The sequence below is a fragment of the Aegilops tauschii genome, chromosome 7 (genome assembly GCF_002575655.3).
Source record: "Aegilops tauschii subsp. strangulata cultivar AL8/78 chromosome 7, Aet v6.0, whole genome shotgun sequence".
Classification (NCBI taxonomy): Eukaryota; Viridiplantae; Streptophyta; class Magnoliopsida; order Poales; family Poaceae; genus Aegilops; species Aegilops tauschii.
The window spans coordinates 83,949,165-84,021,253 of NC_053041.3; the positions used below are offsets into that span (position 1 = coordinate 83,949,165).

The window sequence follows — 72,089 nt, forward strand, 5'->3', positions numbered from 1 at the left end:
ACTAGCACAAACCGTCAGCCCCGAGGGTGGACTACTCCCTCCTCATCGTGGTGGCCGCCGGGATGATGAAGATGGCCACCGGAGATGATTCCCCCCTCCGGCAGGGTGCCGGAACGGGTCTAGATTGGTTTTTGGTGGCTACAGAGCCCTGCGGCGGCGGAACTTCTGATCTAGGTTAACCCCGATGGGTTTCAGAATATTAGGGAATTTATAGTGCAAAGAAGGGGTACGGGAGGCCACCGAGGTGGGCACAACCCACCTAGGCGCGCTAGGTGGGCCTGGCGCGCCGTGGTGGGTTGTGCCCCCCTCGGGGCACCCCCCAGGTGCAACTCTGGCCCATTGGGTTCCTTGTGGTCCAAAAAAATCTCCAAAAAGTTTCGTGGTGTTTTGACTCCGTTTGATATTGATTTTCTGCAATGTAAAAAACAAGCAAAAAACAGCAACTCGCACTGGTTCAATAGGTAGTCCCAAAAAATGATATAAAGTTGCTATAAAATGATTGTAAAACATCCAAGAATGATAATATATTGGCATGAATACTTCATAAATTATAGATACATTGGAGACATATCAGCATCCCCAAGCTTAATTCCTACTCGTCCTCGAGTAGGTAAATAATAAAAGAAATAATTTATGAAGTGTGAATGCTAGCAAAGTGCATAAGTTTGATCAATGATAATTTCAATCACTTTTCCTAGCATCATAATAGCAATTCTTTCTTATAAAACTTCTCATGTTATAGTGGCAACCAATTCACATGTTAAGGTTCAAACAATGAATTCTCTTGAAACCCAACAACCTATGTTCTCAGTCACCAAGCAATTGCAATTCAACTTATTCAACAGAGTTTAAATAAGAGCTCCACATACTCAACCATCATATAGTCTTCTATGATTGCTAACACTCACCTTGTACACATGAGCAAAACGTTTCAACCGGGCACATAGAAAGATAGGAGCTTATTGTTTTGCCTCCCAACGTATTCACCTCAAGGGTGATGTCAACAATAATAACTCATGCTACCCATATTCAACTGGACATATGTGCCTAGATCTTTCCTCACCACATGATGCTTGCCAAAAGAGAAAAATAAAAAGGAATAGAGAGAATAACTTTGACTCTTTGAAGGATCTTGCTCAATCCTTAGGTAGGTATGGTGGACTCTTGAAGATAATATTTGGGTTTAAGGGTTTTTTGGATGCACAAGTAGTATCTCTACTTGGTGCGGAATTTTTGGCTAGCAAAGATGGGAGGCAAGCACCACCTGTTGAAGGATCTACGACAATATAACTTCTATGTGAATATGAACAAACATAAACCATTACGTTGTCTTCCTTGTCCAACGTCAACAATTTTGGCATATAATATTTTGATGGGGGCTCACAATTGTTGGGGAACGTAGTAATTTCAAAAAAATTCCTACACACACAGGATCATGGTGAGGCATAGCAACGAGAGGGGAGAGTGTTGTCCACGTACCCTCGTAGACCGAAAACGGAAGCGTTAGCACAATGCGGTTGATGTAGTCGTACGTCTTCACAATCCGACCGATCCAAGTATCGAACGTACGGCACCTCCGAGTTGAGCACACGTTCAACTCGATGATGTCCCGCGAACTCCGATCCAGCAGAGCTTCACGGGAGAGTTCCGTCAGCACGACGGGCGTGATGACGGTGATGATGTTGCTACCGACGCAGGGCTTCGCCTAAGCACCTCTACGATATGATCGAGGTGGAATATGGTGGAGGGGGGCACCGCACACGGCTAAGAGATCAAGAGATCAATTGTTGTGTCTCTGGGATGCCCCCCTCCCCCGTATATAAAGGAGTGGAGGAGGGGGAGGGTCGGCCCTCTCTATGGCGCGCCCTAGGGGAGTCCTACTCCCACCGGGAGTAGGATTCCCCCTTTCCTAGTAGAACTAGGAGCCCTTCCAAGTAGTAGGAGTAGGAGAGAAGGAAAGGGAAAAGAGAAGAGAAGGAACTAGTCCAATTCGGACTAAGCCTTGGGGGGCGCGCAGCCTGCCCTCTCTCTTTCCCCTAAAGCCCAATAAGGCCCATATACTTCCCGGCGAATTCCCGTAACTCTCCGGTACTCCGAAAAATACCCGAACCACTCAGAACCTTTCCGATGTCCGAATATAGTCGTCCAATATATCGATCTTTACGTCTCGACCATTTCGAGACTCCTTGTCATGTCCCTGATCTCATTTGGGACTCCGAACTACCTTCGGTACATCAAAACACATAAACTCGTAATACAAATCGTCACCGAACTTTAAGCGTGCGGACCCTACGGGTTCGAGAACTATGTAGACATGACTGAGACACGTCTCCGGTCAATAACCAATAGCGGAACCTGGATGCTCATATTGACTCCCACATATTCTACGAAGATCTTTATCGGTCAAACCGCATAACAACATACATTGTTCCCTTTGTCATCGGTATGTTACTTGCCCGAGATTCGATCGTCGGTATCTCAATACCTAGTTCAATCTCGTTACCGGCAAGTCTCTTTACTCGTTCTGTAATACATCATCCCGCAACTAACTCATTAGTTACATTGCTTGCAAGGCTTATAGTGATGTGCATTACCGAGTGGGCCCAGAGATACCTCTCCGACAATCGGAGTGACAAATCCCAATCTCGAAATACGCCAACTCAACAAGTACCTTTGGAGACACCTGTAGAGCACCTTTATAATAACCCAGTTACGTTGTGACGTTTGGTAGCACAGAAAGTGTTCCTCCGGTAAATGGGAGTTGCATAATCTCATAGTCATAGGAACATGTATAAGTCATGAAGAAAGCAATAGCAACATACTAAACGATCAAGTGCTAAGCTAACGGAATGGGTCAAGTCAATCACATCATTCTCCTAATGATGTGATCCCGTTAATCAAATGACAACTCATGTCTATGGCTAGGAAACATAACCATCTTTGATCAACGAGCTAGTCAAGTAGAGGCATACTAGTGACACTCTGTTTGTCTATGTATTCACACATGTATCATGTTTCCGGTTAATACAATTCTATCATGAATAATAAAAATTTATCAAGATATAAGGAAATAAATAATAACTTTATTATTGCCTCTAGGGCATATTTCCTTCAGTTTCCCACTTGCACTAGAGTCAATAATCTAGTTCACATCGCCATGTGATTTAACATCAATGGTTCACATATTTATGTGGTTAACACCCATAGTTCACATCGACATGTGACCAACACTCAAAGGGTTTACTAGAGTCAGTAATCTAGTTCACATCGCTATGTGATTAACACCCAAAGAGTACTAAGGTGTGATCATGTTTTGCTTGTGAGATAATTTCAGTCAACGGGTCTGTCACATTCAGATCCGTAAGTATTTTGCAAATTTCTATGTTTACAATGCTCTGCACGGAGCTACTCTAGCTAATAGCTCCCGCTTTCAATATGTATCTAGATCGAGACTTAGAGGTCATCCAAATCGGTGTCAAAACTTGCATCGACGTAACCGTTTACGAACCTTTTGTCACCTCCATATCGAGAAACATATCCTTATTCCACTAAGGATAATTTTGACCACTGTTCAGCGATCTACTCTTAGATCACTATTGTACTCCCTTGCCAAACTTAGTGTAGGGTATACAAGATCTGGTACACATCATGGCATACTTTATAGAACCTATGGCTGAGGCATAGGGAATGACTTTCATTCTCTTTCTATCTTCTGCCGTGGTCGGGCTTTGAGTCTTACTCAATTTCACACCTTGTAACACAGGCAAGAACTCTTTCTTTGACTGTTCCATTTTGAACTACTTCAAAATCTTGTCAAGGTATGTACTCATTGAAAAAACTTATCAAGCGTCTTGATCTATCTCTATAGATCTTGATGCTCAATATGTAAGCAGCTTCAGCGAGGTCTTTCTTTGAAAAAAATCCTTTCAAACATTCCTTTATGCTTTGCAGAATAATTCTATATTATTTCTGATCAACAATATGTCATTCACATATACTTATCAGAAATGTTGTAGTGCTCCCACTCACTTTCTTGTAAATACAGGCTTCACCGCAAGTCTATATAAAACTATATGCTTTGATCAACTTATCAAAGCGTATATTCCAACTCCGAGATGCTTGCACCTATCCATACATGGATCGCTGGAGCTTGCATATTTTGTTAGCACCTGTAGGATTTGACAAAACCTTCTGGTTGCATCATATACAACTCTTCTTTAATAAAACCATTAAGGAATGCAGTTTTGTTTATCCATTTGCCTGATTTCATAAAATGCGGCAATTGCTAACAAGATTCGGACAGACTTAAGCATAGATACGAGTGAGAAACTCTCATCATAGTCAACACCTTGAACTTGTCAAAAACCTTTTGCGACAATTCGAGCTTTGTAGATAGTAACACTACTATCAGCGTCCGTCTTCCTCTTGAAGATCCATTTAATCTCAATGGATCGTCGATCATTGGGCAAGTCAATCAAAGTCCATACTTTGTTCTCATACATGGATCCCATCTCAGATTTCATGGCCTCAAGCCATTTTGCGGAATATGGGCTCATCATCGCTTCCTCATAGTTCATAGGTTCGTCATGGTCAAGTAACATGATCTCCAGAACAGGATTACCGTACCACTCTGGTGCGGATCTTACTCTGGTTGACCTACGAGGTTCGGTAGTAACTTGATCTGAAGTTTCATGATCATCATCATTAGCTTCCTCACTAATTGGTGTAGGTGTCACAGGAACCAGTTTCTGTGATGAACTACTTTCCAATAAGGGAGCAGGTACAGTTACCTCATCAAGTTCTACTTTCCTCCCACTCACTTCTTTCGAGAGAAACTCCTTCTCTAGAAAGGATCCATTCTCAGCAACGAATATCTTGCCTTCGGATCTGTGATAGAAGGTGTACCCAACATTTTCTTTTGGGTATCCTATGAAGACGCACTTCTCCAATTTGGGTTTGAGCTTATCAGATTGAAACTTTTTCACATAAGCATTGCAACCTCAAACTTTAAGAAACGACAGCTTAGGTTTCTTGCCAGACCATAGTTCATACGGTGTCGTCTCAACAGATTTAGATGGTGCCCTATTTAACGTGAATGTAGCTGTCTCTAATGCATAACCCCAAAACGATAGTGGTAGATCGGTAAGAGACATCATAGATCTCACCATATCTAATAAAGTACGGTTACGACGCTCGGACACACCATTACACTGTGGTGTTCCAGGTGGCGTGAGTAGTGAAACTATTTCACATTGTTTTAACTGAAGGCCAAACTCGTAACTAAAATATTTTACCTCTGCGATCATATCGTAGAAACTTTTATTTTTGTTACGATGATTCTCCACTTCACTCTGAAATTCTTTGAACTTTTCAAATGTTTCAGACTTGTGTTTCATCAAGTAGATATACCCATATCTGCTCAAATCATCTGTGAAGGTCAGAAAATAATGATACCCGCCGTGAGCCTCAATATTCATCGGACCACATACATCAGTATGTATGATTTCCAACAAATCTATTGCTCGCTCCATTGTTCCGAAGAACGGAGTCTTAGTCATCTTGCCCAGGAGGCATGGTTCGCAAGCATCAAGTGATTCATAATCAAGTGATTCCAAAAGTCCATTAGCATGGAGTTTCTTCATGCGCTTTATACCAATATGACCTAAACGGCAGTGCCACAAATAAGTTGCACTATCATTATTAACTTTGCATCTTTTGGCTTCAATATTATGAAAATGTGTATCACCACGATCGAGATCCAACAAACTATTTTCATTGGGTGTATGACCATAGAAGGTTTTATTCATGCAAACAGAACAACAATTATTCTCTAGCTTTCATGAATAACCGTATTGCAATAAACATGATCCAATCATATTCATGCTCAACGCAAACACTAAATAACATTTATTTTAGGTTCAACACTAATCCCGAAAGTATAGGGAGTGTGCGATGATGATCATATCAATCTTGGAACCACTTACAATACACATCGTCACTTCACCCTTAACTAGTCTCTGTTCATTCTGCAACTCCCGTTTCGAGTTACTACTCTTAGCAACTGAACCAGTATCAAATACCGAGGGGTTGCTATAAACACTAGTAAAGTACACATCAATAACATGTATATCAAATATAGCTTTGTTCATTTTGCCATCCTTCTTATCCACCAAATACTTGGGGCAGTTCTGCTTCCAGTGACCAGTCCCTTTGCAGTAGAAGCACTCAGTTTCAGACTTAGGTCCAGACTTGGGCTTTTTCACTTGAGCAGCAACTTACTTGCCGTTCTTCTTGAAGTTCCCTTTTCTTCCCTTTGTCCCTTTACCTGAAACTAGTGGTCTTGTTAACCATCAACACTTGATGCTCTTTCTTGATTTCTACCTTCGTCGATTTCAACATCGCGAAGAGCTCGGGAATTACTTTCGTCATCCCTTGCATATTATAGTTCATCACGAAGTTCTAATAACTTGGTGATAGTGACTAGAGAATTCTGTCAATTACTATCTTATCTGGAAGATTAACACCCACTTGATTCAAGTAATTGTAGTACCCAGACAATCTGAGCACATGCTCACTGGTTGAGCTATTCTTCTCCATCTTGTAGGCAAAGTACTGTGAGAGGTCTCATACCTCTCGACACGGGCATGAGTATGAAATACCAATTTCAACTCTTGGAACATCTTATATGCTCTGTGGCATTCAAAACATTTTTAAAGTCCCGGTTCTAAGCCGTAAAGCATGGTGCACTTAACTATCAAGTAGTCATCATACTGAGCTTTTGTCAAAACGTTCATAACGTCTGCATCTGATCCTGTAATAGGTCTGTCACCTAGCGGTGCATCAAGGATATAATTCTTCTGTGCAGCAATGAGGATAAACCTCAGATCACGGATCCAATCCGCATCATTGCTACTAACATCTTTCAACTTAGTTTTCTCTAGGAACATATAAAAATTAAACGAGGAGCAACATCGCAAGCTATTGATCTACAACATAGATATGCTAATACTACCAGGACTAAGTTCATGATAAATTAAGGTTCAATTAATCATATTACTTAAGAACTCCCACTTAGATAGACATCCCTCGAGTCTTCTAAATGATCACGCGATCCAAATCAACTAAACCATGTCTGATCATCACGTGAGATGCAGTAGTTTTCAATGGTGAACATCACTATGTTGATCATATCTACTATATGATTCACGCTCGACCTTTCGGTCTCAGTGTTCCGAGGCCATATCTGCATATGCTAGGCTCGTCATGTTTAACCCGAGTATTCTGCGTGTGCAAAACTATCTTACACCCGTTGTAGATGAACATTGAGCTTATCACACCCGATCATCACGTGGTGTCTCGGCACGACGAACTTTGGCAATGGTGCATACTCAGGGAGAACACTTGTACCTTGAAATTTTAGTAAGGGATCATCTTATAAAGCTACCATCGAACTAAGCAAAATAAGATGTATAAAAGATAAACATCACATACAATCAAAATATGTGACATGATATGGCCATCATCATCTTGTGCCTTTGATCTCCATCTCCAAAGCATCGTCATGATTTCCATCGTCATCGGCATGACACCATGATCTCCATCATCTTGATCTATATCAATGTGTCGTCACATGGTCGTCTCGCCAACTATTGCTCTTGCAACTATTGCTATCGCATAGCGATAAAGTAAAGCAATTATTTGGCGCTTGCATCTTATGCAATAAAGAGACAACCATAAGGCTTCTGCCAGTTGCCGATAACTTCAACAAAACGTGATCATCTTATACAACAACTAATATCTCATCACATCTTGACCATATCACATCACAACATGCCCTGCAAAAACAAGTTAGACGTCCTCTACTTTGTTGTTGCAAGTTTTACGTGGCTGCTACGGGCTGAGCAAGAACCGTTCTTACCTACGCATCAAAACCACAACGATAGTTTGTCAAATTAGTGTTGTTTTAACCTTCTCAAGGACCGGGCATAGCCACACTCGATTCAACTAAAGTTGGAGAAACTGACACCCGCTAGTCACCTGTGTGCAAAGCACGGCGGTAAAACCAGTCTCGCGTAAGCATACGCGTAATGTCGGTCCGGGCCGCTTCATCCAACAATACCGCCGAACCAAAGTGTGACATGCTGGTAAGCAGTATGACTTATATCGCTCACAACTCACTTGTGTTCTACTCGTGCATATAACATCTACGCATAAAACCTGGCTCCGATGCCACTGTTGGGGAACGTAGTAATTTCAAAAAAATTCCTACACACACAGGATCATGGTGATGCATAGCAACGAGAGGGGAGAGTGTTGTCCACGTACCCTCGTAGACCGAAAGCGGAAGCGTTAGCACAACGCGGTTGATGTAGTCGTACGTCTTCACGATCCGGCCGATCCAAGTACCGCACGTACGGCACTTCCGAGTTCAGCACACGTTCAACTCGATGACGTCCCGCGAACTCCGATCCAGCAGAGCTTCACGGGAGAGTTCCGTCAGCACGACGGCGTGATGACGGTGATGATGTTGCTACCGACACAGGGCTTCGCCTAAGCACCTCTACGATTTGATCGAGGTGAAATATGGTGGAGGGGGGCACCGCACACGGCTAAGAGATCAAGAGAACAATTGTTGTGTCTCTGGGGTGCCCCCCTCCCCCGTATATAAAGGAGTGGAGGAGGGGGAGGGTCGGCCCTCACTATGGCGCGCCCTAGGGGAGTCCTACTCCCACCGGGAGTAGGATTCCCCCTTTCCTAGTAGAACTAGGAGCCCTTCCAAGTACTAGGAGTAGGAGAGAACGAAAGGGAAAAGGGAAAAGAAGGAACTAGTCCAATTGGGACTAAGCCTTGGGGGGCGCGCAGCCTCCCCTCTCGCTTTCCCCTAAAGCCCAATAAGGCCCATATACTTCCCGGCGAATTCCCGTAACTCTCTGGTACTCCGAAAAATACCTGAATCAGTCGGAACCTTTCCGATGTCCGAATATAGTCGTCCAATATATCGATCTTTACGTCTCGACCATTTCGAGACTCCTCGTCATGTCCCCGATCTCATCCGGGACTCCGAACTACCTTCGGTACATCAAAACTCATCAACTCATAATACAAATTGTCACCGAACTTTAAGCGTGCGGACCCTACGGGTTCGAGAACTATGTAGACATGACCGAGACACGACTCCGGTCAATAACCAATAGCAGAACCTGGATGCTCATATTGGCTCCCACATATTCTACGAAGATCTTTATCGGTCAAACCGCATAACAACATACATTGTTCCCTTTGTCATCGGTATGTTACTTGCCCGAGATTCGATCGTCGGTATCTCAATACCTAGTTCAATCTCATTACCGGTAAGTCTCTTTACTCGTTCTGTAATACATCATCCCGCAACTAACTCATTAGTTACATTGCTTGCAAGGCTTATAGTGATGTGCATTACCGAGTGGGCCTAGAGATACCTCTCCGACAATCGGAGTGACAAATCCCAATCTCGAAATACGCCAAATCAACAAGTACCTTTGGAGACACCTGTAGAGCACCTTTATAATCACCCAGTTACGTTGTGACGTTTGGTAGCACACAAAGTGTTCCTCCGGTAAACGGGAGTTGCATAATCTCATAGTCATAGGAACATGTATAAGTCATGAAGAAAGCAGTAGCAACATACTAAACGATCAAGTGCTAAGCTAACGGAATGGGTCAAGTCAATCACATCATTATCCTAATGATGTGATCCCGTTAATCAAATGACAACTCATGTCTATGGCTAGGAAACATAACCATCTTTGATCAACGAGCTAGTCAAGTAGAGGCATACTAGTGACACTCTGTTTGTCTATGTATTCACACATGTATCATGTTTCCGGTTAATACAATTCTAGCATGAATAATAAACATTTATCATGATATAAGGAAATAAATAATAACTTTATTATTGCCTCTAGGGCATATTTTCTTCAACAATCACAAAAGATTTCCATGATAGTGTGTTTGCATGTGAAAGTTCTCTTCCTTATACTAATTATTCGTGAATTGCTTGTATGACCAATATTATGATTGTCAAGCCTCAAAAGATTTCACTTTATAAACCCAATGTGAAGCTACCACTAGGCATGATATGATTAAAACTTCATGACATTCAATTTATTCAACAATTTACTCATAGGATATAAGTGAAGCACAAGAGTACATGACATAGAAAAGAGCTTCATTGACGGGATGTGAATGCCGCTTACTTAGCCTCTCTGGCAACAATTTGAGGACTCTATTTTATTTAAGAACTTTCAGATCCAAGCATTTTATTAAAACAGCAATAAAAATGAAAATAAAATGACATTCTAAGAAGAGCACACATCATGTGAAGAATCAAAAACTTGGCTCAACCGATACTAACCGATAATTGTTGAAGAAGAAAGGTGGGATGCAAACCAGGGCATCCCCAAGCTTAGATGCTTGAGGCTTCTTGAATATTATCTTGAGATGCCTTGGGCATCCCCAAGCTTGAGCTTTTGTGTCTCCTTAATTCCTCTCATATCACAGTTTTCCTAAATCTCGAAAGCTTCATTCACACAAAACTCAAAAAGAACTCGTGAGATAAGTTAGTATAAACCAATACAAAAACCTTATCATTATTTACTGTAGCAAATCACTAAAATTATTATTCAACATTGTATCTAAATGCCTCTGCATATTTAATACTCCTATCCTCAAATAGAATCATTAAACAAGCAAACATATGCAAACAATGCAAACATAACAGCAATCTGCCAAAACAGTACAGTCTGTAAAGAATGCAAGGGTATCAATACTTATTCAACTCCAAACATTATGAAATTCTATCACACTGTAAAAAAATTATCAGAGATTTTTATTCAAAAAGTTTCAACATTTTATCACATTCTGACTTTCCTCGGGAATTTTTGCAACATCGATAAACTTTCTGTTTTCAAACAGCAACATCTATACTTGCAAAATAAGCATGGCAAAGGCTAACATTGCCAGTTTTATTGAAATAAATGTGCAAAAAAATATTCTAAATAACAGAAAGAAAATCCTAACAAAATAAATTGACGCTCCAAGCAAAACTCATATCGTGTGACGAATGAAAACATAGCTCCAAGTGAGGTTACTGATAATGTGGGGGACGAAAGAGGGGATGCCTTCCCGGGCATCCCCAAGCTTAGTTGCTTGGATCTTCCTTGAATATTACCTTGGGGTGCCTTGGGCATCCCCAAGCTTAGGGTCTTGTCACTCCTTATTCTCCTCATATTGACATCTCACCCAAAACTTGAAAACTTCAATCACACAAAACTTAACAGAACTTCGTGAGATAGGTTAGTATGATAAAGAGCAAACCGTTTCACTTTGGTACTGTCAAAGACAAGATTCATAATTGTTTCCACACAAATCCTACTGTAGCATATCATTTCCACAATTTATATTGAGCAATATAAGCCATAGAAACTAGAAAACAAGCAAACTATGCATTGAAAACAGAATCGGTCAAAAACAGAACAGTCTGTAGTAATCTGGACTCAAACCATACTTTTGCTACATCAAAAATTATGAAAAATTAGGAAAACCTGAGCAATTTGTCTATTAATCCTCTGCAAAAAGAATCAGCATTTTATCACGCTTCTGTTAAAAATGAGAACTGTTTTCCTGAGCGCAGAAGTTTCTGTTTTTCAGCAAGATCAAATCAACTATCACCATAGATCATCCCAAAGGCTTTACTTGGCACTTTATTGAAACAAAAGCAATAAAACATGATTACTACAGTAGCCTAATCATGTGAACACACAAAAACAGTAGGTAAAAGTGTTGGGTTGTCTCCCAACAAGCGCTTTTCTTTTATGCCTTTTAAGCTAGGCATGATTATTTCAATGATGCTCACATAAAATATAAGAATTGAAACACAAAGAGAACATCATGCATCATAAGTTCTTCTCTCATAATAATTTTCAGTAGCATCATGAATAGATTCATCAATATAACCATTACATAAAGCATTATTTTCATGATCCACAAGCATAGAAAATTTATTACTCTCTATGGCATACATGTCATCATAACAATCATCATAGAAAGCAACTTTATTGCCATAGTCAGTTGAAACCTCTTCCAAAATAGTGGATGTATCACTAAATAAAGTCATGACCTCTCCAAATCCACTTTCATAAATATTGTAATAAGATTCAACACCCACCAAAATAGTGGGATCACTACTACCTAGAGTTGACACTCTTCTAAACCCACTTTTATCAATGTAATCATCATAAATAGGAGGCATGCTATCATCAAAATAAGTTTGATCATTCAAAGTAGGGGGACTAAAAAGATCATCTTCATTAAACATAGCCTCCCCAAGCTTGGGACAAACATTAATTACAGCAAATAAATACTCAAACATGTCATTCTCATCAAACATAGCATCCCCAAGCTTGTGGCTTGGCATATCATAAGCATAATCATTCTCATCATTAATAGTATGAATGGCACCAACGGTATAACAATTGCTATCATCATAATTTGCCAAGTTGGTGCCAAAAAGATTTCTAATATTATAAGAAGTATCATTATATTCCCAATCGTAATCATCACAACAAGCAATAGGCATAGCAAAATCATCATCAAGTGCATCATCTTCCACAATTATTTTTGATTCATTTTCATGAGGCACAACAATAATAGGAGCAACATTATTTGGGAGAGATACCTTTTTACCTCTCTTCTTTCTTCTTTTCTTCTTCTTCACCACATCACGTGTGGGTTTAATTGATCTTTTCAATCTTCTTATTGATGAGATTGGTTGGATAGGAAGCTCCTCCTCGTTACCTGATTCATCATAATAAACATTAGGAGGGTTTTGGGAAAAAATTCCCTTTCATTAGTACCCTCTTCATATTATATTTGTTCTCTTGACTTTAGATAGTTGGCAATATAAGGATTCTCAATGCAATTTACCGCACAAAACATATAAATTTCCTCTAGATCAAAATCAAGAATCCTCTCAAGATTAAATTTTCGAATACCCTTAGTTATACGTTTCATTTCTTCATACCCCAAAAGAAGACTAAGTTCTTTATGATGCTCAAGGGTAATCAAGTTATCACAATGTTTGGACACGAATTGATCATGAAAGAATTTGCATTGGAGATTTAAATGACCACATTCATTCCAAAGTTCACAAGGATGGCGAAAAAAAAAATCTTTCAGCACAATCATCTAGCCTCTCTTGCAACTTTCTCGTTTCTAAATATTTATGCCTCTTACAAAATCTATCTTCCCTTTTTGGTGTGCAAATGCATTCCCAATTTACTCCGCAAAAATTGACATGCTTATAAGAAACATTTTTCTCATGACTAGTGCAATCATCATTAGCATTTTGGATATTCAAAGAATTCATACTAACAACATTGAAATCATGCTCATCATTCAAATATTTTGTGTCAAACATTTTATTGACTTCTTCTTCTAACAATTGAGCACAATCTTCCGAACCATCATTTTCAAAAAAGATATTATAAAGATGATCAATAATATGATGCAACCTAAATTCCATTTTTTATTTAGTTTTCTTTTAAAGACCAAACTAGTGATAAACAAGAAACTAAAAGGTTCAATTGCAATATCTAAAGATATACCTTCAAGCACTCACCTCCCCGGCAACGGCGCCAAAAAAGAGCTTGATGTCTACTACGCAACTTTATTCTTGTAGACACGTGTTGGGCCTCCAAGCGCAGAGTTTTGTAGGACAGTAGCAATTTTCCCTCAAGTGGATGACCTAAGGTTTATCAATCCGTGAGAGGTGTAGGATGAAGATGGTCTCTCCCAAATGACCTGCAAGCAAATACAAGCAATCTCTTGTGTCCCCATGTCGGTGTACAAAAGTAGGGGCACACCTTTGTACCCCTTTACTTGTGCACGGGCACTCGGAGCCACGCGCCCCGGCCACACTAAGCAGGGCAGAAGAGGGAAGCCGGAGAAAAGCCGAAGCCCAAGACAAACAAGACAACGCCAAGGCCAAGTACACAAAGAAGCAGAGAGACGAAGCAGGTTCCCCCGGCAAGACCCTTGCCGGGGGCCGCCTCAGCAGCCCTGGCAAGGGCCTTGCCGGGATAGCTCGCCCCCGCACCGGCGGAGTGCGCCACCCTTGAGCCCACGGCTTCCAACGTAGTCAACCACGTTGGAATAAAGGCTCGGGAGGCACCTCCTTGGGGGCATGCAAATCTTTGTCAAGACCATAGAAATATGAGATCAGATGAGAACCAGAAGACGGCGACCCTTGGCAGGATCCTTGCCGAGGAGATCCACAAGACCCCCGGCAAGCGCCTTCCCGGGGACGACTGCAACGGCATGGCAAGACCCTTGCCGGGCCCCGGCAAGGCCCTTGCCGAGGACGCCAGCAGGGCCACTGCCAGGCCCGCACCAGCCAAGTCTCCACCGCCACTCACATGCAGTTGCCAGCCCAACCAACTGGGCAGGTACCTGCGTGGCGACATGCAGCTTCCAAGCCAACTCAGCGAACGCCTGCATGGCGGCATGCAGATCTTCGTGAAGACCCTATCACCGCGCCACCTCATCTGCCTGCCTACCTACATGGCGCCGCATGCGTCGCTGGCCAGGGCGCGTGTCAAAGCGAGGAGGGGCGGCGATGGACGGGACGGGCCTCGTTCCCATCCCCAATAAAGCAAGGGGACACCTAAGCGATGCATTAAATGCATCTTGTCCTGTAATACGGGCGATAAGCTCGCAGCACTGTAGACCTTTCCACCTCCTGTATGCCACTGTGGCAGCCCCTTTCGACTATAAAAGGAGGCCCTTGGCATACTGGAAAGGGATTCGGCTCTTTTGAACTACGCAGCCACCATAGCTAGTTCGAGAGCTCAAGAGCTCTCTCAATACATCCACCAAAGCAGGACTAGGGTATTATGCATTCTCGCGGCCCGAACCTAGGTAAACGATCCTTGTGTTGACTGTTATTCCCGCTCTTCTCACAACCCTGCACCCCGGCAACCGTAGTAGGGATTCTCGTGATCCCATAGGTGTCGTTTCCCACCGACATCTTTGGCGCGCCAGGTATGGGGCACAATTGTGAGAATCTGGTCTAGTAGTTAGCCAAGCAGTTCTTCCTCGCCATGGCTCCGGAAGAAGATGACCAGGAGAAAACGACGCCGCCTGCGAGCGTGAAGGACGCCAGCGCGGCAATAGAAAAGCTAAGTCATCCAGAGCCTCGAGCAATTTCCTTTCATACATAAGATTATTATCCTCGGAGATCCTGCCTATGTATGAAAAACCTGCACGCAAGGGGGCCCTCCCGCTATTGGCAACACCTTTGTTCTGTTTCGAGTCTGCTCAACAGATCAAGCGGCCGCGTCGAAAGTGGCAGGGTAGCCTTCCGCACTTGGCAACGCTCTCGACTCTGACTCGTGTCAAGCTCGACAGTTCGAGCAGCCGCGTTAAGGGCGGTAAGGTGGTTTGCCCGGCGGCAAGCACACCCAGCAGGCCAATGGGGATCCGTCCTCAAGACGCCGCCCTGGGTTTACACGCTGGCAAGCCTACCCAATTAACGTAGGGTGGAAATACAAAGGAAGATCAAACAGGAAAATAACATGCGTTGTATCAAGAGTGCTGCAGAGTTATATTACATCAAGTTATTGTTGCGGTTCTAAATAAAGATAGAAATTGTCTTGGTCATGAACCTGCAGCAGCGATAAGAAGCGGGGTGCCTAATCCCGGCGCTAGCCCTCCACCCTTTGAATTCCGCATATTAGGCTGATGATGGGCTCGATATGCTCCTTGAGCGGCGCGAGGTCAGTACCCTCCGGCAAGCTCTCCAGCGCGGCGTCGAAGTCAAGGGTGGGGTTCCTGTACGCCACCTTGGTGAGGACCTTGGTCATGGCACCCTGGCAGAGCCTTCGATTCTCGTCGGCCAGTGATGCTGCCCTGTCGGAGTGAAGTTGCTCCAAGGCCCCGAGGACACCCTCGAAGAACAGGGTCATCTTGGCGTTGGTAGTCCCGCTGCGCTCTGGGGCATACCTCACATTTGGCATCCCCATGGTAGCCAGCTGCGCGGTGGTCCTGCCGGCGACATCCTCGAGGCGGCTGATCCAGCGACTCTCGCCCTCCACAAAATCCTTGTGGCTGGCGGTCTTGTTCTTCCGCTCCAGCTTCTCGGCCTCCAGATCCTTGGCCAGGATCTCTTCCCGGGCCTTGCTCTCCGACAGCATCCCCTCAAGGCCCTCCAGCTTCCGCTTGAGGTCCTTGATGGAGTTGTTGGCCTCGGAGAGCTCCCCGGCCCTGCTGACGGCCGCGCCCTGCGCCTCCGTCAGGGCGCCGTTGAGCGTGTCCTTCTCCTGGGACAGCTTCAGGGCCTGGCCCTTCAGCTTGTCCCGCTCCACCTCCAGCTCCTTCACTTTGCCGGCGTGAACCAGAGCCTGGGCATCGAGCGCCTCCCGGTGCCTCTGCTCCAGCTCTTGGGTCCGCTGCACTACAAGCTTCTCCACCTCCTAGTCCTTGGCGCGGAGTTTGGCGTCAAGATCCGCCTTGCGTTTGGCGAGGTCCTCCTCCTGGGAGTTCAGCGCGGCCTGATGCTGGGTCCGAGTGGCCTTGACTGCAGCGGCTAGTCCCTCCGCCGTCTCCTGGGCCTTCTCGATGTCGGCCAGCTTCATGGTAAGCTCCACATCGCGCTTTGCCGGCTCGCCCTGGGTGGTCTTCAGCTCTTCGCTGGCTTGGCGGAACCAAGCCTGCGCTTCGGCGACGTGCACCTTGAGGTCCGCCTCCACCTTGTCCACCGTTTCCATCCTGGACTTGTCCTTGTCCAGGCGGGCGCGGTGGAGCGCCTGGAGCTTCCGGAAGCTGGCGTCCATGGCCTGGAGGAGCCGCTCCTCCTGGGAGCCGTTGCCACCAGCGCTCGGCTCGTCGATGACCTTGAGCCCGGCGGCGGCAAGCACTTCGTCATCGAACACCTCTCCCTCGACGGGCGCCCTGGTGCTCGACGTGCCTGGAAGGTGGACGAACAGATCGTCGCCCACCTTTAGATATTTGCCGGAGCCAGAGGCAGCGGAGGAGGAAGGCTGGTCATCGACCACCTCCTCCTCAGCAGCGGCCTTGCCGGATTCTCCGGCAGGCCCCTTGCCGGCCTCTTCGGCAGTAGCCTTGCCGGGCTCCCCGGCAGGCCCCTTGGCGGCGTCCTCCGCAGCACCCTTGGCGGACTCCTCGGCAGCGACCTTCTCGGCTTCTGCCGCAGCGTCCTTGGTGACATCCTCGATGATGGCGTCTATGTCCTCCTGGTCCGCCGATGGACGATCTGGGCACCAAGAAGGGGATGAGACAAAGCCGGGACCAAGAATCAGCAAGAAAAGAAAAAGAACAGGGACGAAAGGCGAGCGGCTTACCCGTGCCGGGCTGGGAAGCAGAGGTCCCCTACCCACCAACATTTGGCGCCGAGGCGAAGCCACCAGCGCCCAAGTTCTCCTCCCCCTCCTCCATGTGCGTGGGCTCGGTGGTTGGCGCCCTTGCCGGGGACGCCCCTCGGGGCGGCGTGGTTGATGGGGGCGGCGCGTTGGGAGTAGCCCTCTGTGGCTCCTCCTGCCGCTGCTCTCCTCCTGCATACACGGCAAGGTCAGCACCAAAGTATCATACCCCTGACACATGTCGACGAGGGGTGAGTGATGAACTTACGCTGGGGGCTGCGCCGGGGGCTGTTGTCCGGGCTGCTCAACACCACCAGTGGCGCCCTTGAAGTACCAGCCGGGGGCTGGCAGCCCGCCGAGGCCTTGGCCCTCTTCACCCTCTGGGCCAGCGTCTCCGCGTCCCTGCAAAGATGAAAACAAGTCAAGACAAGCGGTACGGATTGAGGAGACAGAGATGACGGGAAAGAGCAAGATACTTACTCGTCATCCACCTCCTCTGTTGCCTTCCTCTTCCTCCTCGGGCTGAGGGACCCGAAGTCGAAGGTGACCCCCGCGTCGATGTCTGCCGGAGGAGGGGAGGAGGGCGGAGTCTGCGCGCGCTTGGACGAAGAGGAAGCAGATGCTTTCTTCTTTGCCACCACGGCCTTCACCACCTTCTTCGCCGCCGCGGCCCTCGTCTGACGCGCGTACTCCTCCGGAGACTTTGGCCGCCGCGCGACCTTGACGGGCCGTACCGGCTTCCCAGAGTGGCCCGCCGCAGGACTCGCCCTCTCCCTGTGGCCGGAGGGTCAACAGCCTCAGCCTCCTCCGACGACGACGACTCGTCGGCCGCATCTTCAACAAGAGGAGCTCCGGTGCCGGCGTTGTTGGCCTCCCCAGTGGCCTCCGCCCACTTGGCGAGCTCCTCCTCCTCCACGGCCATCGCGTCCTTGTCCTCCATGCCACCGGCGCTGCCGGCCTCCATCGCCCTGGCGGCGATGTAGTCCAGCTACGCCTGAGTGGTGTCCTGGACGAGCCGCGGCTCTGCGGTGACGCACCCCTCGTGCAAGGTGTCGAAGAACTCCTGCACTTGGATGTTCTCCTGCTCGACCCAGCTCGGGTCAAGCCCATGCGCGTTGAAGTCCGGCATCATGGCGATGATGTCGGTCCGGCGCAAGTTGTTGCTCAGCGGGACCACTCCCGCCGGCAATTTGAACAAGGGCCCCTTGGTGACCTTGCTGGCCTTCGCGGCGGCCCTCGCGGCCTTGCCGGTCCGCTCGACCTCACTGTCGTGGTTCATGTCGAGCTGGAAGAGTCGCTGGCAGAAGTGGGCGTGCCCCATCACCGTGAAGTTATGGTCGAGGCCGGGGCGAAGCCTCATGATGTCGGCGGCGTTCGTGAAGAGCCAGGCCGGCCTCCCCTTGTTATGCAGCGGAGTGATTCGGCGGCAGATGAAATCCGCCACGATCATCTCAAGGGTGAGACCGGCCTTGGTAAGGCGAAGGATCCTGGTGGTGGCAACCGTGAGCTTCGCGTCGTCGGTGTCAACGTCGCCCCAGTCGCCCCGGCGAACCGGCGGCGCATCGCGAACCCGGCAAAAGCTCGGCGGGTCCTTCTCTTCGATCCAGCACCACCGGCCCCACCATTCTTCTCACCTCTCCTTCGTGGCGCCCTCCGGGTATGCCCCCTTGGAACGTGGGATCCAGGCGATGCAACCGGAAATGGCGCCCCCCGGTTGGATCCGAGGGGTGAAGTAATGGCGAAAGAGCGCCGTGTTGGGATGCACCCCGGCGAAGCCCTCGCAGAGGTGCGCGAAAAGAGCCATGCACGCCACGGCATTCGGAGTAAAATCCAAAAGATGGAAGCTGTAGGTGTGCATGACGTCGCTGAAGAAATCGGAGAAGGGGGACAGAGCCCGCAGGAGAAATAGTCGACAAAGAAAGGGTACCAATTTGGGGCGGCCTTAGCGCAATTGGCTGGGACGACGCGCGTGGCTGGATGCCCCGTCTTCTCTCCCCCTGTCTTCACCCCCCACAATGGTTTGAAGGCCTCCCGGAGCTCGAACACGTTGACCGTCGAGGTGAAGTAGGCGAGCTATGTTCTCTGCACCGCCAACGCGCTCTCCGGCGACTCCGTCGCCCCAGCGTCCTTGGCCACTCCCTTGCCCTTGGTGGATTTGGGCACCATAGCAGCTGGGGGAGCAAGAGACAGAAGACGGCGGAGATGCAGTGGCGGCAAGCGAAGGCGAAAGCTTAGGGAGGAAGAAAGGGGGCGGCGGCTCTGAGATTGGAGAAGACGCGGGGAAGGGGGTAAAGTGAGCAGCGCGCCAAGGTTATTCCCTTTTACGGGGAAGGCGCGGGCCGCCTCCTTTCCTATTCACTGCGACATGATGCACGCGTGCGGGAACTGCCCCACGCATGCCGCCCACGTCACGCACGATCCTCCACGACGCGCGTTCAACGCGGGTCATGGGGAAGCGCAGCGGACGAAGAGTTACTGCGGTGAAAATCCGCCCCGCCTGCCCGTGCACCATTCTGGGCCTGGCCCAACAACGTGTCGTGCTTATGTGTGGCCCAGGCCCGGGGGCTCCTGTCGGTGTACAAAAGTAGGGGCACACCTTTGTACCCCTTTACTTGTGCATGGGCAGTCGGAGCCACGCGCCACAGCCACACTAAGCTGGGCAGAAGAGGGAAGCCGGAGAAAAGCCGAAGCCCAAGACAAACAAGACAACGCCAAGGCCAAGAACACAAAGAAGCAAAGAGACGAAGCAGGTTCCACCGGCAAGGGCCGTGCCGGGACAGCTCGCCCCCGCACAGGCGGAGTGCGCCACCCTTGCGCCCACGGCTTCCAACGTAGTCAACCACGTTGGAACACAGGCTCGGGAGGCACCTCCTTGAGGGCATGCAAATCTTTGTCAAGACCATAGAAATATGAGATCAGATGAGAACCAGAAGACGGCGACCCTCGGCAGGATCCTTGCCGAGGAGATCCACAAGACCCCCGGCAAGCACCTTGCCGGGGACGACTGCAACGCCACGGCAAGACCCTTACCGGGCCCCCGGCAAGGCCCTTGCCGAGGACGCCAGCAGGGCCACTGCCAGGCCCGCACCAGCCAAGTCTCCAACGCCACTCGCATGCAGCTGCCAGCCCAACCAACTGGGCAGGTACCTGCGTGGCGACATGCAGCTTCCAGGCCAACTCAGCGAACGCCTGTGTGGCGGCATGCAGATCTTCGTGAAGACCCTATCACCGCGCCACCTCAGCTGCCTACCTTCCTACATGGCGCCGCATGCGTCGCTGGCTAGGGCGCGTGTCGAAGCGAGGAGGGGCGGCGACGGACGGGACGGGCCTCGTTCCCATCCCCAATAAAACAAGGGGACACCTAAGCGATGCATTAAATGCACCTTGTCCTATAATATGGGCGATAAGCTCGCAGCACTGTAGACCTTTCCACCTCTTGTGTGCCACTGTGGCAGCCCCTTTCGACTATAGAAGGAGGCCCTTGGCATACTGGAGAGGGATTCGGCTCTTTTGAACTACCACCATAGCTAGTTCGAGAGCTCAAGAACTCTCTCAATACATCCACCAAAGCAGGACTAGGGTATTACGCATTCTCGCGGCCCGAACCTGGGTAAATGATCCTTGTGTTGACTGTTATTCATGCTCTTCTCACAACTCTGCGCCCCGGCAACCGTAGTAGGGATTCTCGTGATCCCATAGGTGCCGTTTCCCACCGACACCCCAACACACCCAATACAATGGCAAATTGTATAGGTGCACTAGTTCGGCGAAGAGATGGTGATAAAAGTGTAATATGTATAGTAGATATTGGTTTTTGTGATCTGAAATTGTAAAAACAGCAAGGTAACTAATAGTAAACGGGCACAAAAACGGTGTTGCAATGCTTAAAAATGAGGCCTAGGGTCCGTACTTTCGCTAGTGCAATTTCTCAATAGTGCTAACATAGTTGGATCATATGATTATCCCTCAAAGTACAATAAAGAATCACTCCCGAGTTTCTATTAGCGGAGAACAAAAGATAGAAATTGTTTGTAGGGAACGAAACCAACTCAAAGCTATTCTTTCCATTTGATCTATCCTAGAGTTCGTACTAGAATAACGCAAGCTATTCTTTCCGATCAATCTAATCAAGAGTTCGTACTAAGATAACACCAAAGCAAATTCATATTCATAATACTCAATCCACACAAAGAACTACAAAGAGACCCCGAAGTTTCCGTCGGAGAAAAACGTGCATCAACCCCTATGCATAGATTATCCCAATATCACCGCGAGAATCCGCGAGTTGAATGCCATAACATATATCAAGTGACTCGATAAGATACCCCAATTGTCACCTCAAGTATTCATACCGCAAGACATAAATCATGTGTTCTCAAATCTGAATATTCAATCCGACAAGACAAAACTTCAAAGGGTAAAGATTCAATCCATCACAACAAGAGTATAGAGGGGAGAAACATCATATGATCTGGCTATATTAACAAAGCCCATGATATAGATCACGAGAGAGAGAGAGAGAGAGAGATTAAACACATAGCTACTGGTACAAACCCTCAGCCCCGATGGTGGACTACTCCCTCCTCATAGTGGTGGCCGCCGGGATGATAAAGATGGCCACCGGAGATGATTCCCCCCTCCGGCAGGGTACCGGAACGGGTCTAGATTGGTTTTCGATGGCTACGGAGCCCTGCGGCAGCGGAACTTCTGATCTAGGTGAACCCCAATGGGTTTCGGAATATTTGGGAATTTATAGTGCAAAGAAGGGGTACGGGAGGCCATCGAGGTGGGCACAACCCACCTAGGCGTGCCAGGTGGGCCTGGCGCGCCGTGGTGGGTTGTGCCCCCCTCGGGGCACCCCCCAGGTGCAGCTCTGGCCCATTGGGTTCCTTCTGGTCCAAAAAATATCCAAAAAGTTTCGCGGTGTTTGGACTCCGTTTGATATTGATTTGTACGATGTAAAAAACAAGCAAAAAACAGCAACTGGCACTGGGCACTGGGTCAATAGGTTAGTCCCAAAAATGATATAAAGTTGCTATAAAATGATTGTAAAGCATCCAAGAATGATAATATATTGGCATGAATACTTCATAAATTATAGATACGTTGGAGATGTATCAATTTGCAAGGAATTAACTGAAGGATTTGCAATGAATTGGATACAGGGAATGCAGAACAAAACAGAGAAAACAAAGAAATCTAGATGAAGTTTTTTTTGAATAACGAAGGGAACAAACATGCAAGAGTCAAATGCAAGAACACAGAGAAACACTAGGGAACTTCATCTAGAATTGGTCGGCGACAAAGTCACCTATGTTAGAGTATATTGACCGAGGAGTCAAGTGAGAACACTTGATCGTAGGTCATACTCATCGTTTAAGCTGAAAATGGGGTTACCATTTTTCGTTTAAGCATTTTGATGTATTCACATGTTGTTGAGCTGCTTTGACCCATGACTTGGAGTAAAGCTTTTCTAAGATGGAATAACATACCTTGGGTGGTAGTATTGAACTTGATCATGTAGTTGAACTTGTGTAGGATGCTCAAGGTTGATGTAGCTTCATCAATGAGTTGGGAACACCGCTTATAGTTTGAGTTCATCTACCTACATGGGTTAGTTTTGCAAGGAAGAGCACTTGTGTATCCATAATGACAATCATGAAATTTCATATAGAAAAATTGTCAAAGGATATGTTGAAAGGTTTCATGCTTCCTTGACTTCAACCACCATATTGTAGAAACTTGGTGATGTAGAGATTGCTCAAGATGTGAGTGAGTTGCAATCTCATGAATTTGAGCTCATACAAGTACCTACAAGGATTAGATAGCATGCAAGGGTACAAGTGTAGATCCAAGACATATGATCATCATCATAAGAGAAATATCAAGGATTAGTCAAAGGCTCATGCCTTGCATGTATCCAAATGGAGTTTCTACTCCAAGTTTGAAGCATCAATGATGTTCAATTCACCTCTCAAATGGCAAAATACTTTCTCATCAAGCGGTTTGGTGAATATATCCGCCAATTGCTTATTGGTACGAACATGCTTAAGATCAATGTCCCCTTTGGCAACATGATATCGAATGAAATGATGACGAACTTTAATATGCTTAGTTCGAGAATGTTGCACGGGATTGTGAGCAATCTTAATAGCACTTTCATTGTCACAAAGCAATGGAACATGTTTCACATATATGCCATAATCTTTAAGATTTTGGGTCATCCAAAGTAACTGAGCACAACATGAACCGGCGATGATGTATTCCGCTTCGGCGGTGGATAAGGATACCGAGTTTTGTTTCTTGGAGGACCAAGACACAAGAGATCTACCAAGAAATTGAAAAGTACCCGAAGTGGACTTTCTATCAACCTTGTCACCGGCATAGTCCGAATCGGAGTAGCCAACAAGGTCAAAAGAAGACCTCTTAGGATACCAAATGCCAAAATTTGGTGTATGAATTAAGTATCTCACTATCCTTTTCACAGCCTTAAGATGACATTCTTTGGGGGCTGCTTGATATCATGCACACATGCACACACTTAGCATAATATCAGGACGGGAGGCACATAGATATAACAATGAACCAATCATAGAGCGATAAACCTTTTGGTCAACCGGTTTGCCATCCTTAGTCAAGTCAAGATGTCCACTAGCGGGCATGGGTGTATTCATACCTTTGCATTCTTGCATGTTGAACTTCTTGAATAGGTCCTTGGTATACTTTGTTTGGGAAACAAAAGTACCCTCCTTAGTTTGCTTGATTTGCAAACCAAGAAAGAACTTGAGTTCACTCATCATAGACATCTCAAACTTCTCCGACATTAGCTTTCCAAACTTTTCACTAAAATGAGGGTTAGTCGAACCAAATATGATATCATCAACATAAATTTGGCACACAAATAATTCTCCATTAACCCTTTTAGTAAAAAGAGTAGAATCTACCTTTCCAATCTCAAAGCCTTTTTTCAATAAGGAACTTGGTCAAGCATTTATACCACGCTCTAGGAGCTTGTTTAAGACCACAAAGAGCTTTGTGAAGTTTGTAAACATGGTCAGGTTTTTTGGATTAACAAACCCGGGAGGTTGTTTAACATAGACTTCCTCCTCAATTTCACCATTTAGAAAAGCACTTTTAATGTCCATTTGGTACAAGGTAATATCATGGTGATTTGCATAGGAAGATGCGGATGGACTCAAGTCTAGCAACAGGGGCATATGTCTCACCATAGTCCATACCTTCGACTTGAGTGTGGCCTTGGGCGACGAGACGTGCTTTGTTGCGAATGACTTGTCCATCTTCGTCTTTCTTGTTGCGAAACACCCATTTGGTACCGATGATGTTGTGGTTGTTGTCGGGCTTCTCAACCAATGTCCACACTTGGTTCCTCTCAAAGTTGTGTAGCTCTTCGTGCATGGCATTTAGCCAATCCGGATCTTCCAATGCTTCTTCAACCTTCATAGGTTCAATGCTAGATATGAATGAATAATGTTCACAAAAATTTGCCAAACGAGTTTTAGAGCGAGTGATTCTCCCGGTTTGGATATCGTTGAAGATTTGTTCGACGGGATGGTCTCGTGAAACTCTTGCTCGAACTCGAGAGCTTTTGTTTGGGTCGGGGGGGAACATATTCTTCATCATCTTGTTCTTCCTCTTGGCCTTCTTCGTTGTTGACGTTGTTGTTCTCTTGTCGAGGTGGAGAAGGAGGTTGATGAGGTTCATCTTGGTGTACTTCCTCGTTTTCATCCTCTTGACGTGTCCCACTTGTGGATGCTGTTGGAGAACGTAGTATTTCTAAAAAAATCCTACGATCACGCAAGATCTATCTAGGAGAAGCATAGCAACGAGCGGGAAGAGTGTGTCCACGTACCCTCGTAGACCGAAATCGGAAGCATTTAGTAACGCGGTTGATGTAGTCGAACGTCTTCGCGATCCAACCGATCAAGTACCGAACGCACGGCACCTCCGCGATCTGCACACGTTCAGCTCGGTGACGTCCCTCGAACTCTAGATCCAGCTGAGGCCGAGGGAGATTTTCGTCAGCACGACAGTGTGGTGACGGTGGTGATGAAGTTACCGGCGCAGGGCTTCACCTAAGCACTACGACAATATGACCGAGGTGGAAAAATGTGAAGGGGGGCACCACACACGGCTAAAAATCAACTTGTGTGTCTATGGGGTGCCCCCTCCCCCGTATATAAAGGAGGGGAGGAGGAGGAGGGCCGGCCACAAGGGGGGCGCCCTAAGGGGGGATTCCTACTCCTAGTAGGAGTAGGTTTCCCCCTTTCCTAGTCCAAGTAGGAGATAAAGGAAGGAGAGGAAGAAGAGAAGGAAAGGGGGGCCGGCCCCCCTAGTCCAATTCGGTTTGGGCTAGGGGGGCGCGCGCCCCACCTTGGCCTGCCTCCTCTCTTCGATTACTAGGCCCATGAAGGCCCAATACTTCCCCCGGCGAATTCCCGTAACTCTCCGGTACTCCGAAAAATACCCGAACCACTCAGAACCTTTCCGATGTCCTAATATAGCCTTCCAATATATGGATCTTTACGTCTCAACCATTTCGAGACTCCTCATCATGTCTGTGATCTCATCCGGGACTCCGAACAAACTTCGATCATCAAATCACATAACTCATAATACAAATCGTCATCGAACGTTAAGCGTGCGGACCCTACGGGTTCAAGAACTATGTAGACATGACCGAGACACATCTCTGGTCAATAACCAATAGTGGAACATGGATGCTCATATTGGCTCCTACATATTCTACGAAGATCTTTATCGATCAAACCGCACAACAACATACGTTGTTCCCTTTGTCATCGGTATGTTACTTGCCTGAGATTCGATCGTCGGTATCACCATACCTAGTTCAATCTCGTTACCGGCAAGTCTCTTTACTCGTTCCGTAATGCATCATCCCGCAACTAACTCATTAGTCACATTGCTTGCAAGGCTTATAGTGATGTGCATTACCGAGAGGGCCCAAAGATACCTCTCTGACAATCGGAGTGACAAATCCAAATCTCGATCTATGCCAACTCAACAAACACCATCGGAGACACATGTAGAGCATCTTTATAATCACCCAGTTACGTTGTGACATTTGATAGCACACCAAGTGTCCCTCCGGTATTCGGGAGTTGCATAATCTCATAGTCATAGGAACATGTATAAGTCATGAAGAAAGCAATCGCAATAAACTAAATGGTCATAGTGCTAAGCTAACGGATGGGTCTTGTCCATCACATCATTCTCTAATGATGTGATCTTGTTCGTCAAATGACAACACATGTCTATGGCTAGGAAACTTAATCATCTTTGATTAACGAGCTAGGCTAGTAGAGGCATACTAGGGACACTCTGTTTGTCTATGTATTCACACATGTACTAAGTTTCCGGTTAATACAATTCTAGCATGAATAATAAACATTTATCATGATATAAGGAAATATAAATAACAACTTTATTATTGCCTCTAGGGCATATTTCCTTCAGTCTCCCACTTGAAGTAGAGTCAATAACCTAGTTCACATCGTCATGTGATTTCACACCAATAGTTCACATCTTTATGTGATTAGTTCACATCTCCATGTGACTAATATCCAAAGGGTTTACTAGAGTAAATAATCTAGTTCACATTTCAATGTGATTAACACCCAAAGAGTACTAAGGTGTGGTCATGTTTTGCTTGTGAGAGAAGTTTAGTCAACGGGTCTGCCACATTCAGAGCCATATGTATTTTGCAATTTTTCTATGTCTACAATGCTCTGCACGGAGCTACTCTAGCTAATTGCTCCCACTTTCAATATGTATCTAGATCGGGACTTAGAGTAATCCAGATCTGTGTCAAAGCTTGCATCGATGAAACTCTTTACGACGAACTCTTTGTCCATAACCGAGAAACATTTCCTTATTCCACTAAGGATAATTTTGACCGATGTTCAGTGATCCACTCCTGGATTACTATTGAACCCTCTTGCCAAACTCATGGTGAGGTACACAATAGGTCTGGTACACAGCATAGCATACTTTATAGAACCTATGACTAAGGCATAGGGAATGACTTTTCATTCTCTTTCTATTTTCTGCTGTGGTTGGGTTTTGAGTCTTTACTCAATTTCACACCTTGCAGCACAGGCAAGAACTCCTTCTTTGACTTTTCCATTTTGAACTACTTCAAAAACTTGTCAAGGTATGTAATCATTGAAAAAATTTATCAAGCATCTTGATCTATCTCTATAGATCTTGATGCTCAATATGTAAGCAGCTTCACTCAGGTCTTCCTTTGAAAAACTCCTTTCAAATACTCCTTTATGCTTTCCAGAAAATTCTACATTATTTCCGATCAACAATATGTCATACACATATACTTATCAGAAATGCTGTAGTGCTCCCACTCACTTTCTTGTAAATACAGGCTTCACCGCAAGTCTGTATAAAACTATATGCTTTGATCAACTCATCAAAGCGTATATTCCAACTCCGAGATGCTTGCACCAGTCCATAGATGGATCGCTGGAGCTTGCACACTCTGTTAGCACCTTTAGGATTGACAAAACTTTCTTGTTGTATCATATACAACTGTTCTTTAAGAAATCCATTTAGGAATGCAGTTTTGACATCCATTTACCAGATTTCATAAAATGTTGCAATTGCTAACATGGTTCGGACAAACTTAAGCAACGCTACGAGTGAGAAAGTCTCATCGTAGTCAACACCTTGAACTTGTCGAAACTTTTTGCGACAATTTGAGCTTTGTAGATAGTAACACTACTATCAGCGTCTGTCTTCCTCTTGAAGATCCATTTATTCTCAATGGTTTGCCGATCATCGGGCAAGTCAACCAAAGTCCATACTTTGTTCTTATACATGGATCCCATCTCAGATTTCATGGACTCAAGCCATTTTGCGGAATCTGGGCTCATCATCGCTTCCTCATACTTCGTAGGTTCTTCACGGTCTAGTAACATGACTTCCAGTACATGATTACCGTACCACTTGGTGCGGAACATACTCTGGTTGACCTACGAGGTTTGGTAGTAACTTGATCCGAAGTTTCATGATCATCATCATTAACTTCCTCACTAATTGGTGTAGGCATCACTGGAACTGATTTCTATGATGAACTACTTTCCAATTCAGGAGAAGGTACAATTACCACATCAAGTTCTACTTTCCTCCCACTCACTTCTTTCGAGAGAAACTCCTTCTCTAGAAAGTATCCATTCTTAGCAACGAATATCTTGCCTTCGGATCTGTGATATAAGGTGTACCCAACAGTCTCCTTTGGGTATCCTATCAAGACACATATCTCTGATTTGGGTTTGAGCTTATCAGGTTGAAGTTTTTTCACATAAGCATCGCAACCCAAACTTTAAGAAACGACTGCTTAGGTTTCTTGCCAAACCACGGTTCATACGGTGTCATCTCAACGGATTTAGATGGTGCCCTATTTAACGTGAATGCAGCTGTCTCTAATGCATAACCCCAAAACGATAGTGGTAAATCGGTAAGAGACATCATAGATCGCACCATATCTAATAAAGTACGGTTATGACGTTCGGACACACCATTACGCTGTGGTGTTCCAGGTGGCGTGAATTGCGAAACTATTCCACATTGTTTCAAATGAAGACCAAACTTGTAACTCAAATATTCTTCTCTGCAATCATATCGTAGAAACTTTATTTTCTTGTTATGATGATTTTCCACTTCACTATGAAATTCTTTGAACTTTTCAAATATTTCAGACTTATGTTTCATCAAGTAGATATACCCATATCTGCTCAAATCATCTGTGAAGGTCAGAAAATAACGATACCCGTCGCGAGCCTCAACACTCATCGGATCACATACATCAGTATGTATTATTTCCAATAAGTCAGTTGCTCGCTCCATTGTTCCGGAGAACGGAGTCTTAGTCATCTTGCCCATGAGGCATGGTTCGCAAGCATCAAGTGATTCCAAAAGCCCATCAGCATGGAGTTTCTTCATGCGCTTTACCCCAATATAACCTAAACGGCAGTGCCACAAATATGTTGCACTATCATTATCAACTTTGCATCTTTTGGTCATCAATATTATGTATGTGTATCACTACGATCGAGATTCAATAAACCATTCACCTTGGGTGTATGACCACAGAAGGTTTTATTCATGTAAACAGAATAACAATTATTCTTTAACTTAAATGAATAACCTTTTGCAATATACATGATCCAATCATATTGTGCGCTCAACGCAAACACCAAATAACATTTATTTTAGGTTCAACACTAATCCAGAAGGTAAAGGGAATGGGCGATGGTGATCTTATCAACATTGGAATCACTTCCAACACACATCGTCACCTTGCCCTCAACTAGTCTTTGTTCATTTTGTAACTCATGTTTCGAGTTACTAATCATAGCAACTGAACCAGTATCAAATACCCAGGGGCTACTATGAACACTAGTAAAGTACACATCAATAACATGTATATCATATATACTTTTGTTCACTTTGCCATCCTTCTTATCCGCCAAGTATTTGGGGCAGTTCCGCTTCCAGTTACCATTTCCTTCGCAGTAGAAGCATGCAGTTTCAGGCTTGGGTCTATCTTTGGGCTTCTTCATGGGAGTGGCAACTTGCTTGCCATTCTTCTTGAAGTTCCCTTTCTTTCCCTTGCCCTTTTACTTCAAACTAGTGGTCTTGTCAAGCATCAACATTTGATGCTTTTCTTGATTTCTACCTTCGTCGATTTCAGCATCACGAAGAGCTCAGGAATCATTTTCGTCATCCCTTGCATATTATAGTACATCACGAAGTTCCAGTAACTTGGTGATAGTGACTAGAGAACTCTTTCAATCACTATTTTATCTGGAAGATTAACTCCCACTTGATTAAAGTGATTGTAGTACTCAGAAAATCTAAGCACATGCTCACTGGTTGAGCTATTCTCCTCCATCTTGTAGGCAAAGTACTTGTCAGAGGTCTCATACCTCTTGACTCGGGCATGAGTCTGAAATACCAATTTCAGCTCTTGGAACATTGTATATGCTCTGTGGCATTCAAAACGTTTTTGAAGTCCCGGTTCTAAGCCGTAAAGCATGGCGCACTAAACTATCAAGTAGTTATCATACCGAGCTTGCCAAATGTTCATAACGTCTTATATCTGCTCCTGCAATAGGTCTGTCACCTAGCGGTGCATCAAGGACATAATTCTTCTATGCAACAATGAGGATAATCCTCAGATCACGGACCTAGTCCGCATCATTGCTACTATCATCTTTCAACATTTTTTTTCTCTAGTAACATATCAAAAATAAATGGGGAGCTACATCGTGAGCTATTGATCTACAACATAGTTATGCAAATACTACCAGGTACTAAGTTCATGATAAATTGAAGTTCAATTAATCATATTACTTAAGAACTCCCACTTAGATGGACATCCCTCTAATCATCTAAGTGATCATGTGATCCATATCAACTAAACCATGTCCGATCATCACGTGAGATGGAGTAGTTTTCAATGGTGAACATCACTATGTTGATCATATCTACTATATGATTCACGCTCGACCTTTCGGTCTCAGTGTTCCGAGGCCATATCTGCATATGCTAGGCTCGTCAAGTTTAACCCGAGTATTCTGCATGTGCAAAACTGGCTTGCACCCGTTGTATGTGAACGTAGAGCTTATCACACCCGATCATCACGTGGTGTCTCAGCACGAAGAACTGTCGCAGCGGTGCATACTCAGGGAGAACACTTATACCTTGAAATTTTAGTAAGGGATCATCTCATAATGCTACCGTCGTACTAAGAAAAATAAGATTCATAAAAGATAAGCATCACATGCGATCAAAATATGTGACATGATATGGCCATCATCATCTTGTGCCTTTGATCTCCATCTCCAAAGTACCGTCATGATCTCTATCGTCACCGGCATGACACCATGATCTCCAGCATCTTGATCTTTATCAACGTGTCGTCACAGGGTCGTCTCGCCAACTATTTCTTTTGCAACTATTGCTATCGCATAGCGATAAAGTAAAGCAATTATATGGTGATTGCATCTTATGCAATAAAGAGACAACCATAAGGCTCCAGCCAGTTACCGATAACTTTAACAAAACATGATCATCTCATACAACAATTTATATCTCATCACGTCTTGACCATATCACATCACAACATGCCATGCAAAAACAAGTTAGACGTCCTATACTTTGTTGTTGCAAGTTTTACGTGGCTGCTACGGGCTTAGCAAGAACCGTTCTTACCTACGCATCAAAAACCATAACGATTTTTCGTCAAATGTGTTGTTTTAACCTTCAACAAGGATCGGGCATAGTCACACTCGATTCAACTAAAGTTGGAGAAACAGACACCCACTAGCCACCCGTGTGCAAAGCACGGCGGTAGAACCAGTCTCATGAACACGTTCATGTAATGTCGGTCTGGGCCGCTTCATCCAACAATATCACCGAATCAAAGTATGACATGCTGGTAAGCAGTATGACTATTATCGCCCACAACTCTTTGTGTTCTACTCGTGCATATAACATCTACGCATAGACCTGGCTCTGATGCCACTGTTGAGGAACGTGGTATTTCAAAAAAGAAATCCTATGATCACGCAGGATCTATCTAGGAGAAGCATAGCAATGAGCGGGGAGAGTGTGTCCACGTACCCTTGTAGACCGAAAGTGGAAGCGTTTAGTAACGCGGTTGATGTAGTTGAACGTCTTCGCGATCCAACCGATCAAGTACCGAACGCAGGGCACCTCCGCGATCTGCACATGTTCAGCTCAGTGGCGTCCCTCGAAATCTAGATCTAGCTGAGGCCGAGGGAGAGTTTCGTCAGCACGACGGCGTGGTGACGGTGATGATGAAGTTACCGACGCAGAGCTTCACCTAAGCACTACAACAATATGACCGAGGTGGAAAACTGTGGAGGGGGGCACCGCACACGGCTAAGAAATCAACTTGTGTGTCTGTGGGGTGCCCCCTCCCCCGTATATAAAGGAGGGGAGGAGGAGGAGGGCTTGCCACAAGGGGCGCGCCCTAAGGGGGGATTCCTACTCCTAGTAGGAGTAGGTTTCCCCCTTTCCTAGTCCAAGTAGGAGAGAAAGGAAGGAGAGGAAGAAGAGAAGGAAAGGGGGGCCGGCCCCCTAGTCCAATTCGGTTTGGGCTAGGGGGGGCACGCGCCCCACCTTGGCCTGCCTCCTCTCTTCCATTACTAGGCCCATGAAGGCCCAATACTTCCCCCGGCGAATTCCCGTAACTCTCTGGTACTCCGAAAAATACCCGAACCACTCAGAACCTTTCCGATGTCCGAATATAGCCTTCCAATATATCGATCTTTACGTCTCGACCATTTTGAGAATCCTCGTCATGTCTGTGTTCTCATCCGGGACTCCGAGAAAACTTCGGTCATCAAATCACATAACTCATAATACAAATCGTCATCAAACGTTAAGCGTGCGGACTCTACGGTTCGAGAACTATGTAGACATGACTGAGACACATCTCCGGTCAATAACTAATAGCAGAACCTGGATGCTCATATTGGCTCCTACATATTCGACGAAGATCTTTATCGGTCAAACCACACAACAACATACGTTGTTCCCTTTGTCATCGGTATGTTACTTGCCCGAGATTCGATCGTCGGTATCACCATACCTAGTTCAATCTCGTTACCGGCAAGTCTCTTTACTCGTTCCGTAATGCATCATCCCTCAACTAACTCATTAGTCACATTGCTTGCAAGGCTTATAGTGATGTGCATTACCGAGAGGGCCCAGAGATACCTCTCCGACAATCGGAGTGACAAATCCTAATCTCGATCTATGCCAACTCAACAAACACCATCGGAGACACCTGTAGAGCATCTTTATAATCACCCAGTTACGTTGTGTCGTTTGATAGCACACTAAGTGTTCCTCCGGTATTCGGGAGTTGCATAATCTCATAGTCATAGGAACATGTATAAGTCATGAAGAAAGCAATAGCAATACACTAAACGATCATAGTGCTAAGATAACGGATGGGTCTTGTCCATCACATCATTCTCTAATGACGTGATCCCGTTCATAAAATAACAACACATGTCTATGGCTAGGAAACTTAACCATCTTTGATTAACGAGCTAGTCTAGTAGAGGCATACTAGGGACACTTTGTTTGTCTATGTATTCACACATGTACTAAGTTTCCGGTTAATACAATTCTAGCATGAATAATAAACATTTATCATGATATAAGAAAATATAAATATCAACTCTATTATTGCCTCTAGGGCATATTTCCTTCAGATGCCTCCGTGTCAACTCTTGGTTCACCTTGTCGTGAGGTAGAAGCTTCCACTTGGACGGACGAGGTACTCTCCTTCACCTCCGTTGGACGAATCTTGCCAATAGACAAGTCTTGGATTGCTTCCGAAGGGTCTTTATCTCCTAGATCAATTGGCAATTGCTCTACTTGCGAGCCATTAGATTCATCAAACTTCACATCTACCGTCTCTTCAACCTTTCGGGTGAAATTATTGTAGACACAGTAAGTGTGAGAGTTTGAGCCATTACCAAGTAGGAAACCCTCATGAGATTTAGGAGAAAATTTAGAACGACGATGCTTATCAAGTATATAGCACTTTGAGCCGAATACTCGAAAGTATCCAACTTGGGGTTTGTTACCGGTGAGAAGCTCGTATGCCGTCTTGCCGTGTAGCTTGTGAAGATACAAGCGATTTGTTGCATGACAAGCTGTCCCAACCGCTTCTGCCCCAAAGTGTTTTGGTGTCTTGTACTCATCAAGCATCGTTCTCGCCATCTCAATAAGAGTCCGGTTCTTCCTCTCAACAACTCCATTTTGTTGAGGCGTGTACGTAGCCGAGAACTCGTGTGAAATCCCTTCTTCGTCAAGAAAGGTATCCACATTTGCGTTCTTGAACTCCGTTCCGTTGTCGCTGCGAACCTTCTTGATCTTCACTTCAAATTGATTTTGGTCCTTCCTAGCAAAGTTCTTGAAGATCTTTTGGACCTGCGATTTATCATCAAGAAAGAACACCCACGTAAATCTTGAAAAACCATCGACTATCACTAGACCAAATGAGTTTCCACCGAGACTTTTATAGGCATTGGGACCAAAGAGATCCACATGGAGTAGCTCGAGCGGTGTTCTCGTGGTCATGATGTTCTTCACGGGGTGGCTTCCTCCAACTTGTTTTCCTGCTTGACAAGCACTGCACAATCTATCCTTGTCAAATATAACATCTTTCACTCCAAGGATATGATCACCTTTAATAAGCTTATCAAGATTTCGCATGCCCGCATGACCTAACCTTCTATGCCACAACCAACCTTTAGAAGATTTAGCAATTAAGCAAGTTCTAGGTTGAGCCTTTTTAGTGAAATCAACAATGTAAAGATCACCTCTACGTATACCGGTAAAGACCATTTTATGATTATCTCTATGAAACACTTGGCAATCTACTTCAGTAAATAGGACATTGAAACCAGAGTCAGCAAGTCTAGATACGGAAAGTAAATTGTAGCCAAGGGATTCAACGAGCATAACATTTTGTATGGAGCTATCATGTGAGATGGCCACCTTACCAAGGCCAACCACCTTACCCTTTGAGTTGTCACGAAAAGTGACATACTTTTGAGGGCCGTCATTTTCAGCAAGCTCACAAAACATATCCTTGTCTCCGGTCATGTGATCGGTACATCCACTATCAAGAACCCATTCCTTTCCTCCAGCCATGTAGCCGCGAAGATTAGCCATAAGGCCAAAGTGTCTCATAGACTCACCAAGATCAAAGTCACTATCATCATCCTCATCATAGTATCCATGTTCAACATTGTCTTGTGATTGATCAATTCCTAGAGAGAGTGATTCATTAGATAAGTGATCATCACAATGTTCATCTTTATGAATTCTAACAGCTTCGGAGATGATATTGCTAATGATTCCAACATCTCCTTTGGCATGCATGAGGTTAGTAAGCTCAAACAAACAATCACCAAACTTAGGATCATTGGAATTCATCTTACTCAAGGCAATAGACTTATGAAGAATCTCATCTAAGTTTTGCAAGGAATAGTTTGGAAATCGTTCCTCAAGAAATCTCCATATAGTGTAGGCACAATCAAGAGTAGGCAAGCAACCGACCAAATTTCTAGGCAAACATCTAGTAATAAGATTGACAGCTCTAAGGTTGTGAATCATGTCAATAGACTCATCCAGGGTAGGATGCAAAGCATCAACAAGGGGTGCACAAGGGCTAGTAATGTACTTGTTCAAGTGATATTCATTGAAAATCTCAAGCATCTCATTTTTTCACTCATGAAAGAACTCTACATCATGTATAGGCACTCTACGTCTAAGACTCTCCAATGTAGACTCATCCATCTTCCTCCAATGGTGATTAAACCAAAGCAATGGAGACCAAAGCTCTGATACCAATTGTAGGATCGAGAAGAGGTGTCTAGAGGGGGTGATTAGACCATCAACAAAGAAAAGTAGCTATTTTTAATTTTTTTAAGTTAAGGTGGAGTTTTAGCACAAGTTTAAACATTCACAATACACTTCAAGCAAGCATGGCAAGAGTATATGAGCAGCGGAAAGTAAAGCATGCAAGTTGCAAGAAAGTAAAGGGATGGGATTGGAGTGTGCAAACGCAATTAGTGACACGGAGATTTTTGGCGTGGTTCCGATAGGTGCTATCGTACATCACGTTGATGGAGACTTCAACCCATGAAGGGTAACGGTTGCGCGAGTCCACGGAGGGCTCCACCCACGAAGGGTCCACGAAGAAGCAACCTTGTTTATACCACCATGGCCATCGCCCACGAAGGACTTGCCTCACTTGGGTAGGTCTTCACAAAGTAGGCGATCTCCTTGCCCTTACAAATTCCTTGGTTCAACTCCACAATCTTGACGGAGGCTCCCAAGTGACACCTAACCAATCTAGGAGACACCACTCTCCAAAAGGTAATAGATGGTGTGTTGATGATGAACTCCTTGCTCTTGTGCTTCAAATGATAGTCTCCCCAACACTCAACTCTCTCTCATAGATTTGGATTTGGTGGAAAGATGATTTGAGTGGAAAGCAACTTGGGGAAGGCTAGAGATCAAGATTCTTGTGGTTGGATTGGAATATCTTGGTCTCAGCACATGAGTAGGTGGTTCTCTCTCAGAAAATGAATGGTGGAAGTGTAGGCATGTTCTGATGGCTCACTCCACAATTGAAGAGTGGGTGGAGGGGTATATATAGCCTCCACAAAAAATCTAGCCCTTACACACAATTCACCAAACTCGGTGGGACCGAATCGAGAAACTCAGTCAGACCGATATGGTTCAAAATGTGAATGTTAGAGTTTTCGATGGGACCGATATGATCAACTCGGTGGGACCGATGTGCTAGGGTTAGGGTAAAACCTCAACTCGGTTTGACCGATTACACAAACTCGGTGGGACCGATTTTGGTAATAAGAAAAACAGAGAGTTGGTCAAGCAAACTCGGTGGGACCGATTGCATATCTCTGTGAGATCGAAATAATTGCAATAGGCAACAGAGAGTTTGCAAGCCCATCTCGATGAAACCGAGATCCCATCGATGAGACCGAATTGATTAGGGTTTCTGGCAGTGGCTATGTCAAGTGAACTCGGTGGCGCCGGATAGATCAAATCGGTGGGGCCGAGTTTGACTTTAGGTTTTGGGACATATGTGAAAATGTGAAAGTGGTTGAGGGCTTTGGAGCATATCACTAAGCATTTTGAGCAAGCAAGCCATTAAGCAACACCTCATCCCATTTTAATAGTATTGGTTTTTCCTATGGACTCAATGTGATCTTGGATCACTAAAATGAAAATGTAGAGACTTGAGCTTTTGCCAATCCTTGTCCTTAGCTTTCTTGAAGGGGTTCCACATCCTCTTGTCCATGCCACTCCATTGTTGAACTCATCTCAAATATACTAGGTAGAAGTATTAGTCCAACAAGAGATATGTTGACATTAATTACCAAAATCACCCAGGGAGCACTTGTGCTTTCAATCTATTACAACTCTTTTTTTATGTATGCACTCCTTATGATAGTTATTAGGGAGTTTCGGTGTTTTTGGCGACTCTACTAGAGCTGCTCTTATGTTGGTGTTAATCTTGTTGCATGCTTCTACTGTTTATAGGTTCTCTCGACGTGGTATGTTTAAGAGTTGGACACCAAATCACAAATACTGCATGGGCAGAACCAGGTTTTTTTTTTGCACGCGCTGCAGAAATTCAGAATATGCAATTGTCTTTTTTGTAAATAAATTCAAACCTTGTCGCGCTTTAAGATTTTGAAACTCGAGGAGGGTGGGGGGGATGCCACCTACTCGGCCTAACATGGGTGAATAATTTACATGTCATGTGGGGGCCACATATCGTGATGGAGGGGGCCGATTTGGCCACACCAGGAGTTCATGTTGCACAAGGCAATCAACCAATTTGAGATATGTATTGCATCCCTAATTATCCCTAGTTATTATTAGTTTAGAGTATGAATTTGGATAGAAAGGTACATCCCGAAGAAGGTTTTCTGCTAGAAAGTAGTTTCTTTTAGTCAGAATTGTAATTGGATTTACTAGTAGAATGCCCGTGCGTTGCCACGGGCTATTCAAAATTTATAATCAGTATGTTTCATTTATCATCCCCTCGTCCTAGGTGCTCTAATTAGAAACACAACAATCAAATATTAGGAAATTTCACCGAACCAACAATAATGAAGAATATGATATCTATCCTACTAATAAAGGGAGGTCATATTTTTGGTCCATCATGAACTTATGCAGAAAAGCCCCTATCCCTTTTACTTACCCACTGTCCGCTCGCACACGAAAAAATACATCTCTAAAGTGGGGAACCAGCCAAGGCCAACAAGAACTCAAACTCCTATCCAATATCGACTTTGCGCTCTTCCACCTCCATTGATAAAGATGGGTCGTCAAGTCTTTCCTCACGACAACCTCGAGCAGCCGCCGACATCCCTCCCTGCATCTACCCCTACCCCCTGCTGTCGCCTGCACTGTCCTTGCTCCTCGAGGGAGGGCCACAATGTCCTCTACGATGGCTACAATCAATCCACGAGGAGGCCACATTCTTCCATGGGAACCGAACCAAGCACACCACCCTCCACAACCATCCAATCCCAGCCCTAACAACGTCAAGATCCGCCATTGATCCATGAGTCAGCCTCGCCGCATCCAGGTTCACTACGAGCCTGCGACGTGTCTGTAGTCGATGCTATAAGATCACCATCGGATCCTGCTTGCTTTTACCATCACTTCGTCTCTCCCCAAGGCAGCGACACCACCCAACCAATGACCACCACGGTTGTAGATTGCCTACATAAAATCATGAGAAATCCCACGGCGGTGCTATAAAATCACCATGGCGACCGACTAGTCTAAGATCTAAGCTAGTTGCTCTTTGTAGGAACCAGTAGAAGTAGGGGTGTGGCTCAGATTTGTTCTTTGGTGAGCGTGCGTGCCCTGCTGCCCACCAGCTCTTGGTCTACAACTCACCTATCTCCATTCTCGAGATGACCAAGCTCGATGCGCAGGCCGCATACGTCCGCCAGAGTTATATCCAGGCCCTATGACTTTTGGATCACCAACTCCATGGGTGCCAGGACCGGAGTCGCCGTCATCCACCAGGTGGATCAAGGAGGCCCACCACCTAGGCTCTACATCACAACATTGTGGATCAAGGAGGCCCGCCGCCGGCTCTACCTTGCAACATTGACTTTACTCCGCGCGTGGTTTGCACAGGCGCCAGCCAACCCGTCCTTGATCTGGTATTGTTGCAGGCTAAACTGAAATCTTAATTATTTGAATGATGGGCAATGGATATGTCATCTGTCAGTTGTAACGATTATCTTTTCTCATGCATCCCGGCACTGAAGTCTGATGGCTTACTTTTCTCTCATCCTCTTGTTCTTGTTTACCACTATGTACTCTTGAGGCTGGTGTGAGTAGGCAATTTGATTTTATTAGTTTGGGTTGGGATTGATGATTTAGATTTTGTGTTTTGCCGTAAATGGTAAAAAAAACCTTCTCTGAACTTTTAGTTACAAAGATTTTGTGATTTGCTGTAAAAAGTAAAGAACGTTCTCTAATAAACGTAAATATAACCTTTTTTATTTTGCAGTCTCAACTTTTCTACACTCCAATACTAGACGGATTTTTTTGGTTTTATCTAATGACCTTCTTGATTGTCGTTCACTTAGAAAGTTAATGCAATCTATGGTATTAAAGCAAATTATTAGTCATATTAAAGAGCAAAAGGCCCTGTAGGAGTCAAATCATGAGTTTTATGGTTGTACTGTAATTTGCAAGATCTGAGATTTCTGCAAGTGTACAATTAGAAAAGAGCCAATTCAATTGATTTTCACATTCAGAATAGTACGTTCGCAGTAGCACTTCAATTTTTCATGTTTGTTCAGCTTGCTAGGGAGACGGGCGGAAGGCCCGCATGGTGGACGAAAGAGGCAGCCGCGCTGTCCATGGCTGCGGCTGCCAGTGAAGGTGGAGATAGTGGGGGGTGCCAGCGGTGGGGTTGGGGCAATCAGGGGGAGAAGAGCTCGGCGGCGGGGTTGGGGTTGGGGGAATGGTTGGAGGAGGAAGATGGAAGTGGGAGGCGATCGATTGTTGATTGTTCAACAAAACCGACGGGCAAAGGGTGGGAGTTGAGACAAAGAAACCGAGCAGTAGATAGTGGTGGGAGGTGCAACGAAAATAAACCGGACGAAAGTGGAAGACGGAAAAAAACCGTGGAGGCGAGGCTACCAAGTCAGACATTAGGAGTAGAGATTACCTTAATCATTATCAGGACAACACCTAATATACGTCCTCCCCTTTCTAAATATATCACTACAAAAAGTACCACGAGTCTGCTCTGATCAAAACAATACAGTTCTCCTTGCTGAATGTTACCATTGTCAACCAAAAAGGGCATATGTTGCACATCAGCAACCTGTATATCAATGAAGTAACGATGCCACGGGATGATAAATAAAGTATGGGTGAATTAGTTAATATATTTTATCAAATGTGCCGAGTACAACATATGTCTCAGTTTCACCACATCTCGTATATACATTAGTAATCTAATCCAACATTTTTGAATGTTAACATACATAAATATAAGGTCATATCGTAACTCCTAACATACATACATGAATGTTAGCATTGTCGATGTCCTAGAGGTACTGCAATGTTTTGTACCGAGTCTTGCCAATTTCTGTCTGTTCTTCAATTGGTAATCTCATAACCATAGAAATTCTTTTTTTTTGGAAAGATCGGGATGGTGGGGCATTTACCCATGTCAAGAGAAAAATAATCAAATGCCCTAAGCACGTAATCATGCAAAAAGATGAAACTTAGAACGTGCCTTGCACTACAAAGACTTTTTTTTACCTCTCATATGTGCGGACTCATAGGTAATACATTATCCCATATGCACCCTTTCTGCTGGAAACATCATGGTCGCCCCCACGCTCCTCAACACACTTGCCTTGCTCATACATGTTGCTTAGTTTCGGCTTCACCCCTGGCAATATTATCATTGAATAAAGAAAACACTTACCTGCAGTAGATAACCTTGATTCTTCACTGCAGAGGATAATTTGGTGGTATTAGCGAAGACAAGTACTCCATAATTTTGCATGACATAATGATGTGAGCATTAAAAACATCGAACAGAGTCAAACGAGAGAGTCAGTTGATTCAGTAAACTCTTCTATTTCGCTAAATCATCTAGCATGTCAGAAGACCAAGAAGAATGGCATTTCCAGAAAGCTTTTCTGTTGTTTCCTTTCCTACTCAGCTGATAAATATACATCAACCTTTTTGTCCTGTGAAATCTATATTATAGTTTCTCCAATTTTTTTAAAAAGGACAAGAGGTAAAGAATGGTTGTAACAATGGATACCACAAGCCTTCACCAATAGAAGAAGTTCTTACTGATCTTTCCCTTAAGGACCATAAACACATATAGATCACTACCATACAACAAAAAGTGTGTTCATTTAGAGTGGAGGCCAAGGCACACACATGTACTCAATCGACGAGACCGCAGGTCCTCCTAAATTACTGCCATGATAGGGAGCTCCAGCTGGAAAATATTAGCTACATATGAATAAGAACTACATGAAAAGGTTCGCTACTTTATTCATTAGAAAATACAACAGCTTCCCCACACCAAGGAGGGGAAAGAGAATGAAAAAACAGTATTAGTTAGATCACAATGCTACTTCTGTAATTCTAGATAAATTTAAGCCAGGATACCAAGCTAGGAAAAGAACTTGTGATAGAATTAATATTTACTGGAAGCTAAATATATATCTTGTATGTAAAAATGAAATAACACCATATTCCTAACCACCAAACATGGTTTTCGAGAAGAAACAACAGGCTAACCTGCACCCCAGTCCATTCAAGATGTACAAGTGTTCTATACTTGCATATGGTTTCATGCAGTACAGCAGTGTATATACTTCCTCCGTCCAGAAATACTTGTCGGAGGAATGGATGTATCTAGACATATCTTAGTTCTAGATATATTCATTTTTATCCATTTTTTCGACAAGTATTTCCGGACGGAGGGAGTAATATATACTGTAGTTGTTTATTTGGGCCTAAAAGAGAAACAACAACTAAGCGACTCTATGCTTTGTCTCGAGGAGTATATTTACACAGTCCTATTATTTTTTAAATATTATATAAAAGTAAGTGTTATAAACTACTAAAAAGATATCAGGGGAACGTGTAGTAGCAACCTGATGAGAGACGACATCTAGTTCATGAACATGTCATTTTCTCGTACTATAAGAAGGGCGCATCAAAATCATAATTGCGTAGCTTTTAGTTTTTTGCCAAAAGTTCAGGCGAATCATTTATCTTCTTTTGCGCCGGGCATGGAGGGAAACCATTTATCTAGACGTTTGAAAGATGAAGCACTAGGACTCTCACAACAGTCACTTTCAATGGGACATACCACCCTTGAACAGGGTGGAGCCTTGCGAGCGGACACGTATGTGGTAGTATTTTTTTGACAAATCTGGCCCCTTTGCATGACTTGAGGCACGTCTGGTCCTTGGGCAAAACTAATTTGAAATCTGACCCCTGGGGTCGGCGCCATATAGCATGGAGCCGAAGTTGTACATGTCGGCGCCACACTACACGGAGCCGACATGTACAAGTTCGGCGCTGTGCTACATGAAGCCGACCTCAGATGGGCCCACAGAAACCCTAAGGGCCAGATTTGCTCGGCTCCACATAGTATGGCGCCGAACTTGTACATCTCGGCGCCATATAGTGTTGCGCCGACATGTACAACTTCGACGCCATGCTATGTGGCGCCGGCCCCGGGGCCAGATTTCAAATTAGTTTTGTCCAAGGGCCAGATGTGCCTCAAGTCGCTCGAAAGGGTCAGATTTGTCAAAAAATACTATGTGGCAAGATGATTGTCCGGTTGTTACTGAAGACTTGATTGACAATAGTATAGTACACTGCAAAGAAGGTCTGCAGATATTAATGCAATGGTGCCAAAAGCCAAACGTGCATTTACAGGGTGAGTCGCTGCAACATTAGCTAGAGCATGTAGTTAATTTTGTAACTTAAGAATGCATCGGACAAATAAATGGCACGTACAGACAAATGATTGTAAATGACAATTGAACAAAAAAATTGCCACTTACTGTCCGTCAAAAAATATGAATTGCATACTATATTTGCTTGTAAGACAAAACATGAAGTAGAGAGAGAACACAACCAGATATTCAGCCAGGAGATACTTATAAGCCTCATGATCAACGAGCTCCTATCCCTCCAGTAGTGCATCTACTCCTGGAGCACCAACACGATTTTAATCACAACAGCAACTCATCTCAGCAGCCATATGACGATGGATCAGTGCTCACTCACAGTTACCAGAGGCAAATCATAGAATCGACAACTACATGCAAAATCCCAAAGCACATCTGCAACGAAATCGAGATTGGACCCGCTTGCTGCCCACTCAAGCGATCGGTGGAGAGCAAGCAATCTAGAAATTCAGGGGAGGGGGTCGAGTGGGAATCACAGGAGCTTACCCATCTCTTGGACAGGGGGCGCTGACCCACGCCGGGGGCAGCGGCGAGGTGCTGTCGTGGTGGTGCTTCGGGGCTGCCATGGGCCGTCCTCCTCGCTGCCACCCGCGACGACGCGCCAACCCTTGTCGTTGCATGTCCTCCTGGGCGGGGCGGTGGGATTGAGACGGATTGAGGGTGAGCCACGACCTCCCTTGAGTCCTGCCTTGTCCGGGAGTTGCGATGGCGCCGGCGCCGGCGGTCTCAGAGGTCAGCGTAGGAGCACAAATCTGTTATTTGTTTATTTCCTTAAAATCCATTATTTGTTTCTTCACTAGTAGAAAAAGGACCATTTGTGCCGGTTCTAGAGGGCCTTTAGTCCCGGTTGTACTAAAGGCCCATCCCTTTAGTCCCGGTTCTTATACGAACTGGGACTAAAGGCCCTCCACGTGGCTGCTTTCTGGAGCTCCATCTTTTGTCCCGGTTGGTGTTGGACTAAAGGAAATTCTACGAATTTTTTTCTGAATTTTTTTTGAATTTTTTTTTGATTTTCAAATTTCTGAATTATTTTACCTCTTAATCTCTAATCACCCCTCATCACTGCTCAATTTAACCTCTAATTTCTAATCATCCCTCATCACTGCTCAATTTAACCTCTAATCTTTAATCACCCCTCCTCATTCCAAATCATCTAACTTCCTAGCCGGTCACCCATCCTCTTACTACCCCAGCCCGAGCACGCTTAACTTTCGGGTTCTATTCCCCCTCGTTTCCAAGTCTGCACTTGTTGTTTTCCTGACAATAGTAAGATGTCAATCCTATTAACCCTCAGGATTTTAGCTTGATCATGAAGTCACACGTTTCACTGTTTGAGTTTGAAACTATTATTTTAAAAAAAAAGTTATTTAGTAACGCTAATATTTCTTGCGTAAGTAGTTTGACCAGATTTGACCAAAATTCAAAAAAATGAAATAATTATTTAGTAACACCAATATTCTTGAATAATTATGTAGTAACACTAATACTTCTTGAATAAGTAGTTTGACCAGATTTAACCAAAATTCAAAAAAATATTGAAATTTGAGCATATCTTTTTTTCCTTTTAGAATTTGAGGATTCTAAAAATTTGCAAACAGGCCATAAGCCGTCAAAATTGGATGCATATTTTCGTGTTGAACATTTTGATATATTATATGTTTTTTCCGACATCGTATGCAAAAGTTATAGCCGTTTTACTTTTTTATGACACTTTTTTGCAAAACATGTCCAAATTTAAGTTTTTAAATTTTCCTAACTAGTAGATGTGGTAATATAACTACATCTCGAAGGATTTTATTTTTTGAAGTTTTTATCATTTTTTTTCAAAATTGAAATGGCGATACAGGGGGTAGAGTTTGAGAAATGGGCCCTTTAGTCCCGGTTTGAGACACGAACCGGGACAAAAGGGCATCGCACCCTTTAGTCCTGGTTCGTGTCTCTTTAGTCCCGGTTTGAGACACGAACCGGGACTAAAGGGTGCGATGCCCTTTTGTCCCGGTTCGTGTCTCAAACCGGGACTAATGCCTTTAGCCGCTCGAACCGGGACTAATGCTAACATTAGTCCCGGTTCGGACTAATGCCTTTAGCCGCTCGAACCGGGACTAATGCTAACATTAGTCCCGGTTCGTAATGCAACTGGGACTAATGTGAATATTGCCATGTGACCAAAGCCCTGTTTTCTACTAGTGCCTGAAAAGCTGTTATTTGTTTTCTAAAATAAATTTCACTAATGAGAGCAATTGGTTGATTTGGTTAAGTTAGGAAAGAGATTAAAATCTATTATTTGTTTCCTAAAACAAATTGCACTAATAAAAGGGATCGATTGATTTGCATAACTTAAGGAAGTTAGATCCGTGATTTGTTATACGTTTGGAAAGTTCTGGTTGTAATAAAGAGTGGAGAGCAAAATAAACCGATGAACTAGGGTGGGAGGAGAGACGAAAAAACCAACAAAAAATGGACGAAAGTGGTGGGACGAAAAAATCGTGGAGACTATTCTACCAACTGAAACATTAGGAGTAGAGATAAGGCCTTCGTAGTCGATCAATAGAATCAACCAAGCTGAATATATTTCCCTACCTCATCTTCACTCTCCTCTGTCCCATCGTCGTTGCCGCTCACAGCTTCACTGTTTTTGGGATGATTATGAGGGGCATCATAAATATCACCTTGCTGTCTGGGGGAATGTGACCCTACAAAAGCAACATGGGGGTCTAGGTATCCCTAATATTGCTGACATGAATCTCTGCCTCTTAGCTTCCTGGATTAAGAGATATTTCCTGGACGAGGGCAAGATTTGAAAGCAAATTATTGATGCCAAATATATAACACGTAGCCCGAACATTTTTACTTGCCCTAGCAATGGTGCTTCCCCCTTTTGGAAAGGGATTCTTTGGGCTGCTAAAGCCACTATTATGGGATATCCTGGACAGTTGGGAACGGCAATAGGATTAGATTCTGGGAAGATCAATGGATTGGTCAGACCACCCTTGCTACCCAATATTGGGACTTATACACTATTGCCAATGACCATAATATTTCTATTAGTGAAGTTTGGGATGGCACCAACCTTAAGATTACTTTTAGGAGGTGTTTCACCCAAAAGATGTTAGCTGATTGGAATGAACTGTTCAGTCGCATTATTAATGTTAATCTGATTGACAAGGAAGATACCATCCGCTGGAACTATGAAGCTAAGGGTGTCTACACTGCTAAATCTTTCTACAACATTGTTAATTTTAGGGGGGTTGGGCCGGGTAACTTACCAGTTATTTGGAATATCAATGTTCCCCTGAGGATTCAGATCTTTCTCTGGCTTATGGCCAAAAACAAATTATTAACAAGAGACAATCTAAAAAAAGACAACATGTAGAAGATTCTACTTGTCTTTTTTGTGGTGAATCTGAATCTATTGAACACCTATTTTTTGGCTGTGTTGTTGCGATAGAACTGTGGAAGGTGATTTTTGATATATCTAATAAGCAAGCCGGAATGCCCGTTGATGACATGCTGGCCTGGTGGTTTAATCACAAAAATCACCCAGCGGACTGTTTGTTACATGCTGCTGTCCTTTGGACTCTATGGAAATATCATAACGACATTTATTTCAATCATGTTCCCTGGCTTGGGATGTAGGTGCTGTGGAGGAAAACTGCTACTATGTTAAGCAGTTGGATGGTTCGATGCTCTGGCCCTGTCAAAGAAAGGGTGATACACTTGGTGAGAAAGCTGGAGCAGGAAGCGCGAGCGCCCCCCCCCCCCCCCCCCCCTATGTGGCCAGACCCTGGCTAGGGCTTCTGCAGTGCTCGGAGGTGCTGCGCGAACCGTGACACTGACGGGAGATCTGGGTGGTTCTGAGATATCATTCTTTCGTTAGCAGCTCCCAGTTCTTTCCGTGCCAGTTGGTAGTATCTTTGAGTCTAGCTTTTAAACCTTTAGTAGTTAATTTCTGGCGGTCTGCCTTGAGGCTGAGGCAACTCTTTTGCTGGGGCAGCGTGTGTGCTGTTCTATTCCCCCCGCGTGCTTGTAACAGGATGATGGTTTGTCTGGGGTTTCATTTGGTACAAGTGGAGCTGGGGCCGACCATGTTGACCATGACTACTACCTCTGTTCCAACCTAGCATCCCCGAGTAACCTAGGTCGTGACATTAGCACTATGTTTAGGAAAATTCTATTTACACTAACAGTTTAAGGAAGCTCGTGTTTTCTTTCTAAAGGCAATCACACATTATATTAAAATCATTTGGTTCGAATATTGCATGACCTCTGGGGGTAGATATTTAGAGGGTACTAACCATTTCAGGAAGCTCATGTGTTTTTCTAAAGGCAATAACACATTATATTAAAATCATTTGGTTCGAATATTGCATGACCTCTCGGAGTAGATATTTAGAGGGTACTAATCACAAATCATAGTGAATGTTGGCCGGTCCTATGTTATTTTAGGTTGATGTGTAGAATGAGTGAACGACTCAAACCTTGAACGTGCTAAAAGCCGTCACATGCAAAATGACTCAAACCCACATGCCCGGCCAGCAAGGCCTCTCACGGATAGTTTAAAAAACCGAACCGAAAATCGAACCGGAAAGGTTGTTAGTTCAGGATTTTACCGGTCGGACTGCCGGTTCACCGGTTCGATTGTTGGGTTTTTAAGCAATAAAGTGATATATGTTATTTAATATATGTGCTAATATAGTGTGAAATAATGGTCAAGTAAAATTATATCCATGTAGTGGACAACAAAATAGCACAACCAACTTGGTTATTGGGCCATGGGCAGGCCCCGCATACTGCTTACACGACCTTGGATCGAATCTCAATTTTCCAATTTCTATTAAAACATTTTTTCCTGGTTTTTTCCGGTTCAATGACCCGGATTTTTCATCGGTTTTCCAAAAAACCATCCGGTTTGACAGGTTTTCTTCGGTCTGATTGCAGCACGGTCTTATTAGCTTAAAAACAGATGAGGCTGCCGATTCCGGTTTTTTCCGGTTCGACCGCCGGTCCGGTCTGGTTTTTTAAACTATGCTCTCACGTCCTTTCAGAGCAGGACAATGTCAATTTCATAAATTAGTTTTTATTCATGTAGAAATGAAACACACATTGCTTGTGACTATAAAGTGCATGCACCAACCAGTTTACCTAAGTTTAAGCAGGCGGGGAAAGGTGAACTATGCATTTATACGTCAACACTCCCCTCACGTGTTGCTCTCTCAGACCTAAACATGGATCATAAGAGTGTTGCAATTTTTTATGTTTAAATTGCCAGATATGGGCAGTGGAAGCAGGGGCGGGCCGCAATTATTTATTGCGCTTACTGGGTTTTGAACCCTGAACCTCTTGTTTGCAAGTTTATCCACCTAACAAACTCACCCAAAAGGTCAAGCTGATAAGGAAAGGTGGGATATGCATTTATGCGTCAACAGGAATTGAACCCTCTCATCTATATAGAATTTGGTAAATACTAAGTACTTCCTCCGTCCTATAATATAATAACGTTTTTACATGCATTTGACACTGGTGCATTGCAAAAGATGCTCTTATATTATGGGATGGAGATAGAATCTATTTTCTTTAACAAGAACACTTTTTTCATCTATATAAATAGGACAAACACCAGTCTTATAAAAACTCATAGCATGTCAGACACAATTTTTTGTGATGTGCAAAAACTGTAACAATATAACCGTAACAGAGATCAGAGGTCGACACACAACAGTATTATTGAGTTTACTTAAATATGAAAAAGAATTTGCATCATTGCATCGATTACATTCTAAACCTCCCAAACATAAACTAGTATGCCCTTCACAACGCTTCATGGTGTATAGATGCTAAGCATGCCACCTGAGCGAAAAATGGCATGGCAAAACAATTAAGGAGGAGAGAGTTCCCGCGAAAAAAAATTAAAGAGGAGAGAAGCATGTTGGTGACCCTAGAAAGATACAATGCGAAGCACGTGAACGTAGGCAAAACACTTAAATGTAGGAAGCTCGCCAATGGATGAAAGAGTTTAGTAGCTAAATCATTCAATGAAGGGAGCTTATTAGCTACATTAAGCATCTATGCATTGGGGAATTTAATTTCTAAACTCTTTAAATATGCTTAGCACAATACTTGTGCATTGGAAGAGGCCTTAAGACTAACCACAATGGAGAGTAACATACACTAATAACATACACATATCCCTAGACTATGTTACTACCTTCATAGTGGGTAATGACATAAGTGTGGTGTCATGCAAAGCTTCATTTATTAGGTTATAGACTCATATTGCATCGGGACATGTGATGTTACAGTAACTAGCTAAGTTACTCAAACTACCTCTCTCCTCATTAACTCATTGTCACATAAGCAAATTTGCTGAGTTGGACTCGATGTTACTGCTGAAATTACTCCCACTGTGGCTAGTCTAAGACTACTCATAGTGGAAGTAACTTAGACTAGTAATGTGCATATGTTACTACCTCCATAGTGGGGAGTAACATATGTGTGGTGTCATGCAACACTTTATTTATTAGCTTGTAGACTCATCTTCTCTTGGTATGTGCGATGTTACTCATAATATGAGTAACTAGCTGTATTACTCAAATTATCTCTCTTCTCATTAAATCATTGTCACTTAAGCAAACCTTATGTTACTGTTGAAGTTACTTCCACTATGAGCAATCTTAATACACTATAACCAACCAGAGCCATTTACAAACCAGAATAAATGTCATCATATTGCTTCAATGCTTCATACCAAAAGCTGACTTGCATAATTGCACCACACGCCACTTTTGTTCTCTTCTTCCATAGCTCGACTGTGCCTAGTCTATCTAACAATTTTTTCCCATGTTGTCATCTTTGCAACCAATCAAAACATTTGTCAATGTTTGGCGCAAAAAAACCTAGTTTATTCTTTATTTTATTGTACTGTTCACCTGAGCTCACATGAGCTTCAGATCAGAACAACACTTTCGCTTCTAGATCGCCATGTTCGTTGTAAAGAGCAAAAGCGGTTGCATTCAGTCTAAGGTATAAGGATATAATCCTTGCGAACATTATACCGCAATGAATGCTCACATTTTATGTTTTTCTTCTCGGTACCTAATTAAGTCAGGGTCGAATTGTGATACTGGTTTCATTAAAGATGACGCTTTCATTACTTAAAAGATTAAGAATTTCACCATCAAAGACACCATGTGCGCAGATCATCTTACTTGATCCTTTGTCGATCGTGCTGATAAATGCCAGCCATCCTTCGTTGTTGTGTTCATTCTCATATATTCTAACAATAATAATAATTATTAAAATGGTTCCTTTCAATAGTTTTAATAAATTCTCTTGGTCCAGAGCTGGGCAGCCACACACACACATCCCTTCCCTCCCCACGAGGCTCGGCGAAGACAATACTCCCACAGGTCGACTCGACGACTAGTCGATGCTGAGCTCAACCCCATGCACCACGCCCATCACGCAGCAAGTAGCTAGCCGCCCCGCTGCCGTCCTCTTCTTATCCCCAGCCCTCCCGCGCCGAGCCGTGGCCACAAACGGCGGCTGGACCACCCACACGTCGGCGTCGGCCACGCCGTGTCACTCCACTCCTCGCGTCGCCATTGGCCCAGGTCACCAGAGAAAGAGCACTGGCAAGAGCCAGCTATATCCGCTTCGGATCGGGGCCCTGGAAACCTGTGGAGCAGAAGCTCCGGCCATGGCCATCCCATCCTCCTATTTAGCCGCGATCTCCCCCGCATCCTGTCACTACCAGTGATCGGATCGCACAAAAAGCTTCGAAAAGCAAAAGCATGGCCCTCCCGTCGCCGGCCGGAATCGCCAAGCCCAGGCTCCACCTTCTCTTCAACCACAGGCGCGCCAGCTCGTCCTCCGTCACCTGTGAGTGGATCTCTCGCTAGCTCCGCCCGTGCGTGCAGTACGTCGAGTTCTTGCTCACTTTTGGTTTCCTCGCTTGCTTCCAGGCTGCAGCAACAACGGGCGGTCGTCGTCGTCTGAGCCCGAGGACTGGGCGGCGCCGTCAGGGGACGCCGTCGACTGGCGCTCGTTCAGGGCGCAGCTCGTCCTCAAGGAGCAGTACGCGAAGAGCGTCAACCCGGCCCTCAGGGCGTCGTGGGCGCCGGCGGCGAAGATCGCGGACAAGTGGGCGCACCCGCTGGTGGAGCCTGAGAAGGGGTGCCTCCTGATCGCGACGGGGAAGCTGGACGGGTCGCACATCTTCGAGCGCACCGTGATCCTCCTGCTGTCGGCCGGGGTGCTCGGCCCCGTCGGCGTGATCCTGAACCGGCCGTCGCTCATGTCCATCAAGGAGGCGCAGTCCCTCTTCGCGGAGGAGGCGGACATCGCCGGCACCTTCTCCGGCCGCCCGCTCTTCTTCGGCGGGCCGCTGGAGGAGTGCTTCTTCCTGCTTGGGCCGCGGGAGGGCGCCAGTGCCGCCGACGACGTGGTGGGCCGAACGGGGCTGTTCGAGGAGGTGATGCCGGGCGTGCACTACGGCACGCGGGAGAGCGTCGGGTGCGCGGCGGAGCTGGTCAAGCGCGGGGTCGCCGGCGTGCGGGACTTCCGCTTCTTCGACGGGTTCTGCGGGTGGGAGCGGGAGCAGCTGCGCGACGAGGTGCGCGCTGGGCTGTGGCGTGTCGCCGCCTGCAGCCCCGCCGTTCTCGGGCTCACCGGCATCGGGGGCGGGCTGTGGGAGGAGGTGCAGCAGCTCGTCGGAAAGAGGAGGGTGTGGTGACTAATTGATACTGCTGCAAGGCAACATATACTACTACTACTTCCTAGGTAGAAATTGTACATTATATTTGTTGTGAAAAATGCTTCACAATATAATTAATTTCCCTATAATTTTATACTTACATTACGTGTTCATATACTGAGATTAAAGCTCGAACTTTCTCCTCAGAAGTGTAAATTACTCCACGTACTCCCTCCGTTTGAAGATAAGTGTACTTAGTACTATTTTATACTAAAGTTGTACTAGGTCAGCGGCACTTATTTTAAGAGGAAGAGAGTATTTCATAATATACTGCATACAATCTTGTCTCCGGTCAATTCCATTTTGTAGATTTTGACTAAAACATTTCTTTCGCAGTTAATTATTGAGAAAATTGTCCCTCTAAATTTTGACCAAATTTATGGGGAAAATGCATCAACATCTACAGTACCATAACAATATCATTAGATCCATCATAAAATATATTTTATCTGTTTTATAAATTTGACGTAAGACAAAGCTAATATGCAATGTGTTTTAAAATGAAGAGAGTATCAACAGAATAAAAACACCTTGTATTTTGCATAATTTTCTGAGGTGGACTATGGCATGCATTGTCAACCATTACCATTTAGAGCTTGAAAGTGTCACTTAACATGGAGACATACTATAAGGAATAAAGAGGGAGAGCTTAGCTCAGATGGTTAGATTCCTTATGGTGGGACCAGTTTACCGCCGTGTGGCCGTCGGCGGTGGCAGGGCTACCTTTTGTACTTTCTCCTAGATCTGATGGGCATAGACCCTAGCGGCGCGCGCTGGGACATGATGTTGGAAATATGCCCTAGAGGCAATAATAAAATGGTTATTATTATATTTCCTTGTTCATGATAATTGTTTATTGTTCATGCTATAATTGTGTTATCCGGAAATCGTAATACATGTGTGAACACATAGACCATAACATGTCCCTAGTGAGCCTCTAGTTGACTAGCTCGTTGATCAATAGATGGTTACGGTTTCCTGACCATGGACATTGGATGTCATTGATAACGGGATCACATCATTAGGAGAATGATGTGATGGACAAGACCCAATCCTAAGCATAGCACTAGATCGTGTAGTTCGTTTGCTAAAGCTTTTCTAATGTCAAGTATCATTTTCTTAGACCATGAGATCGTGCAACTCCCGGATACCGTAGGAATGCTTTGGGTGTACCAAACGTCACAACATAACTGGGTGGCTATAAAGGTGCACTACAGGTATCTCCGAAAGTGTCTGTTGGGTTGGCACGGATCGAGACTGGGATTTGTCACTCCGTATAACGGAGAGGTATCATCATAATGCATCATCATAATGAGCTCAATGTGACTAAGTAGTTAGTCACGGGATCATGCATTACGGAACGAGTAAAGTGACTTGCCGGTAACGAGATTGAACGAGGTATTGGGATACCGACGATCGAATCTCGGGCAAGTAACGTACCGATTGACAAAGGGAATTGTGTACGGGGTTGCTTGAATCCTCGACATCGTGGTTCATCCGATGAGATCATCGTGGAACGTGCGGGAGCCAACATGGGTATCCAGATCCCGCTATTGGTTATTGGCTAGAGAGGTGTCTTGATCATGTCTGCATGATTCCCGAACCCGTAGGGTCTACACACTTAAGGTTCGGTGACGCTAGAGTTGTAGAGATATTAGTATGCGGTTAACCAAAAGTTGTTCGGAGTCCCGGATGAGATCCCGGACGTCACGAGGAGTTCCAGAATGGTCCGGAGGTAAAGATTTATATATAGGAAGTCCAGTTTCGGCCACCGGGAGAGTTTTGGGGGTCACCGGTATTGTACCGGGACCACCGGAAGGGTCCCGGGGGTCCACCGGGTGGGGCCACCTATCCCGGAGGGCCCCATGGGCTGAAGTGGCGTGAGAACCAGCCCCTGGTGGGCTGGTGCGCCCCACCCAAGGGCCCAAGGCGCCTAGGGTTGGAAACCCTGGGGGGCGTTGCCCCCCGAGGGGGCATGCGTCCCCCTGGTTGGAAACCCTAAGGGGGCCGTTGCCCCCCGAGGGGCCGCCGCCCCCCCCTCTAGATGGGATCTCCAAGGGGGCATGCGCCCCCCCCCCTAGCCCCTATATATAGTGGAGGGGAGGGAGGGCAGCCGCACCCTAAGCCCTGGCGCCTCCCTCTCCCTCCCGTGACACCTCTTCCTCCTCAAGTAGCGCTTGGTGAAGCCCTGTTGGAATCCCGCTGCTTCCACCACCATGCCGTCGTGCTGCTGGATCTCCATCAACTTCTCCTTCCCCCTTGCTGGATCAAGAAGGAGGAGACGTCTCCGCTCCGTACGTGTGTTGAACGCGGAGGTGCCGTCCGTTCGGCGCTAGGATCATCGGTGATTTGGATCACGACGAGTACGACTCCATCAACCCCGTTCTCTTGAACGCTTCCGCTCGCGATCTACAAGGGTATGTAGATGCACTCCTCCCCTCTCGTTGCTAGTAAACTCCATAGATTGATCTTGGTGATGCGTAGAAAAATTTTAATTTCTGCAACGATCCCCAACACATGAAGTCCTAGCACTCGGCGGTGGTGCTCCTACAGTCGATGTGGGAGAGGGGTTGTTCCTGGCGGCGGGGCGGCTCGGTGCTCCGATGGTGGAGATGGCCAGGCGTGACGCGGCGGTTCTAATATAAGATGGAAACAAGCAAAAAATATAGATACGTCTAGGATGTATCAGCATCTGCAAGCTTAATCTCTATTCGTCCCTAAGCAATTAGATGGTAACAAAATAATTTTTATTGTGAATGCTATATTACGTGAACATGACCGGTCTGATGTAATTCAAGTGTGACTCAGAGATTAGTGATGTTATGTAATAGTTTGTAATTGATAACAGACAAATAGCATCAAAACATGCAAATAAACATGCTCTCGCTTTCAATGATCTAGTGCTTTCAATCATTGTTCTCACTGCCACGTGTTAAGAAAGAATGTCAAATTATATTGGAAAGTTAGCATTGCTTGGTCTTTATCGTATGATGGCAATCTTATCATAAACCATCCAACGCAAACCAAGTTACTTTGATCACGAAATACCAATGCACCACATAACATTCATGCAATGCTTGAGCATGAGTCTAGCCACATCACTTTTCAAATGGAATAGCTAATAATAACGGGGGTTTATGAGAATTCAAAATGTATAAGAAAGTCTTGCATCAAATAGGTTTGATCATTTTCTCGAATACACACAAGCATGTGTATCATATATTGATAGAAGAAAGGGTGAAGAGACACATCCGCGATTGGAATACAATGCCAAATGGCACACCACACCGCGGTAATCCCTGAGATTGTAACCACACCTACTACAAGGGGTAGGGATTGTCATGCAACAAATGAACTAAAGCTATAAGTGTATGAAAGTTATCATAATGGACTAATGGGGTGTGCATCCAACTTGCTTGCCCGCAAAGACATAGAGTATTTGAGGAAGCTCACCACTGAAATATACGTACAAGCCAAGTTCTATAACCTAAAATCAACTAGTATATGGAACATGAAGTACATGAAGACTCTATATGAAATGCAGTAGTGCTACATTGAAGCACTCTATGATATCTGCTAAGACCAGGTAGTACTTTGAATCACAAGTGTATGCTAAAAAGGATAGTAGTGTTGCTCCCTCTCTCATTCCTCTTGTTTTTTTGTGGCACCTTCATGGTGCATCTTTTATTTGATCTCTCAAGGTAGGAGCAACACTCTAGAATGATATACAATACACTTTAAATTTACTTACAAGTCAACTGATCAAATGATAAACATTATGTTGAAACTCTAATGGATGCTTCTAACAGTGTATCAGGATGTGCAATGATGTAGCATAACATATACTCCTTCCATCCCAAAATAAGCGTCTCAACTTTGTACTAACTTACAAGGTAGTAATGAGATTGACACACTTATTTTGGGACGGAGGGAGTATGAAGCAATGAATAATGGTGGCCTTGCAACAATAATATGATGTTATCTCTATATGATCATACAAAAGCAAGATGACAACGAGGAATAACATATCTAGTCATGTAATGATGAAAAATGTTGCTTTGCAATATATCTCATCATGGCATAGAAATGTCATGATAGGTAGGTATGATGAGTCTTTTGGGGAAGATAAATTGTGGGTTGATGCATGGGAGAACAAGAGGTACCCCTCCCATGGGGTTTGGATGTATTAGTGAAGTATGCACCTATCTCGAAGTGAGAGTGGGTAATGCTCAATACCGAAGAGGCTAGTAAAAATGAAGGTAAAAGAAGCAACATGGCATCAATCCCACATTAGTATAAATAACTCAAGCATTTATTACAAACATTAAATAGATGTCTCATTAGTATCGCATTACCAAGAAACTCCTAGGGGATAATTTGGAAGACATAAGCCTGTTGTTCGTCCCGATCTAACCTCAGTGCTAGCTTACTTACATCCACCCCTCTACTTGCACTTCATTGCAACACTAAAGGTTCCAACTTTCAGTTCATTAATGAAGAAAGGCAATAATCCCACATAATCTTACAACGCCTCCTCACTACTCTACTCAAGCACATCTACTGACATATTCATCTATTACTCCCACATTATCTCAAACGATTGTAAGGAATCATATCTTCAAGTTTATGACTAAATATGTAACAAGGGCATGCGCTCGACGACAGGGAGGAGGATGAGCGCATGGGTTCATGTTGGTCGCAGGTGCGACCCTGAGTGGAGCGTCGGTGGAAACTCGATGGGAAGAATTCCCACGCACACGGACGTCCAGTTGGTGTCACCGCTGACCTCCAAACCTAAGCGGGAAGGCAACTCCGTTGACCCATGGCAGAGACTCAACGGGGCTAGCTCGGTGGCCAAACGGGCTGCGAGGGTGTAGGAAGGTCTGTGGAATGAGAGAGGGGGGTGGGAAAATTGTGCTAACATGTGAGTTTGGGTGGGATTTGAGTTGATGTGGCGGACTTTTGGGATATGTTCGGGCATCCCATATCCTTCCCACATATAGATTGGATTTGGGAGGCCCGGATAGACTAGACAAATATGTGATCTAGGTTTTGTGTTGGAATGCGGTTTTTTCTCCGAACAATATGGGCAAATCCTATTTAACGGTTACTGCGTCGTCGAACTTTTGGAAAGAAGGTGTGAGGCGAGTGCCCGTATGGGCCGACCCATTCAAGCTAGAGTACACACCAAGACCCTGTTTGTTTGGGCTTTTGCTTCTGCTTTTGCAGCTTTTCCAGTTTGGCCAAAAAGCCATAAAAGCTCATAATTAAATAGATGCTTTTGGAGCTTTTTTGGCTTTTGATGAATCAATATAACAATATTCGGCTCCAAAAGCCATAAAAGCTCTAAAGGAACCTATTTAGGAGCTTTTATGGCTTTTTGGTCAAAGTGAAAAAGTTGCAAAAGCAGAAGTAAAAGCCCAAACAAACAGGGCCTAAAGGATTCTGGTTTTGATAATCTTCCAAAAAGTTTTGTAGTTTTTTTTATCAGTTTTGTAACCATCTGGAAAGTTTATGCTAAAAAGGATAGTAGTGTTGCTCCCTCTCTCATTCCTCTTGTTTTTTTGTGGCACCTTCATGGTGCATCTTTTATTTGATCTCTCAAGGTAGGAGCAACACTCTAGAATGATATACAATACACTTTAAATTTACTTACAAGTCAACTGATCAAATGATAAACATTACGTATGTTGAAACTCTAATGGATGCTTCTAACAGTGTATCAGGATGTGCAATAATGTAGCATAACATATACTCCTTCCGTCCCAAAATAAGCGTCTCAACTTTGTACTAACTTACAAGGTTCTTAAAAAAATTGAACTAAAAATGTTCGCGTTTCTTAAAAAAAAGGTCAATTATTTTAGAAATGCTTGTGTTTGAAAAAGTTCATGTTTTCAAAAATGCTTGAAATTTGAAAACAATGTTTGGAATTTCTAAGTATTCTCAAATTAAAGAAAACAAATTTTAAATAAGTATGTCTTTTCTAGTAAGCCGAACAAAAACCTGCTAGACACAGTACCACCCTGAAGAAATCACTCGCTACTGGGTCGCTTAGGAGGTATAACTCCAATGGGCTGGCCTAGTAGCATGGGCCCTGTGCGATTTGCATCCTATTTGACGCAACGCTTCTTCTAAATTTTCTTTTGACACAATGGCCCCGGATAGTATCCGGGTTGTTCGCTTGAAAATATGGTGGTGGGGAGATGCTCTTACACGTGTATTGTACTCCCTCCATTTTAAAATAGGTGTCTCAACTTTTTTTTTACTGCTTCTTCAGTACAACTTTATACTAAAGTTAGTATAAAATTAAGACATTTATTTTGGGACAAAGTGAGTACTACATTTGTACTGCCTCTGTAAACTAAGTGATTCAAAAAAAACTTCTGTAAATTGATATAAGACGTTTTAGATCACTTTTTTTTTGAGGGGGACGTTTTAGATCACTATAAAGTAGTGATCCAACTAATATTCCAGAACTTAGTTCTTCATTGATTAATTTTCCCATGCACAACCGTGATTCATATCCATGCAGCTCATGAAGTACAGTACAGAGTACACACCAAAGCAAGCACGAAACGGTCTCTTACGTGCTTCATTTATTCTATAGGTATATATTTCAGTCCATCATATATTTCGTGGTGCATCCATCAGCAGTTGGCGGGCATGGCGAGGCCGCACTTGCGCGGCAACGCCATGGCGCGCTTCACGTCGATCTTGTAGAACCTCACCCACATGGCGCCGACGTTCTTGTACCGGCAGAGGCACGACAGGTCGGCCCCCGCCAGCGCCGCGCAGCAGTCGGCGGACGGTGCGTCCGTCGGGTTGTGGATGGCCGCCGCCGGCTGGCACGCGCGGATCCCGCCGCTGGAGATGTTGCAGATGCCGTGCGCGACGTCCGCGGACGCGCCCAGGACGAGCACCACGGCGAGTAGCGCCGCCATGGACTGTGCCTTAGCCATGATTATAGTATCAATTTTGTTGGAGTGTCTCTCTGTTTGTGATTCTGCTTGCTGATGAAGTGGTGAGGTTGAGCATGTCGTTTCGTTAGGATGGAGTATTTATAGGCCTCGTTTTGTAGGACTGTGAATTGTGACATCGACTGGCATGTTCGCCAGTAAAATTGAGTTTTTGTGCAAAGTGAAGAGGAGAAAGCTACGCCTCCTTTTCACGTTCAGATCTCGATTGGGCTCGGCCAAATTTTCCGGCCGCTCCTTTTTCTCACGTTCACACTTTTCTTTGGAACACCAGCAAAAAGAGCTTCAGATGTCCTATTTGACGCACAGGGCAGCGAAGCCAGCGAGTAAGTGGGCCGTCCCGATTTGCGTTCTACGATCACGGTTTCGGGAATATTCCGAAAGCTTCCTGACAGGTATTGAGAACCTTCTACCCCTGAAAAAAGGTATTGAGAACCTTCTAGAAGACTCTGAACCATTTTTCTGTTTGTTTTCTTTACTGGTTTTCCTGTAGTTTTTTTTATGTTTCTTTTTTGAAAATTCCCCTTTTAAAAAAACCATAATTAAAAAAAATTGAAACAAATATTCATGTTTAAAAAAAATGTACTCCCCCCAATCCATATTACTTGTCGCAGCTTGAGTACAACTTTGTACTAAAACTGCAACAAGTAAGGTGGATCGGAGGAAGTACAAATTCCCAAAAGATGTTTGTGACTTTCAAAAAATATTTCAGTTTTCACATTTTATTCACAAATTAAAAAATGCCTTTAGAAAAATGTTTGGGAATTTCAAAAGATGTTCACAAAATTGAAAAAATACATGTTTTCCAAAAAAAATTAAGTTTTTCAAATGATGTTCGGATATTTTTTTAAAAATTGCAAAATGTTCACATTGAAAAAAAAATGAAATTTCAAAAAGAAATGTTCGCAAACATGAAAACAATCTTTATGTTTTCAGAAATACCCACAGTATCTAAAAAAGACCGGAATAAACGTATGCTACAATGTTCATGGATGCTGCCATGTTCGCTTGCTACAGTGTTTTGGGTCGCTACAATAGGTTCGCGAGAAAAACGTGGAACTAGGCACATAGCTTAATGGGTCGTCCCAGTTTCTCGCACTTGTGCTAATGGAGGGCAATTCGATGCAGAGAGCATCGTATAGGAGGTCCCGAAAAGGTTTTTCTATTTTATCAATTCAAAGGTTTATGCCCCATGGAGACCCGATCCTCCCGGTTTCAGCCTGCACAGGACCATCATTTATGATAAGCAGGAAAACACAAAAAAGAGGGAGCATGAACGAAACAATGCACACCGCTAACATGGGCAAGCACGAACTAATCCAGAAGAGGCTTAGGCTCGTCCTATTTTGCGTGAATCAACTTCTTCTCCTGGAATGTGCTTACTTCCTTCATCGCAGCTAACAAAATGTCTTCATCCTGTTGATCGCAGCCACATCCGTTTTGGTGCATGTTTGTAGCAAAATGATTGATTGGGCAATTGGAGCCCTATCCCCCACCTTTTTAATGTTGCAAAGATTGGACTTGCCAGTCTTCCGCAGTTGGACGGGACTTATCTAGATGGCACATTAAATATCTTCTTCACCATCTCTGTATTGAAGATGATGACCTGTTGCGATACCTGAACTAGCGCAACATATGGTTGGTGTTCATCGCAACAAACTCGATGAGCTCATTTTGCACAGAGAAATGATTAGCATGAAGCAAATATTCAAAATCACCCTGGTGGATTATGATCTTCTTCAGGTCACGAACCAAGGTGGTAGCAAATTCGTGCAATCTCTTTGCTATGAATCGCTGACTGAATCCACATGAAAATCATTGTCTGAATACACCTTGAGCTCATCTTATAATGTAGAGAATTGCTAAAATAAATATCGAAGAGACTGTCAGATGGGAAATATGAAAGCTCATTAAAAATATATTTTGAATAAAGCAAATATATGAGGCTGATCCACACATGAAAGGAGCCACTGGGCTAGAGTCAGACAATTGGGGTGCTCGGCGGGCCTAGGCGCCTAACCAAGGCACCAAGTTCACCATGGCGCCTAGGGCCCACATGCCACCCATGTGCCTTCTCTGGTGCATATCTCCGCCCTGTGGTGAAAAGACCAGACATATTTTCAGGAAACAAATGTGTCGCCTCTTTGAGGCGGAACCCTGGTGTTCTTTCTTGAGGGTTATTTTCGGCCAAATGTACCCCTCTTTAGGGATGCAAATTTGAAGCAATCGTCATCACCAACTCTAGTGTATCAAGGCGGACATTTTCATCCAAGTCAGCTTCACCATCTCCATCAACATCACCATCATCCGCTCCATCTCCATCCCATCTATGTACAATTGGTGTGAATCAATTGCCATTATCACTTATTGGTGTTAATTGTTGTTATAGTAGTTGATCTTTGTGTGTTTTATTCGTATAATTTTGTACTTTCAAATTGTCATATTTATCATTACACCTCTGTATATGTTCACCGATGACCCACAAGCACGAGAGATCTATCATAGTCTTTTCAAGAAGTAAGAATGTTGAACCCAAAGAGGAGCAGAAGGAATTAACAAGTTGTTTTCAGCAAGATTTCACTGCAAATATTGTAAAGATAATTTGATAGCAGGATAATTTTTAACAAGATAAGTTGTAACAAAAGTAATAGAGTGCAGCAGGTGGCCCAATCCGTATGTATGCTAAGAACAAGCCGGTGTTGTTTCTTATAATAGCTAAAACTCTCTTGAGGACACATGGGAATATCGTCAAGTTACTTTCGCCACGATTCATTAAGCTACCATTCATTGATTTGATAACCGTTGTCTGGATGGATCATAGCTAAGGTATTGTCCTTACTCGAACAATTATCTACTTATGATTATACTCTTCATGCAAGAATTCGCAAATACAAGAGAAGTAATTAAGATAAATATAACATAGCATTGAACATTAGGATCCAAAACAACCCCTCACTGAATAATTCATAAATTGGGGCTTAGGTTTCTATCACTCCCGCAACACATCATATATAAACTAATTCCACAAGGTCTTACCCTAGGCCCAATGATGGAGAAGTATCGTGTAATCAATGTTCACAAACATCACTAGAGAAAGTCATAACATCACTGGAGAAAGGACAACACAACATATCATCGAAACATTCAACGGTATTCAACTTCACATGAATGATTACTGGCAAGTAGCAATAAGACTTCTCTCAAGTCCCCAAGAACTAATGGATCTACTCACAAGACATAACATGGACCATGATTAGTGGATTTAAATATATGATAAACAATCTGAAGATAACAATCTTTCATCAGTAAATCTCCTATGCATCAACTACAATGTGTTGGATGGTTAGAGGGACAGTGGAATCCCCAGTCGACCAGTGTTCAAGTCCTGATCCTCGCATTATTCTTGGATTTATTTCGGAACTTCCGGCGATGCGCTTTCAGTGGGAGGAGACGTTCCCGCCGTCGACGAGGCGCCTATATTGACTTCGTAAACCTCAAGATGATATACCGACTCAGTCTCTCGAAGGTGCTCATAGGGGTAAGGCATGCGTGTGCGCTTTCATAGGGGCAAGTGTATGCGCGTATGTATGAGCGCTTGCATCTGTACTGTGTTAAAAAATACAGGCAATCAAGAGGCTATGTCTCTTGGCCGTGTGGGCGCCGAGGGCTGTAGCGGCGGTGGCTCGGGCACGCTCTCTGTCTTTGCCAATGCGCCCCTCGATCTGGACCTGGGATCTGAACGAACCTGTCGTGTTTATCTCGAAGATGCCGTGGTGACACGAGAGAGCTGCCGACCATGTAGATATTTTGTACTCTGCGTACTTGGTGTCGTACATGTTAGAAAATCTTTCTATGAATTTGGTCAACCTAAACAGATTTGACCTGGTACAAACGTACTAGAACTTAAATTATTATTTTGAAAAATACCGGGAGTACGCGAGAGGATTACTACATCACTCGACGCAGACACCACGCACGCCACAGCGCCGTACCACAGAGACCCGCGACGCAGAAACCCAGAGGCAAAGGAAGGAACCGATGAGCTGAGGTCAGGTCAGGTATCCCAAGCCCACACTCAACCGAAAGCCAGCATAAATGCAACCCTCTCCTCGGCAGCACAGCACATCGCAGCACAGACTCCCAGAGGCAGCAGGCAGAAGAGGAAAACCAAACAGTCCATCCAGCCCGCTAGCTGACACGCCACCCCCGCACGGCCGCACCCGAGCAGAGGAGAGGGGGTAAAAGTTTGCTTGTCTCAAAAAAAAAAGGAGAAAAAAGGTTTGCGCCAAAAACAAACGGCACCCGAAGCGGGCAAGCAGCGGGCGGGCGCAAGCAAGCGCGAGGCAGGCAGGCCACCACCCGCCCGCGCCGCGGCAGCGCAGCAGCGCGGCATGGGCGCAACACTAAAAAGAAGCGACGCCACCTCCTCCCCCCGACCCCGACCCCGAGCCGAGCCCCTCTCTCTCCTCCCCCGCTCCCCACGAGCGCGAGCCCTTCTCTCTCCTCCTGCTCCGCGGCGAGCGGTGGCGAGGAGCCGCGGGGTCTCGGCGTGATCTGGCCGGTAGAAGGTGGAAGGTGGCCGGGCGGGATGGAGGAGCGGCAGGATGGAGGGTTTGGAGGGGGCGGGGGCGGGGCGGTGAGGGAGCTGGTGCTGATGCAGCAGGAGCGGCGGCGGCGGCGGGAGGAGGAGGAGGAGGAGGTGCGGCGCCAGATGTTCGGGGGAGGGGCCGCGTTCCACGCGGCGGCGGCCGCGGCCGCGCTGGGCCAGCAGCAGCACCAGCACCAGGCGGCGGAGTACGGCGAGCTCGGGGGCGGCGCCGGAGGCGCGTTCTACGAGAGCGAGGCGGGCGGGTCGTCCGAGCCCGAGCCGCACGGGACGTCCTCCGACCGACCGCGCGGGGGCGGGGGGTCCGGCAGCAAGCGCACCCGCGCCGCCGAGGTGCACAACCTCTCCGAGAAGGTGCTGCCTGAGTTTCGCTCTGCCTTTTCTGCTCTTCTCTCCCTCTATGTTTTCCGGCCGCTCATTGTTCGCTTGCTTGCTTGATTGATTGGGGGCGCAGCGGCGGAGGAGCAGGATCAACGAGAAGATGAAGGCGCTGCAGAGCCTGATACCCAATTCCAACAAGGTCGGCAGCAGCACACCAAAACCAGCCGTCCCCCTTTACTTTTCTTTCTTTGTCCCTGAATTTCGGGGCTGCAGAATTACTGTTCCTGAATCTGAATGCGTGTGTTCATGGGGTGGGTTGCAGACTGACAAGGCGTCGATGCTTGACGAGGCCATTGAGTATCTGAAGCAACTGCAGCTCCAAGTACAGGTCAGTAAATGCATCTCTGGACGGCTGGTTGATGTCTGAGTAGAGGCTAACTTGCTACTGCATTTATTTTAACTGATGGTCCAAACTGCAAACATTGACGTCGGAGTCAGAGTTTTACCGTGGGTGTTGTCCTTATTGATTCTTTATCCGATCGATAGTGAAGTAATGCTGAGAAAATTTCCACATAGCACAGCAGTGGCCACTTTCTGCTCTGTCGAGTGTTTTCTAGACACATCTTATAGATAGAACTGTTGATTTCCACGGATTCACAATGGGATTTGTAATGCTGATCGAAATGTTGATATGTTAGGGCTAGTTTCCTAGTGCGGATGGCACTTCGGCAAATGCCGTGCCAATTGACATTTATGCTAGCTAGCTAGCTATATTCAGTTGGTAGGTGCTAATAATTAAACTGCAAGTTTAAAATTTAAATATACAGTTCAAATGCAAGTATTAATACAGAGTTTTCGCCCCGATATTTTCCCCCTACAGATGCTGTCTATGAGAAACGGCGTTTACTTGAACCCATCGTATCTATCTGGAGCACTTGAGCCTGTGCAAGCATCACAAATGTTTGCAGCACTTGGTGTTAGTGGGAGAAATGTGGCGGCACCAAGCTCCGGGGCAGTAGCACCACCTGTAAACCAAAGTTCAGGAGCTCATCATTCGTTCGATCCGATGAATTCTCCTCAACAAAATCAACCACGGCCTCTTGTGTTACCAAGCTGTCCTAAAACAACCATTCCAGAGCCTCCGTTTCACTTGGAGCCGTCACAATCCCACCTTCAATCATTTCAGTTGCCTGAATCCTCAGAGGTAACAGAGCACAAAACCGACCAGTGCCTTACTTTTGATGCATATGGTGTTGAGGTTTCATGAAGATTTTTCTCACAACATGTATTCTTCTGTTTTAAAGATGATGTTGCGAGGGGAGTTGATGCTGAAGCATCACCTAACATCAGCTCAGGACAGAGCTGATCCACCAGGTTTGTGACAAATTATTTAACTATCTGTTGTTGCCAGCATTTTCATTTGTCTCGCACACACCACACTTTTTCATTCTAATGCCATACCCCTTCACCCCCTTGAAGGAAACAAGATGAACTCATTAAGGCAAGAATCATCCATGTTGAACCATTTTGATGGATGCTCACGTAGCAAAGAGCAGTCACATGATATGGTACCGGCAAATACACGGCATGTGTAGGTGAGTTTTTCTTGGCATGGTTGAAGAGCCAATCAGTCAAGCATATAAAAGATAATTATATATGCTGATAAGTTTTTTAAAAGGAAGATAAACATGCTTTAAGTGTGATCACATGCACAACATACCATTGCTTTTAGCTTCTCCTTTTAGACTAAGGCTGCATTGGGCATCGTGATAGATTATGATAATCCAACTTTTCCGACCAGATTTTGTCTATTTGGTGGTTCGGTTAACAAGGTTGTTTGTGCTTCGTGGCCTCGGTAGATTGTAAAAACAAAGTTCAGTGCAACATAATTCAGCAACCACAAACTGAGCCTAAGGAGTTGGACTGTGGTCCAACCTGATTGCTAGATTAAAAGAAATAGTTCGAACTGACGGTGTCGTTTACTGTCATGTTGTCTAGGATGTGCCCAAAACACGGACATCATAATGTGAAAAAATGTCGATACTTCAAGCTTTACCCTGGACTCCCTGTAAATAAAAACACTGCAGCCAGTAATGGAACAGGTAAGTTGTTTAGACATGCGGTAGTTGACTAAGAAGACTTTGGCCTAAATTAATCGGTTCAATGACTTCAGTGACAGCAACCTAGCCTTCAGGCAGTTGAGCTAACCAACCTAGCCCAATTTATTACTAGTGCTTTGTAACATCATCAACTGTTTTCTCCCCATGCTACTTACTATCTGCTACGATTGCTAAGTTGGATCAAAAGAACAATTATTTATCCCGTGCATTCCTATATCTTAACGAAGCATCGACAGATACTAATAACCGTTTGTTTGTCTCTAAACCCTTGTCTTTGACAGCAGCTTAGGAAGTGATTAGCAGTAACACTGAAGTCGGCGCGCGAAGGCGACGTAGTTCAGCGATCTAACCGGCAAGTCCGACAGTCGAAGCTTTGCCAATCATTGACCTCTCCGTTACTGCTCTATATAGTTGTACGTTAATTCTTGAAGCGGCCTGAGCGCTTCATCAATCGGTAGTAGTAGTAGCTAGAGAGAAGAACCCTGTAAAATATTGCTCATCAGATGATGCTCCTTTTTTCCAGTCCATTTGAAGGCCTCAAGACTAGCAGGTAACTGAGACTGGTCTGCCATAATATGTTTTATGATGAGCAGCAGCACAGACCGTGCTGCTTGTAAGCATCGACAATGCCCCTCAATACGAGGCAGTCCAGTAGCCAGTGCTCCTGGCAAATTCAGAATATATTCTGCCGGGAACTTTTTGAATTTTGAATTTTGGATTTTGAGACTCAAAATCCTGCAGTCTCCTGTTTTTTACAAACTGCAAGACGGCAGCAGGAACGGAGGGCTGCGATGGGCCCGGACCCTACGGCGAAATTCTACGTTTTGTTCCTGGATTCCCTGTTGGACCAGCCTGAACTGAAAGCGACGTACTGTTGTTGTGGCGCGATCATACCAGGATCGTCCTTACGAACGTATCCTGGGTGGTGTCCCCGAAGTTGCCCATGACCTGCCCGGCGTCCCAATTCGGGGGTGGTGGGGCGGAGCTGTGGTGCGCGCCACCCACCAGGATACGCACACATCATGTCTTGATGCTCACATTTCAAAGGGGCCACCTATAGATTAGGCGACCGAAATTTTTTGTAATGTAACTTTCAGTTGATTTTCACACGGCTCTTTTCACTATTTTGACCCACTTTCGCACAAAGTGAACTCCACACAAAACTATTTCACGATCTGACCCTTTTGGTAACGCCACAGGCCGTGGCGTTTCTTCTTTATTTAGAAACGCCGAGCTAGCTAGCGTTGCTGGCCTGGTCGAGACGCTACGTGGCAGGGCAGAAACACCAAAGTATGCTGCGTTGCTGGAAACGCCAAGGGTGCCTGGCGTTGCTACCTGGCGTTGCTGCCCAAGCATGAAACGCCAAGGGGTTTGGCGTTTCAACTAGCTTGTACATATTGCCATTTATTGATGAAGTGCAGCAACGCTAGCTAGCTCGGCGTTTCTAAATAGAGAAGAAACGCCACGGCCTGTGACGTTGCCAAAAGGGTCAGATCGTGAAATAGTTTTGTGTGGAGTTCATTTTGTGCGAAAGTTTCCTGAAAGGGTCAAAATAGTGAAAAAGGCCTTTTCACATGGACCGGACGCCCCTCTTCTTTCTCCTCATGACGGCTGTCGGACGCCGCCCAAACTGTCAAAGAGCATCTATAGTCGGACCCCTCAAATTCGGGTGGATGGCTTGGTCAATGACCGGTAATGAAAATGTGACCCAACTAGACCCCTCAAACCGGCCTCACATTTAGGCTGTCCGGCACCCCTCAAACCCAGCCTACATCTGGGCGAAAATCAGGAGGCCCGATCGCATCCTCCACGTCTGATCTGATAGACCAGACCCACGCCAAATTCCTCCAAACCGTCCCCAACGTAGCTCGATATGCCCTCTTCCTCTGTTTTCCTCTGCCTCATCCGCGCCGACCGTCCCTTATTCTACCACCACTAGCTCTGTCGCCATCCTAAACCCACAACAGTGCACCACTGGCACAAAACCTCTCCCCATCATCCTCGCCGCTCTGGACACGGTGTCGCACTGGACGTCGTCGCGGTTATGTCCTGCTCCTCCGGTCATACACCTTGACCTTTATGTGTTCGACAAAATGTCCAAGTTGCTTTTTTAATTCTTTTGTAGGTAAAAAGCGAGGGATTCATCGGATGATGAGTTTGATTGGCAAGATTCATCGGATGAAGAGGTCATGACGATGATGAGCATCCAGGAAGAAATGGAGAAGAAAAAGGAGCATATTTTGAATTTCAAGGGTTCGATCAAACGGAGGACAAATTTACACTAGGATAGGATCGTTGGCACACTACTGGTCTACAAAGACTACTTTACTTTCAACCCAAACAAAGTTTCATAATGGGTTTTTTCAGCGTCGCTTCCACATGAGCAAACCCTTGTTCTTGCGCGTGGAGGCACATGATCCCTACTTCTTTGAAAGTGTTGTTGCAGACAATTGTCGTTCTCTCCTTTGCAGAATTTCATGGCTACTCTAAGGATGATTACATTAGGTACTGTCATGGATGCCATTGGTGAGATGATCTGGATGGGGGAGAGCACATGTCTTGATGTCATTGTCAAATTTGCCCAAGCCATGGTAAAGGTGTTTGCAGCAGAGTACCTGAGAGAACCAACTGTCGAAGGCACGAAGAGGTTGATGGCAAGTGGAGTTGGAAGAGATTAGTTGATTGCATGCATTGACGAAGGTCACACTAAAGATGCCACCATCATACTCGAAGCAATGGCATCAAGGAACTTGCGGATTTGGCATGCTTTCTTTGGCATTTCTAGTTCTCACAACAACATCAATGTGCTCTAGTGACATTCGTTGTTCAAAATACTCTATGATGGGGATGCTTTTCGCAGTGTAACTATACACCATCAACAGACACATCTAGATGATATCTATCCTCAGTGGACGACGTTTGTCAAGACCATACCCGATCTCCATGGCGACAAACAATCCCACTTGCAATAATGCAAGGAGGAGCTAGGAAGTGGAGAGAGCATTCAGAGTGCTCCAAACTCGTTCAGGTATTGTTTGTGGAGCTGCAATTATGTGGGAATTTCAAACATTATGGCAGCTGATGACATGTTATGTCATTTCGCGCAACATGATTGTCGACGACGAGGGTGAAGGGGCAGTCTGAACAAATGTTTTGAGAAGCCCAAAGTACAAGTTTGCCCCCCGAACAAGATGCCGAGCATATTGTGAACTTTCTGGAAATGCGTCGGCATCTTTAAGATCAAAACGTGTACACGCAACCGCTCAACGATCTTGTGGAGCATAGGTGGGAGCCACAATCAAAACAAAGGAAATCAATGTTAAAATTGTGCACTCAAAATAAAAATGTTTCAACTATGTATCTCCGCTAAGAACAAATGTTATTTGCGTATGATATTCATGTGTATGATCGACATGCATGCCTTTGCATGAATTTGAGGATTAGAAAATGAAGGGCATGATTGCAAGGGAGAACATCTGAGGGGTCGTTCGACGTATCTAGGGTCACGTCTAGACGCGTCCGTGGACTTTTAGGGGGCGGATTTGCCTAGTCCTGCTGTAGACACTCTAACGCCCCATGTATGTTGTGGGCGGGTGTTGTCGTGCATCGTCTTGCCACCCAGCTTACGCAAGCCGCCGTTTCAACCTTTCATTTAAACCCCGACCACGAACTCCGACGCCGGCAATCCCACCCACAAACCTTGCTACCTCTTCTAGCGGCAACATGGCATCGTCGCCAGGGACGCTCACCCTACTCTCGGCCCCGGGCGGTAGGTGAAATGATAAATAGCTAATTCGCACAGTTAAACACATATGTATTACCGCCGTTCTAAAATAACTGAACTTTTGGGTTTGTCATAAGTCAAACTTGTTTTCTGGCGCTTCGTGGGAGAGCCCCTCCTCCAATTGCCGCGTCCACTCCGGCCGGTTCGGCGGGTGGTGCGTCCATGCCCATGGTGCTCCTCTCTTGCCCGTCTTCTGCCCCCCCCCCCCCAGCGGCACAACTCTCGCATGTGTTTTTTTAGGGTTCGCATGTGTGTTGTTGTTCGGTGGAGGTGGCCGGGCTAGACGAGGTTTGGTCCTGCCCTGGTGCAGGCCACCTTTGTCTCTAAGGGCATTTACAATGCAGAGCGCTAAGGCGGGTGCTAGGATCCTAGTTCCCGTTCAAATCTGGGAATTCGGCTGGCATCGATGCTATACAAGTCGCCGGGCGCTAACCCTGTTTCTCGTTCTAATTTTCTGAGTATAGCGCTGGTACACAACTCTCAGCGTTGCAAGCAGAGTCGCTTAGCCAGGCGCTAGGACCAGAATAATATTTTATTTCTAATCAAGCGCCTAATTAGGCGCCTCCCATTGGACATGCCCTAACGGCGCCTCATCCGAGCGGCGGTGGCAACTTCTGTGCATGTCTGGTCACAGTGGTTTCTCTTGGCAGGCAGTCGAAGCTTCATGGTGGATCCTTTCTGACACCGCTCGGGTCCCGACAACCATGGACCTGTGTTCTTCAGTGTTTGTTGCGTGTACACATCCTTTGCCGGCACGGTTTTGGCCCCAAAGCTTCGGTTGATGCGCCCCCTCGAGTTTCTTTGGCGCGCCGGTGTTCTGGCGGGTCCGACAGCTCCGATCTGCGTCCCCTTCTGGTTCCTGACTTGCCGATGGTGTTGATCACCACCCTACCCTCTGTGCTGGCTCTCTATCCCGTTGCCTTCCTGACGCTGTCCACCTACATGCCATGTCGGTTCCAAAGATCACGTCTTTTTGGCAGTGGCAGGTACAACCCCACCTCATCCCTTGTGAGGTGGCGGTCGCCTGGCAGGTTGACTTCATCATCTTCGGATCCTGATCTGGTGCCTATGTGATTGCTCGGACCCGGGCCCGGCGGGATCCATGCTCGGTTTGCTGATGCTGGCAGCAACGAGACATGCAGATGTCATTTCCCCTCTTGGAGGCGCTGGCATGGCCATTATCCGTGCCCCTCTGCAAGCATCGAGGGAAACCTTAGGTTCGGTTCTCCAAATCGGATGGCGACGGCGTCACGACGACGTCGTTCTCCTTCTTGAAAGTAACAATTTTCTCTATGTAATTAGTCAAATTTAAGCTAGTTTGACTTAGGATAAAACTGAAACTTTGATTAGAGCAACTCCAAAGGGCCGACCCATTTCGTCCGCCTATGTTCGTTTGGGTCGGCGCGGACAAAAGTGGCGGCCCAACGCGCCGATCCAAACCCAAATCGCGTCTGCGTCGCGTCGGCGCCGACGCATTTGCGGCCCAAATTTGCGCCCCAAATGCGTCGGCGCGGACGCCGAACGGATGCTTCGCGCGCCTTCTTGCTATCCGTCGCGTCCCCACATGGCGGCCGTCCAACTACCCGCTGCCCACGCGGTCAGCATAATTTATGACCACGGGCCCACGCGTCAGCGACGGCGCTCGTCCTTTTTAAGCCGACCGTGCGGCGGGGCCGTCCTCATCCAAACTCGTCGTCCATATCTGCCAACCTTTGCTCCCTCGTCACCGGCAAACCCTAGCCACCACAACCACAGCGAGATGGACCTCTTCTCCGGCGCCAGCGGCAGCAAGGCCAAGGGCAAGGCCCCCGCCACCCCTTTCCCCTCAGAGTTCCTCCCGCCTCCGCCGGCGCCGGCGCCTCACCGGTAGAGGCAGCGCGTGAACGTGCGAGTGCACCAGGCGGAGTGGCACTGGCAGCACCGCCAGCCTCTGCCGTATCCCGACGTGACGCTGCCGCACGGCTGGCATCTGGATCCAGATAGGATCCCAGTGTCGGCGGCACCGCGGACGGCTCGGGCTCACGAGGAGGAGGTGCGGTGCCGGCGGGCGCTGCTGACGCCGGAGCAGCGCCGCGACCCCGCCTACGCAACCGACTCACCCAACTGGGCGAGGTGGTTCGCCTTCGAGCACGAGGAGGCGAGGCGACGGGGCGTGCGCGAGGTCGACTGAAGGTCGCTGCCACCGGCGCTCGTCGTCCGCGAGGAGGACCAGGCGGCGGAGGAGGCCTACCAGGCGGCCCTTGCGGTCGTCTACCGGGAGAGCGAGGAGGACGAGCGGCGCAAGGTGGAGGCGGAAGAGGAGGCTCGGTACGAGGCGGCAATGGCGCAGGCACTTGCCCTCTCCGCGGCGGGCAACAGCGTGGTGTCGCCGGTGGCCCCGCCGTCCCCTCTCAAGCCGGAGCCGGAGCAGGAGCCGTCCCCCATCGAGCGCTACTCCTGGACGGGAGTAGTGCGCGAGTGGGTACGCGCGCCGCCGGTCTG

General features: G+C 45.5%; 3 protein-coding genes across 4 annotated transcripts; 2 read left to right on the top strand and 1 right to left on the bottom strand.

Moving 5' to 3' along the window:
• Positions 1-50,479: 50,479 nt before the first annotated feature.
• Positions 50,480-52,077, top strand: LOC109755306 (uncharacterized). Its single transcript, XM_020314219.3, has 2 exons — positions 50,480-50,929; positions 51,013-52,077. The coding sequence occupies exons 1-2, from the start codon at positions 50,842-50,844 to the stop codon at positions 51,780-51,782; spliced, it is 858 nt and encodes a 285-aa protein (XP_020169808.1). The 5' UTR covers positions 50,480-50,841; the 3' UTR covers positions 51,783-52,077.
• Positions 52,078-58,255: 6,178 nt separating this feature from the next.
• On the bottom strand, positions 58,256-58,817 carry LOC109755314 (putative lipid-transfer protein DIR1). Its single transcript, XM_020314228.3, has one exon. The coding sequence runs from the start codon at positions 58,760-58,762 to the stop codon at positions 58,451-58,453; it is 312 nt and encodes a 103-aa protein (XP_020169817.1). The 5' UTR covers positions 58,763-58,817; the 3' UTR covers positions 58,256-58,450.
• Positions 58,818-62,899: 4,082 nt separating this feature from the next.
• LOC109755300 (uncharacterized) lies at positions 62,900-66,528 on the top strand. 2 transcript variants are annotated; one of them, XM_020314210.4, is made up of 7 exons: positions 62,900-63,737; positions 63,838-63,903; positions 64,027-64,092; positions 64,585-64,908; positions 65,009-65,078; positions 65,184-65,299; positions 66,106-66,528. In XM_020314210.4, the coding sequence occupies exons 1-6, from the start codon at positions 63,366-63,368 to the stop codon at positions 65,297-65,299; spliced, it is 1,014 nt and encodes a 337-aa protein (XP_020169799.1). In that variant the 5' UTR covers positions 62,900-63,365; the 3' UTR covers positions 66,106-66,528. The 2 variants fall into 2 exon arrangements, with proteins under 2 accessions (XP_020169799.1, XP_020169800.1); XM_020314211.4 differs by having other exon boundaries at positions 66,109-66,528.
• Positions 66,529-72,089: the final 5,561 nt, after the last annotated feature.

Coding starts and splice junctions, on each gene's coding strand:
- LOC109755306 (XM_020314219.3), top strand. CDS start 50,842: ATGGCCCTCCCGTCGCCGGCCGGAATCGCCAAGCCCAGGCTCCACCTT. Junction 50,930..51,012: donor CAGCTCGTCCTCCGTCACCT/GTGAGTGGATCT, acceptor GCTTGCTTCCAG/GCTGCAGCAACAACGGGCGG.
- LOC109755314 (XM_020314228.3), bottom strand. CDS start 58,762: ATGGCTAAGGCACAGTCCATGGCGGCGCTACTCGCCGTGGTGCTCGTC.
- LOC109755300 (XM_020314210.4), top strand. CDS start 63,366: ATGGAGGAGCGGCAGGATGGAGGGTTTGGAGGGGGCGGGGGCGGGGCG. Junction 63,904..64,026: donor TGATACCCAATTCCAACAAG/GTCGGCAGCAGC, acceptor GGTGGGTTGCAG/ACTGACAAGGCGTCGATGCT. Junction 64,909..65,008: donor AGTTGCCTGAATCCTCAGAG/GTAACAGAGCAC, acceptor TCTGTTTTAAAG/ATGATGTTGCGAGGGGAGTT.